At 40.6% G+C, this 60,948-nt stretch overlaps 4 protein-coding genes across 5 annotated transcripts; 3 read left to right on the top strand and 1 right to left on the bottom strand.

Annotated features, from left to right (window-relative positions):
- The first annotated feature begins 4,876 nt into the window (after positions 1-4,876).
- Positions 4,877-15,593, top strand: pnoca (prepronociceptin a). Of its 2 annotated transcripts, none has more exons than XM_085767047.1 (3): positions 4,877-4,980; positions 13,763-13,896; positions 14,819-15,593. In XM_085767047.1, exons 2-3 carry the CDS (start codon positions 13,777-13,779, stop codon positions 15,434-15,436), a joined length of 738 nt encoding a protein of 245 aa, XP_085623173.1. In that variant the 5' UTR covers positions 4,877-4,980; positions 13,763-13,776; the 3' UTR covers positions 15,437-15,593. The 2 variants fall into 2 exon arrangements, with proteins under 2 accessions (XP_085623173.1, XP_085623180.1); XM_085767054.1 differs by having other exon boundaries at positions 4,901-4,980; positions 13,766-13,896.
- A 2,957-nt stretch (positions 15,594-18,550) lies between these two features.
- Positions 18,551-30,956, top strand: pdpr (pyruvate dehydrogenase phosphatase regulatory subunit). Its single transcript, XM_085766886.1, has 18 exons — positions 18,551-18,665; positions 19,350-19,623; positions 19,933-20,066; positions 20,334-20,415; positions 21,097-21,260; positions 21,697-21,818; positions 22,215-22,332; positions 22,887-23,036; positions 24,110-24,302; positions 24,593-24,717; positions 25,988-26,143; positions 26,753-26,886; positions 27,011-27,159; positions 27,247-27,359; positions 27,915-28,009; positions 28,235-28,324; positions 28,453-28,635; positions 29,279-30,956. Exons 2-18 carry the CDS (start codon positions 19,361-19,363, stop codon positions 29,684-29,686), a joined length of 2,679 nt encoding a protein of 892 aa, XP_085623012.1. The 5' UTR covers positions 18,551-18,665; positions 19,350-19,360; the 3' UTR covers positions 29,687-30,956.
- A 1,915-nt stretch (positions 30,957-32,871) lies between these two features.
- mrps11 (mitochondrial ribosomal protein S11) lies at positions 32,872-35,664 on the bottom strand. The gene is made up of 6 exons (XM_085766898.1): positions 35,473-35,664; positions 35,220-35,324; positions 35,033-35,131; positions 34,449-34,578; positions 33,641-33,706; positions 32,872-33,045 (listed from the first exon to the last, which is right to left on the bottom strand). The coding sequence occupies exons 1-6, from the start codon at positions 35,559-35,561 to the stop codon at positions 32,938-32,940; spliced, it is 597 nt and encodes a 198-aa protein (XP_085623024.1). The 5' UTR covers positions 35,562-35,664; the 3' UTR covers positions 32,872-32,937.
- Positions 35,665-36,137: 473 nt separating this feature from the next.
- mrpl46 (mitochondrial ribosomal protein L46) lies at positions 36,138-45,048 on the top strand. Its single transcript, XM_085766873.1, has 4 exons — positions 36,138-36,425; positions 37,726-37,927; positions 38,363-38,533; positions 44,668-45,048. Exons 1-4 carry the CDS (start codon positions 36,165-36,167, stop codon positions 44,910-44,912), a joined length of 879 nt encoding a protein of 292 aa, XP_085622999.1. The 5' UTR covers positions 36,138-36,164; the 3' UTR covers positions 44,913-45,048.
- The last annotated feature ends 15,900 nt before the right edge of the window (positions 45,049-60,948 follow it).

The raw sequence follows: 60,948 nt of genomic DNA, 5'->3' as shown, positions 1-60,948 counted from the left end.
AGTGTTGTGTGTTTGAGGTGTACTGTATGACACAATGTGTGGACAGAAATATTGTGGGCAGTGAACCTGAGATGTCTTGACTATAGAACAGTATTTGGGATTAACTGACCAATGCGCTGTCTGTCCTCTGATGGCTATCTACTAATGAACCACTGACTAGAAGAGACAAACACAATAATAGCCTATTGACCTCCTGAGGGCTGTCTTCATTGGTGAAACAACCACTCCATCTCCACAGTAGCTCCTCCGCTTGATGATAGTAAGTCAATATTTTAGACTATGCTTCACATAGACTATCTACCACTACATTGCTATCAATCAGCAAAATAACTGAAAGAATAGTTTGACATTTTGATCTACTGTAGCTTTATTTGTTGGATTAAATATTGTTAATTCATCATGAAGTTGGATCCAATGAGACAGTTAGCTTAGCACAAAGACTGGAAGCAGGGGGAAACAACTGGCCTGACTCTGTTCAAAGGTAACACAGTAGAACATATCTTAACTCAGAGGTCACAATCTTTCAAGACAAAGCAAGGGGTGCTTTTAAGGGTTAAACAGCACTTCCTGTTGATCTCAAAAGATGGGAAGAGAGTTCTAGAGGGAGAGTGCAGCGACACTGAAGGCTCTGTCGCCCCAGGCCCGGTGCTTGGTCATGGGGGGCAGTGACAGGAGGTTGGCATCAGAGGAGTGGTTTGGAGAGTGGGGGTCAAGGAGGTCAGTGAGTTAGAAGGGAGCCAGGTTATGGAGTGCTTTAAGGTGAGAAGAAGGATTTTAACAACAGGAAGGAACAGGAACAGGAAGCGAGTGAAGGTTTTGGAGAACGGGGGTGATGTGATCATTGGGACGAGTATGAGTGAGCAGGTGGGCAGTGGAGTTCTGGACATACTGAAGTTTATTGAGGGTTTTGGATGAGAGGCCATAAAAGATGCTGTTGCAGTAATCAAGTCTGGTGGTGAAGAAGGCGTGGATAAGAGTTCCACCAGCAGAGAAGGAAAGGGAGGGACGAAGTCGGGCAATGTTTTTTAAATGAAAGAAGGCCGTCCGGGCTATCTGGTTGATGTGGTGATCAAAGGAGAGGGTGCTGTCAAGGAAAATTCCAAGGTTACGGATGTGGGGGGAGGGAGTCAGGGAGGTGTTGTCAATGGAAGGGGTGAAGTTGTTGGCAGATTTAGTGAGGGATTTGGGACCAATGATGATGATATCTGCTTTGTCGTAGTTCAGTTTCAGAAAGTAATGTTATTACATCCATGATTTAATGTCATCGAGGCAGGAGGGGAGAGTGGCATGTGTGGTAGAAGTGATGGATTTGGTGGAGATGTAAAGCTGGATGTCGTCGGCGTAGCAATGGAACTGGAGACCACGACAATGGATAATGTTACCAAATGGAAACGGAAAGTAGGATGAAGAGGAGGGGACCAAGCACGGAACCCTGGGGGACACCTCAGGACAGGGGCGCGGTGGAGGAGGAGCAATGGTTGATGTGTATGAATTGACAATGGTTGATGAGATATGACTGAATCCAAGAGAGTGCAGTTCCAGTGATGTTGAGGATGGAGGAAAGGTGGGAGAGGAGGATGGAGTGACTGATGGTGTCAAAGGCTGCTGTGAGGTCGAGAAGGGGGTGGTCGGAGTCTGAGGTGAAGAGGAGGTTGTTGGTGATTTGACAAAAAGGTTTGATTTTATGTTGTTTTTTTCCGCAAAGCCTAAACAAATTAGATTTTGTTAAAACAAAAGTGTAGCTATCTGCCTCTCTGTTTCTAGTCTTTGTGCTAAGCTAAGCTAACTGCTTCCTGGTATTAGCTCGTATTTTTCCAAAGCCTAATGCCAAACTAGTAACAAGACATGTCTGTTGACCTGTCCATCAAGAGCATGGCTTGTGTGTGCAAGTGTTTGTGTGGGTGAGTGTGTATGTGCAGGTAGATTGAAGAAGCAGACTGAGTTGAGTTTTTTGATCCCATCTCACAGAGCTTGTGTTTACTGAAGAAAACAAACAAGATGCACACAACCTGCATACAGGAAATACTCCAGAAATAGTAAACTAAGCAGTCAGGGTGACACAAGTCCTCATGAGGAATGACCACATGAAAACCTTATTTAAGTGGTGCCACCTCTAACTAAAGCTGTCGGTAAAAGTCACAGACAGCCCCAAATTATGAAAATGTCTGATTGTTTAGTTGCTGGGCATTATTGACAAATTCCCTTTCTTTTGAAGATTTATCATAATAACACTTCATCCCACTTCAGACACATTATATTTATGAGAACCTGCCTGCCTGACACACCACTTGAATTTTATTGCAGGAGAGTATCATCTTACTACATGTACTGTATACTAAATGAGCTTTTCCAGTGTTTTGATGTTTGTCTGTGGGTTCTCTCTGTGGACTGTCCTTGTTCTTCATCCACAACTGATTCTATGAATTTTCCAAGAGCTGGCTTTCCATTACAACATGGAGATCTCCATATTTCAAAAGAGACACACACAGTATTTCTGCATCCTCTTATCATGGAAATACAAAATCTTTTGTATCAGTGGGGTTTGTGTCACAAGCCCCAAAACTCTGCTGTCCCAGTTAAGGAACTGTATCTTATTAGGCTACATTAACATTTCTTGCTTTATCCACCTAGGATCTAACACTTAGAGAGTCAGTATTCTGTTGTATATCACTTCACGTGTCCGGGTTGTACTGCTGTGTGTAATCTGTCATCATCAGCCTAATTGATAAACCTGAGCAATCAGATCGCGCATCTGTTGTTCACCTGCTGTTGTTTCCTTGTCACCTCTGGCTGCTCCTCATGATGGTTTTTAAGTAGACACGAATGTGTGAGGAAAATAATGTGCCTCTATTCTCTGTGGAGGACTCTGATATCTTTAAAATGCAGATTGATATACAACCTGAAGAAAATATTGGGAACATTATTAAGTCCATTACATCTTCACTGAACTTCACTGAATGCTGTTTGATGTTTACTATTGACTACAAAACTGTTGTAGATGGCAGTCAGGCTCCCCACATACTATATGAGTAGAATTAAGTGTGAGAAAAAAAAAAGATGTAAGGAGTAAGGTCAGAGATAGAAAAGATATTGAGAAGTTTAAATACTGTGTAGAACATTGTCATCAATATGTCTGTACACTTGAATTGAATTAATCTTAAAAACAAAACCAAGTAGTTTTAGTTGCTCACAGTTCAGTAAATGCTTGAATAACATTTGAAAAGTGCATAAATTCTTTTTTAAGGCAATGCCAAATGTTCTTCCTTGTCATGTATGTACAAGATACTCTCATCCCGTTCTCCGCTTGGTGTATTCGATGTTGTATTCCAATTTATTGTTTCCAGTTTATCTCATTGTTATACATATTTAATACATTTCTACTGAGATACTACACTTTACTGTGAGGAAAATGAGTGTGTTATTTGATTATATATAACCATATATGTTTGCGCTTATCTTTCCTGACAGGTGGTACGGTAGTAACGTGTTTCATTTTGTTTCAGCACCAACAGAAATGCATGCCAAAGTAGAGTATCCCTAATCAGAGAGAAACAGGACGCATCCCCCTGACAATGAATGCTGGACAGACTTACAATAAGAAACTCTGGGAACACACGCTCTTCTGGATTCTTTTGTCTCCAGCTCAGGTTTCTGTGTGTGAATGGAGTGACAGTAATACAGTCCTGCCACTGCCTGAAGAGAGGTTGAAGGACATCTCACTGTTACTCCCACATCATGGTGGAGGTGTGACAGCCAGATGTTCTACAACCTCTCCTCAAACAATCTACACATAAATATGACATTTTATGGCAGCGAATTATTAACAAACAGAAGAATAACAGGCAGTGTACTTTCTAAGGATAATCATCTCAAAGGTACAGTTAGACAAACAAAAGGAGTTTGGGACCCTTTTTTTAAATTTATTTTGATTTGCGAAGATTTTGAGCTCATGTTGCAGACCTTCAGATGTAATATACTGTGTATGAAGGTTTATTGTCTCCCCATATATTAATAGTGTGATACTGTTAATGCCCCATGTTAGAATAATGGTCAGTGTGATTAAAGAAGAGTTCAGTTTGGTCAAATACCTGTGCAAAATGTTACAATTAATCTTGAGTCAAAAATGTATTTGGTGTGTTGTTACTTCACTTAGATGTTTGACCTTGAAGACAGTTCACATTCATTTCCATGTTTTTCCATGTGATGGCTGGATCAGTAGCTCCCCACAGCCCCTGGTGGCTGGTCCATCAGTGTATGAATGTGTGTATGGGTGCAGTGTATGTATTTGTGAGTAAATGAGTGAATGTCGTAAGTGCTGAGTGAGTACTTGAAAAGTACAAGTGCAGTCCATTTATGATGTGCAAATATATCACATTCATTCTGACAGAATTATATCTGATGTTAAAGTTTTTAACTGATTTTTATTACTTTTTTGGTATAAAAACCATATTAATCAAGGCAGAGTATATATTATGCCTTCTATTTGTATTTCTGGTTTCTTATCAACTGAATGTTTATCAACTAACTCAACTGGAAATAGTGAAATATGTAAATATCTTACATCAAAGCATAACACCCATCAACACAAACAGATAGATCCTCCCTCCTCTCTTCTTTCCCCACTTTTATTTTTCCACCTCTCCATCTCTACTCTCTTCCTCTCCTCCCTATCCTTACACTCCCCCGTCTCCGTTCTCCTCTCTGATTTGAGTCCCACCCTCCTCTTCTTTCTCTCCATGATGAAAAGGGAGTTTTGAAAGAGGGGGGGAGAGAGAGAGAGAGAGAGAGAGAGAGAGAGAGAGAGAGTCAGAGGAGGGGGTTGAAGGGGAGGGGTGGGATCCTATAAGAGTGGCCGACTCCAGCCTCCACGTCGCCAGAAAAACCCATACTGAGACTGACAGGAGGGAAACGTAAGCTGACGAACCTCGACTTTCACCCAAGGGATCCTGTACAGGCACTCACTATCTCACGGCAACACAGGTAAGAAGACCTCGGGATGGGGACGGAGGGGAAGGAGGAGGGAAAGAAATGGCCTGACCTCTGACCTTTGATACACACTATCTAAAATCTGTCCTTCCATTATATTTGTTAAGTCAGGAAAAACAGATACTGCTATTCAAATACAAAATAAGTTCTCTTAAATTTAGATTTGACACTGGACATGTGGGCACCAAGAAGGACATGCTTGTAAGCTTCTGTCAACCTTTTGACAGTATAGTGCTTTGTTATCCCCGATCAGTCTGCATCTCTGTTACTCCATCATTCATGACCGCTGGAGAATAATCGCTGCAGCTGTCTTGACCCTCTACGGCTGAGTGCCTGTAACAATGTTAATCAAAGAATTTAAACTCAGTCTATCGCTGACCTCAGTGACAGACAGGTGGATGGATAACACAGCAGGTTGACACAGTAGTCTTCAGACACTGTTAAAAACCCACTGATGTGTCTCGTGGAATCAATGCATTACCTCTAGAGAAGCAACCACAGTTGTGTCCGGTGATTCCCAATGTTAAAGACGCGTTTCAACACGTGTTTGGGTAAAAGTCATAAGGCAGCAGAGATGTACACAGAGCTCAGAACAAGCTCAGATCTACACATGCGTTGATATCTAGTAAAGAAGGAAAGGTCATAAATACACATGATTAGTCATTAATTGTTCAGGCCTGATTTGTTGCTCTGCTAGTGGCTCTTCTCTTCTTCAGTGGTATTTGCCTGAGGAAAAGTCAATATTGGTCAATTTATAACAACAACAAAAAAAGAATGAAAAAAAGACAACTAAATAAATATTTGGATCTGATTCCTGTTTTATTTTTATTTTTTAATTTTAAGTTGGTTTTGGTCCTGGAAGCTGGAAACTGCCATCCAGACTAAAAAGATATGCCGACACAGGTTAAGATAACAACATGGATTTTTCTGATCACATGTAAACCATCTTTCTACATCTGGCCCATAATTGTACTGGTCTTTATTAACCTAGACTGCTCTGCTCCAAGCTTTTAGACTGTTGTTGATGTGTGTGATTCACATCAGGCAAATTTATTGAATCACAATTTTATGAAAGTGTGACAAACTTTGTCATATTATCTATTTTATAGCTAGATTTAAAAAAAAGGAGAAGTAAACTCTTAGATAAAAGACAGAAGTTGCACCCGTAGTGGTATTTATGCCGCATAAACCTATTTCTGTGGTCATTTTGCTAAAATTGTTCTTTTTATGCCTTCAGGCATTTATGTCTGAATCTCATTATAAGGAGGAACTTTTTAAAGCTGTCAAGAAAGATTTATGAAATTAATAGCAAGCTTTAAGGTGGAGTGTCACCTTTTCATTTATTTATTTATTTTATATTGAATAATTACCAAAGTGCTCTTGTTATAGCTCGGGGCGCACCTTTGGTTTGACTTTGAAGGAAAGGCACAGTACAAAATGGATTATTTCAGCCACAACAAAGATACTGATGAGAACTGAATTTGAAAGCATAATGTTTGTGAGTCGTGACTGTGATTATCTTTGTGACAAAAGCTTCTTGCATATCACTGATGTGGCACGACAGATAACATACAGTAGAGACAAAATGTCTTTTGTAACTAATGCCGAGAAATCTAGAGGCTGCTTTCTCATTCCTGAGGGCAAACACTCAAAGCTTTCCTGTGCCTGCAACAGATTTGGGTTTGCTGTGAAATTTACCTCTGATTATCCTTTGTTTGATATGACAGCACTTTTGCTTCAGCAAGGTTGTTGTATGGAGGTAATAGGACTCAACATAATTGAGATAATTCTTTGAAAAACTGAAGGCTCCATTTTCAAGACTTCTTTCCCAGTTTGATGTGGGCGAGATGATTTGTCTTATATATATATTTTTAAATTAATTTAACTATTATTATTATTATTATTGTAAATGGAACCACAGTAGCTGTTGGTGATGAGAGCTCTGTGTTGTTTATTTGGGGGGCATTTTCCCTGCTTTCCATGTGGATCGCTGGTCAAACACAGACCACCTATAAAAGAAATCAAAGAGAAAATGTTTGAAACGTCTAATGCAGCTTCTGTGAACCTTTTTCCTAACCCTAAGTCTTTCAGAGAAAGAGGGCAAAATCTGTCAGTGTCAGACCTGAGGATGACTATCAGTTCTATGAAAAGGTCTACAGAGTAACAAGAAAAGACAAGTTGTGCTTTCAGGAAACAGTGCCATTTCTTCGTTTTTTTGCTAGACTTGAAATAGCCTGATTCAATTCTGTCCACCTACGCACGTAATAGCTGAATACATCCAGTTTAATTTACTTTATCTGAGGTTTATAAAAACACATCTGGATATCAGCAGAAATGGCTGTCATCCAACAGTGGTGGAAGTTGTAGAGAATGTTAATGAAGACCTCATAATTATAAGTGAGACATATCAGCAAAAAAGAAAATCCAACCCAAGAATATTTGGTGTTACTCAAAACAAAGAGACGAAAAGCAAAACACCAAACATTAGAATCATGTTACCGAGTTGCAGCCCCACAGTTTTTAGGATTTAAAAATCTGTCTTAATACATCTCCTCTCCTTCTTATCAGTGAATTTGTTAGTTTCCTCCCCAACAACACACACACCTCATTAGCTTTATGGATAAACTTCCTTGACCCTGAGAAACCATTCACATTCAAAGGCTGGATGTGGGAAAATAAAGGAAGGATAAGGATAGGCATAGTGCCTGTGTGAACATCTCTGGTGGCTGCACCGAAGTGGTTGTGGATGTGTGGAGTTAATCCAGGTATACAATATCCCCTAACACAGCAGGTTCCCTGTCCATCCCTTTGTGCTGGGAGGATTTCACAGATCATCCTTCATGTCCCTTTGCTACATCCCGCTTTCTCCTGTTTTCCCCTCATAAAAGGAGACCTCACTCCTATCACATGCAGTGGAACTCATTTTAATTCTCGGGGCAGAAATGTACATGTTTTTCGATTACATGATTATTCTGTAGCATATGGAAAATATATGAAGTAGAAAGGCCCTGACCTCTCTTCAGGACTTTCTACTCTGGTATTTATTCATCTCTTCAAGGAAAAATACATTAAGAGAGCTGGATGCATCGTGCTGAGTCAATTGTTGCCAGGTGTCCTGGTGTTGTATTACAAAGAAATCTCTCGTAGCTGAAAAAGCATTTTTCTCCATGCATGCAAAAGTGGCTCCTGTTAAGTTACCAGTGGAGATAATCATCCTGGAAGCCTGGAAGCTTTCAAGTGGGCATAACAAGAGATTGTCGTGTTTTTCTTGGTTGTGCATCATTGTGAGGATGTAGAATAAAGTAAATATGAGATGCACAGCTCATCAGCTTTGACTTATATAACACTCTACAGCTTTTAAAACACATTGTTGGTTTTATGTTAAAAATACAGCAGCAGCATAATCAAAAGCAAGCTTCTGTTCTGCACCAGTGGCTAAAGTGGCACAGTAATTTCCTGAATTTCAGAAAAAGTAAGAAAAAAAAAGATAGGGTCTGAGATAATGTTTTATGTTTACCCATTTCTCATACACGTACACACACATACACCTTTTTTGAGCCATCATATTCAACATACACTAAAACATATTATGCTACCATGCAACAAACACCTTCAGAAAAAGTGGTGACCAAATGTAAACAATCAGCATTTGCTACAGTGTAGCAAGTGCTATGTCTGTATTCCTGTCAGTCACACAATGTCTGTATTTCCCCTTACAAAAACTGATGGTTACAAAACATTGTCCCTCACAACTTTGGCTTTCGATGATGAAGACTTTTTTTTTTTTTTGAGAAAATTCAATATTACAGTGATTGGGTGTATCTTTATTTCATATTGACCTGTTACAGCATTAGAGTGCAAACAAATAACATTATTGATGGTTCCTTCCAATTAGGTGTGAGACATCATCCATGCTAGGCCACATATAATACAACCATTAGTATTTAGGTGCACCTGTGTCCAACAAAGGCCTGTCAGCTATAGGTTTGGAAATGTCTGTCCTTGCAGAGACACAGCTTTGTCTAAATATTTTACCAACACGTGTTTAATTTAGTTTTGCTTTACAGCAATGACTCATATTACAGTAAAGGGGAAAACAGAGGAACAGTTGGGATTGAAAAAAATCTACAGGACACCACCTCATCTCAAAATATAAACAAAAAATCAATATGAAATAAATAAGAAATGGATCTGGTAGGCCTGTGTGTGCGAGCACACCTCCGAACCATTAATCGACTGTCTTGATTAGATACATTGAGAAAGGTAATTGATTTAGCTTAGTGTGTCTGCGTGTAATGGCTTCAGCATGTAATCTACCACCACGTCACACAGTCTTGACTGACAGGGAACATCTAGGAGAAGCACAAGATCGACTTCCTTCCTTTGACTGGAGCTATGTCAAAACACCCACACTGCAAGACAGGACCCCTACAAAATAATGTTTTTAGAGCATCATTTTGATGGTTTATTTCAATAAACCGATGCATAATCACCCCAAATCTGTCAAAATTGTTGGATGCATGATGTAAGAGGGGGTGGCCATTTAGCAGTTTTTGGGCAGTAGCTATGCTGTTTTTGTAATGTGAATAGTGGAGCATTAAACCCATGTGAATTTCAGTGTAAATGGTAGAAGTTTTGTCACATTTTATACATGTGTGAGTGACAAAGAGTGAGAATGTGACAGAGAGGTGTGGAGAGATGAGTGGGTGAGAAAAGGGGGACAGCTCACTGAGTAGGTAGATAATGCATATAGGCAATGACATATGGATTGAACATTTTGAATCAAACTGATCTGTAGTATAGATTTAGTGTCTTGAAATGTATCGAATCAATGGCTACTCGGCCATTTTGCCATACTTAGCTATCAATATTAGGGAAAAAAAGCAGTACAATGTATTTTGAGTGGGCCTGGGACAAGTTGTCAATCAAAGTGACTTTTCTGACAGATAAAGTAGTCTGCCATCTGGCTCCAGGCAAAAGACTAAATAACATTTAATTACCTGTCAAACTCTCATCAACATAACAAAGCCAACATTATGAACATTATTTTCTTTAATATGCTGGGCCTCTCTCCTTCAAGGGCTGAACATTATTGTTCTTACGTTTATTCTAAAGCTATCACATTTAAAAGTACAGTTTATTAGGTCATTATGTTGTGAATGATAATTTGTGTGAGTACTTTAAGTATATACACAGTTCAAAAGAAAAGGCTGAAGTTGATATGTTAGCTACTGTATCATCCTGGTTGAAGGGGTTTTATTTATTCAAAGTCAGTTAAGGAAATGTCACAATTTGTTAAACAGAAATTAAAATGAGAAGCCTTTTGATTTAATGCATTAAAGGTCATGCATTATTACAGAGCTCATCTTATAATTGTTGGCACAGACACTAGTACAGAATGCAAATAAGGCACTGTGTTAAATTCCTGAAAGATTTTGCTGTCTTTGTATTTGCACAGACTGCGCTGTGTCCAGTTGTCCAGTATTTCAGGATAACCTCAAAGTAAGAAAACCTCTGGCCAAAGTACAGGGTGTATGATAATCTGAGTTTTAATAATAGTTATTACAGCTTAGTTACGTAATAATCTGCAGTTCAACTTTTCAAAATAAAAACCAACTCCACACTGCTCCCCTGTTCAACCATGTGTGAATAATCCGGCTTTAAGTCGCTCTTCTACTGGAAGTAATTTATTTTATACTTCCTGTTCTTGATGAGAAAAGGGCAATAATTGAGAAAAATAATGGTGGAAACAGTTGATAACATGGTGTGAGATAGTTTGAGAACCTTCTGCTCAAAGTAAGTCCTTGCTGTTGGACGAGGAGACCACAAATCAGAAAGGAATATTTTGTTCACATATTTATTCATGGCTGACTTGACTAAGTTTTAAATAAACTTAGATAATTATGGTTTTTAACATTTTTTCCCCTTAACTAGGCGAAGTTTGGCATATAACTTTCAAGGAATCAGACTACAGACTGGTGATGTTCACACTGTCATTTCACGTACAGTAGGTGTAGTGTAGGTCAGGCTTACCTCAAAGTGATGTTGATGTTTTGCACTGTAACAATGGTATATTACCTTTATGAAGAGGTATTTCCTTTTTTCTGAAAGATGGACTTATTCATCATCGTCCACTGGAGGGTGAAACCTCCATCAGCTGTGACTTAGCAGAGCACGGTAATGACTTCATTAACTGGTTTATTTAGTGGTTAATCAGTTAATTAAAAGCTGGGAAATTGGTTTTCAAGGCCCAGGAGAGGATGAGGCACATGTCAGTGGCAGCAGAAAAGGCTGGTCATTGACAAGTCCTGTTCATATTTAGTGAGCTTTTGACAACACAAATTACTCCATAACAAAAAAGGACAAAAAGTTAAAATTATATCCGATGGTGTGCCTACTTGTTTGTCCTCACATATTTGCTGTATGATGTCCTGAGCGAGGCCAGAGTGACTGCTTCAAGACCTGATTCACTCTATGTTTTCCTGGATAGGAAATCAGACAACAAGGACAAGAAAGATAAGAACTGCCAGGGCTCAACTTGACCACTTGACTGTTTCCTGCATTTACCCAGACTGCTTCTTAAACCTCCAATGACGGCTGTCAAAATGGGTTTTGATCATGTTTTACTAAGTTAAGATTGTAGTTCAAACCATCCTCAGGGAGTAAGACAATGATACTGCCCTGCCTGAACTCTAGTACTAAACATAGATGTGATCTGAAAGACTTTAGTGGTCCCTCCCCTGTCCTCTCTTCTCCTCTAGTGCCACCATGAGGTTGACCTGGGCCAACCCTGGCAACGTTGGTACCCTAGTGAAATTTAACTGAACATTACGTAATGCACATTTGTAGTATTCTTTCTATATTCTTCTTTCTTCTCTTGCTCCTCTTTGTGCAACTGAATATTTTGTCCGCAGCAGCTTAAAAGCAGAACTAGAAAACATCGGATGGTGCACAATATCGTACATACATTAGTTACATGCAATGCTATTCAATCGTCTATCCTCTCCTGCTTTGCAGCCCAGGTATTTTGTGTGCATTTTTCCCAATGCAAAGGGATGTCCCTGAAGTTGACATTTGTGGTTTTGATTGAAACATCTCAAAAACTATTGGCCACACCTCAGCAGAGGACAGAGATGTGAAGAGCATTAGCACGAAGGCAGCTCGTTCTTATAGACGATGACAGGAGGATGGACAGTACAATGCATTATGGCCAAGTGAACACACCCACACCCACACCCCTGTTTGTCTACATCTTCTGTCCCACCCTCAGCTGTCCAATTTCCTGGCTTATATGGCTTTTGTCCTTCACTGACAAACCCATCCTCTCTCCCACTAATGTAAAATTAATTAGATTTGACACACTTGCACAGAAGAACTGATTAATGTTTATTATCATTATTATTATTAATTTTGCACAGTTGCTGTTTTAGTGATTGGAATGAACAGTTGTGCATTTACACTTTTATCAGCTTTTAATTAATTCATTAATTATAAATTCCACATTTCTAAGACATTACACAGAGTAATATTTGAGTGAAGACAAATTAGTTTCTCTTTCTGCCATATCCATGCAATTGATATACAACCTAAAGCAAAAAGAGTATTGTGTGTATGGAATTAAATGAAATGTATTGTACAGTGGACAAACAGTATGTACATTAGGTATGTGTGTCAATGTGTTCATTTGCATGCATGCATGTTTGTGTGCCTGTCTGAATATTGTGTGTGTTTTGTGCATGTGTGTCCGGGTGTGTGTTTGTCAGCAACAAACAGTGACTCAGTGTGCTGCCGGAGGCAATAATTGAGGCATCAATTAAAGGAGTTAACGAGTTTGTTTAATGAGATGAAAACTGTAGTTGTGTTTCTGACGTCAGACTCAGCAGACTGGGCTGTTGCTCCAGGAATAAGGTCACACAACAGTCTTTCTTGTCACTATTTTACATCTGTCACTCAAAGTGGGAAGTCTCACTCAGAAGTGAGATTATTGTTTTTTGTCTCCTTATTAATGTCAGATGCCTACACCATTTTACAAGCCAACTTTTCAAGTTTACAAGTCATAAAATAAAGCTATCCTTCGCTGTATTAGCAGCTGTATTATATTTATTGTGGATATTTCAGATTTACAACCTAATTAGCAAATTCTAATGACTTTCATGACATTTAAAAAAATACAAGTGATTATTTAAAGCAGAAGTAAGCAATCTGGTTGTTTTGGCTAACTTCTTGTCAGCCGATGGAGTTAGCAGTCCCCGCCCTCGTCATGGATCTATTGGTCCTCGTCCCTATGTACGTCACCACATTCACGTGCATCCCTTGGCTGCACACACAGAGAGGACCGCCCCTTTATGCCGTTCTCTCTCCTCACTGGATAAAGGTTGTAGGATACAAGGAAAGTTTTCTCCTCAGCTTACAGCAGAGCAGAGTGACTGACAGACCCGTGTTTCGGACCAAACACTCTATATAAGTGATTGCTGTCGGAAGATATAACTATTTAAGACTTATATTAACACAAATATTCCGCTTACTTCTGCTTTAATATAAAAAAAAAACTCATGCCAAAAGACAGAAAAAAATGGAGCAGAGAAAATGAGTTATGTCTGAAAGACTTCATTTCCCCTTTATATATCCATGTAGTCCTCTACCTTACTCCGTTGAATAGTTGTTGACACTTTGACATTTAAGGATGTTCAAAACCTCTTAAACCGCTGCATTATAGGAAGCTAATACGAAATGTATCAAACTGTTTGGGTGTTTTGATCTGTCCTGTGTTGTGCAGCAGACGGTGGGACCATGAAGACTGTGGTGGCTCTGCTGCTGCTCTTTCTGTGTGATCCTGGACACAGTGACTGTCAGACAGACTGCCTGTCCTGCAGCAACATCCTGCCCACACAGCTCACTTTCAACACCATGGTGAGGAATCTACACGCAAAAACATAAAATCAAATCATCAAAATCATAGTGGGAATAGTACAGATGTAAATAATTTTGCTGCATTTCATTTAACTACTTCAGTTTCAGGGTCCTATATTGTTCATACTGCACTGCAATGCCCTCATTAACTGTCAAATGCTCCATCCGGACAAAAATTATTTCTACTCCATAAACATACCAACACGCACAAACACAACATGTCCGCAGGGCTCTTTTCATTTGGTGATAGAATAAGTGCAAGCCCCTCAACCTACCTCTATGTAGCCATCTCCGTCATTGACATTTACTCAACAAATTAACCTTGTGGCATTTGAGTTTTAATTTGTTGTGGCTAAGTGATTCCTGAGGATAGAAGTGTGTTTCAGTGCTCATGCTTGCTGTTGTTTTTCTCTGGTTAAAGGCATGTAGGTGCACATGGTTCAATTAAAACATATAAAAATTTCACAATTGGATAATTGTCTTCAGGTCGCCACCTCGCTACATGCCACCTTGGCCAGTAACCCCCCCCCCCCCTCCTCCACCACACACATACACCCCTTACGTCCAATGTCTGTGAAATTTTACTTGTGAAAGAGGGACTAGAGAGCCTGTTAAGGTCATTCCACTCCAACAACCCACTTTATTACGTTGCATCAGTTAATGTTATCAGTTACATCTGTGCTTTTCCCATGAAATCAAGCGTTTTAATGTAGCTACGTTTGATGTGTAGGTTATGTTTTACAGTTCAGATGCAGCCATGAGTTTCAAAGCGAACTGAGTGACAAATAGCCTTAAGACAAGAATTTAAGAATGCTGAAGTTGTAAACATTTGAAAAGAGACCTTCATGTTTAAACGGTCCATTTTCTGCTTCTGAAAATGATGAAAGAAATAAAGATTGCGTCTTGTCTTTGTCTTGATCAGGTGTGTCTCATTGAGTGTGAAGGCAACATTTCCCCAGCTTTCTCCTGGGAACTCTGTCGTAAAGCATTGTCTTCACCAATCACCTCCCTCAGTGGTAGTATGCGGAAAAGATCTCAAGAGGAGGTGGAGGCTCTGTTTCCTGAGGAAGAGGAGCAAGTACAGGGAGGTCTGTTGCTGCCCGTAGCATTGCAGAGGTTTGATCACGTGACCCGAGCACTTGGGATAGATGAGCGGGATCTGGGAGGCAAGGCCAGTCAACTGAACGCTGCCTACAATTCCCAGAATGCCTTGTCTCTTGAGGATGAGTATGAGGAGGAGGCAGGGCAGGAAGAAAGGGATGCTGACAGGGCAGCAAGAGGACAGGGAGATGTTGGGCTGAGTCTCTCCAAGAGGTTTGGTGGCTTCGTCAAAGGGAGACATGGCTACAGGAAGCTGGTATCGCCAGGAAGATCCTATCAGAAGAGGTACGGTGGCTTTATTGGCATTCGGAAGTCAGCCCGCAAGTGGAACAACCAAAAACGTTTCAGCGAGTTCCTGAAGCAGTATCTAGGGATGAGCACCCGAGCCACTGAGTTCAACAGCGTGTCAGAGGACCTCACCAATCAGAATGAAGTTTAGCACCTTTAAGCCACTGCCATAAAACTATTTCTTGATGTATTTTCACTGATCTTGTTTTCTATTCCAATCACTGTGTCAAACTTAAACTGGTGTCACAAAAGTTGACCAATCACAATTAACAAATTTACCAAAAAAGTGAAAATTCCACTCAAGAAAATATAAAAACATTGACCCCCTCAAAACTTTCCCTGTCCAGTTGTGGGGTGTCCTGAATCGTTCAGACGTCCAATTTGGTGTCCCCATGGGATGTACCAGTTAAACAATTATGCTCATTTCATTTAATTAGCAACCCAGTCACTTCGTGAGAATTGAAAAAGGCCCCTTCCTTGGTGGGTTTCACTGAGAGTCCTGGAGTAGTTTGCAGCAAAGAAAAGGCAGTGTAATCTACTATTTACGTAAATCAGCAACAAAAGTAAGAATAAATAATGCTTTTCTGATCCTCTGTATTATACATTTTATTTTCTGTATTAATTTTTGTGCTGGGTCATGTGTAAAAAGTGATTAACCCTTTTACGCGCAAGACTCTGGCTTTGGTGGAGTCCATAAGAAATGTGTAAGAACCTCTGTTATCGAGTACTGCAGAAAAACTTTTAATTATAAAGCTTTTGTCAACATGCATAACCCAGTCTCTGTTAAAGGACAATATCGTTTTCTTCTTCTTCTTCTTCTTTCTTTCTTTCTTTTTTTTTTTTCATGTTTTGGCATTGTAGTTTGGCAATGTCAGCAGTAATTTAAAGTGTACTGTAAGCTATATAATTTATGGAAAATAATGTTCAATCATGCAAAAACACAGCTAAAACTCACTGAGTTATCACTGTACCAAGACATATGGTTATTGCAACAGGTTTAATTAAGTTTGGTGCAATCATCATTCATGACATTATGTAAGCGTCATCTCTGACTGACTGTGATGCTAGATTCCTATTCATACAAACAGTATTTGGTATTTTTCTTTGAACTGTAATGGTGTGAGATGTTTTTGTTGCCTACTATGAAAACGTGTAAATAGCTGAATTTAAACATGTCAATAAAAAGAGTTTACTATTTCCTCTGTGGCTTGTCATGCAGCAACTGATTCTGTGTCTTGAGGTGTTTTGTTCTGAGTATTTATGAAAAGATAAGATAAGCTAAGATGAGCTAAGATAAGATAAGATAAGATAAGATAAGATAAGATAAGATAGTCCTTTATTCGTCCCACGATTTCTCCCTGTAGGCTACTGAGAGTTGGTTAGGTTATAATATATAGACTAGTTAGTTTACGTGTTTCAAATGTTTTGTGTTGATAACCATAAGAAGATAAATAGATTATTTTAAGGCTCTGAGTCTCTCTTCTGAAAGAGATTGGTTAAAAGTGGCAAATGCTTTGTTGTGACTGTAAAAAACTTACAGTAGTCCTAATGGCTGGTAAGTTTCAGAATACAGGCATTTATGGGACCTTTTAGTTTTTTAAGACATTACAGAAAATTCTTTTGTAGATCAGTTGTAAAGCCTTTGATAGAGACACAAATATGGGGTCTTGGTCTCTCACTGGTCTCGTAATGACGCAGTGAAGCAAACTATGTAATAAGCCACCAAATCCACAATTGAAATGTTATTAAGTTGTTTATAAATGTGTCCTCTTTAACAAAGATAAAACGTTCCACTGGAAGAATCTACATCGTCATTGGCATCTTGAACTGTGAAATGATCAAAGGAAATTTTGTTACTGCTTGCAACTATAATCTAAATAGATCAATGCAATGATACCTATGAGTTCAAGATACACAGTTTAAAAAAAAAAGATTATACAATCAAAATAGAAGTTTTCTGTTTTGTGCAGGGGAGCTTATAGTCCAGGCAAAATAGCGTTTTACGACAGACTAATTGTCACAGAAGGTTTTTCACCATACATCATTTCTATGAGGTGTCTAGAACAACATACTAAAAATCCTAGTTGGGGAAATATGTTTAATTCGCATCATTATTTTAAAGTCTATGGTGCTGACAACAATACACCCCAATGGGGCTATTTTTTCCCTTTACTCCTATCACAATGAAACTTTACACAATGAAAGTATCCATGAAATGTAACATTTTTTGTATTACAAGTTTCTTTGAAAATGAATTTGAATATGCAAATGAGCCTTACACTAATCAAATATGCCCAAAATACACCCGAATAGGCTTATTTTTTCCTTTACTCCTACCATAATGAAACTCTACACAATGAAAATAGACATTAAAAGTAACATTTTTTGTATTACAAGTTTCTTGGAAAATGAATTTGATTTTATGGCTTCTTGACCATAAGTCAATTAGTGTTGAGCTCATTTACATATTTAAAATAAATTTTCCAAGAAACTTGAAATACAGAAATGTTACTTTTCATGTACTTTTATTGTGTGAAGTGTGATTGTGGTAGGAGTAAAGGAAGAAAAGCCTATTCGGGTGTATTTTGGGCATATTCCATTAGTGTATTGCTCATTTGCATATTCAAATTCATTTTCCAAGAAACTTGTAATACAAAAAATGTTACTCTTAATGTCTACTTTCATTGTGTAAAGTTTCATTGTGGTAGGAGTAAAGGAAAAAAATAAGCCTCATAGAAATGATATATGGTGAAAAACCTTCTGTGACAATTAGTTCTATTTTTGGGTGAAAAATGAGCTAAATTGCCTGGACTATTATTATTCACCCAAGTTTCAACACTTCAGTCTTGCACACAGTACAGCAATTATTTCCATAGCAAAAGGGCTTTTTAGCGCCACTCAGTGGCCACTCCTTTACTTGCCTGTCTGCACATAATATTCAGTATCATTGCATTTCCCACATACATCTAAAATTCTTACACAGAGTAAAATCAATAGGCCTACATTTTGTTTTAAACACTGAACAATAGTCAGTGCCTACAACTTAGGCTAATTAGGACCAATAATGTCTATTTTTGAATTTAGTATTTTAAATCAAATTTAAAATGTGTCAAATTTGATTCAAAGTATGAACCGCTGAAATTATATATCTGTCATTAATCCTAAAACATCAAATACACCTTTATGCCGTGTTGGAGCACAACAATGTTTTTTATTCGGGCCTTAATTGTGAAGGTTCAAACCGGAAACGCGACTTATTGTAGAAGATAGTTTGACATTGGACGAACTGCCACCCAAACAAGACTTTCTGTCGTATCACCCAGTTACTGCCATTTACATCTGTCATTAAACTACAACAGCGTCAGGACTCGGCCGATTTCGTGAGTTTTTCACCGTCATAAACTACGGAAGAAGCGACAGAGAGAAAACTTTCTGAGCACCGTTAAGGTTTAGCGACTGGTGCAGCTAAATTTATCAACAGGAGCTAGCCTCTCGATAGCCTAAGCTACTGTCGCTAGTTACACTGTCTGTAATGCTAAACTGTGAAACTAGGAGCTCACAAGGCTGAAAATGTCGGGAAACGTTAACGAAACTATGATGACTTGTAAGCCATCTGAAGACATTTATATCCAAGCAACATTTCCCTGGATAATTTAACGTACTGTAAGCTAAAGCTAACAAATTGTGCTAAAGGTAACGTTACAACTCAGGCGATGCTGGAAAGCTACTAACAGTGTGAAATATAATTGTGACAGCTGAAGGACTGTTGCACGTTAACCTTGTCTGCTCCCAGGCCCGTGCTCATTACCCCATGTATATTAAATATTGCGTTTAATGTCATCCTGCATGAGCCAAGCTAAACACAACAACCTGCGGAATACTATTCGTGGCATCCTAAAAACTACAGCAGAATAACACTGCACCCTCGTGTAACCTTATACAGAGGCAGGTAGTAGGCATTTGCAGTGGTGACAGATTAACTCATACTGTAGTAACCTTGAATTGTGAATACACGACCTGCATGTGAAGCTGTGCCTTTTTTGTGTGTGCATTTGGTTTTTTAGAAAGCACAGCTATGTGCAGCTGTGTGCGGAGCTCCAGGGCTCTGTCCCCTGTCCTGCTGCCCAGGCTGCTGCTTCCCCACACGGGCTACAGGTCGGCTGGCAGAGGCATCTGGACCTCACCCCAATGCATGGCTGTCAGTGGAGACTCCCAGCCGCTGCCATTGCCCAGCCAGGCCCGAGTGGTGATCTGTGGAGGAGGTATTGTGGGAACATCAGTAGCTTACCACCTGGCCAAACTGGGCTGGACTGATATTGTGCTGCTGGAGCAGGGCAGGTGAGATGAATGTGAGATTTCATGGTATAGGGGTGTTTGCAGTTTTAAGGGGGTGGTCCATGATGAGGGTTTGGATTGCTAAAAAGCTCTTAAACTTAAAGATACACGATTAGTCCCAGTGTTGTAGTAGATAGATAGTAAATCTCTTTACTATGTTTATATTATAGCTCTACAAAGCATTTTAATTACCTTAGTTTATGAAATGTGCTGTTCATATAAAGCTGCCCTTCCTGACCTTGCCAATGGAATAAGGCAGTCTTTATCTTAGGAAACTGTAGATAATCAATAAACCTGTTATCCTGTTGGCAGACTTGGTGCAGGAACGACCAGACTATGTGCTGGCATTGTCAGTGTGGCCAAGCCTATTACCATTGAATGTCAAATGGCCAACTACTCCAATAGTCTTTACCAGCAGCTGGAAGAGGAGACGGGGATCAAAACAGGTGGGCCACTTTTAGCTGATTTCCTTTCACACAGATGTACAGTAGTTGTATTTAATCTACTATATTACTACAGTGAAACAAACATGGCACCACTGCATAACATGTAATTTCAGTGTTTATTGCTCTAGCAGAGCTGTAAAACTCCTTCTGTAGTGGTGCCTGGCACATGCATCCATCTGCTGTGCCACCTGTAGTAAACCTGAGTGCTTTTATACCTGTGGAGTTACTACATGATGTGGGATTTGGTGTGTGTGTTATGTATTTCAGGCTATGTGAAGACAGGATCTTTGTGTCTGGCTCAAAATCAGGATCGCTTCATCTCTCTGAAGCGTCTGGCATCCCGACTAAAGTAAGACCACAAAACCTTAAGTCAGTATTGCATAGATACCTCAGGCAGAAATCAAGCCTATCCTAATTCATGTGGATGAGTCAGCTTTACATAGATAGACACAGGATTTTACTCTCATTTCTGTGCAAAACTGGCCAAGTTGCTACGGGAGAGCACCTGTTCAAGTTCAGCACTGGATTTCTTGATTAATTTCTCTTCTTAACTTTGAAGGAACCAAACAAGACTTTCTGTCGTAGTTACTGGCATTTACTTCTGTCATTAAACTACAACAGTGTCAGGAATTAGCCGATTTCATGAGTTTTTTACCGTCAGAAAAAGCAAGAGAGAAAACTGGCCAAGTTGCCCAGGGAGAACACTAATTCAAGTCCAGCACTGGATGTCTTGCCTCGGTCTTGGTCGCTCCAGGATGTGCAATGTGGTGGTATTAACAAGTCAAATGAGTTTTATTCTTGGACTGTGCTGTTTTATTACTGGTAGAAACCATACATGTACTTAGCGTCCATATCATCTTCACCCTATGATTCATGGGAATTGATTAAGTTGTTAGTTGTCTTGATAAGTAATACTCAAGTTACCACACTTCTTATTTGCTCAAAGGTTAAAATAAGGTATGCAACCAGGTTAGATATGCAGGCCTTTAATAATAACATTAAGCATGTGTCTTTTATTGTCTATTCTCAGGGTAATGGGGATCAGCTGTAACATCATTAAACCTAAGGAGGTGGCCAAGCTCCACCCTCTTGTTAACATTCACGACCTGGTAGGGGCGCTCCACCTCCCTGCAGATGCAGTGGTATCTCCTCCTGAAGTTAACCATGCCCTGGCTGTGGCTGCTGCTGGACAAGGTGACTCAAATTAAAAAGCTGGCTTTGTTTCAAGTTTCAAGTTTCAATAATTTATTGCCATGTCAACAACATTGTTGATTGGGATTTGTTTCAGTGGGCTTCACACACTGACATAAAAACACAACATACACCCAATACAGTACATGATAAAAACAGAGTTAAGTGCACAAAGTAATAAATAGATAATCAGTAAATCAATAGATAAATATAAATATGGCACATTAAAACAATACCCTGTACCTCTAAATGGACTATGGTATTTAATATAATATTAATATAATAATAATATAATATTTGATAGACCTCAACCCATCTCACAGTTACTGATTCCCTCTGCTGTGCTCATCCCCCGCTTCGTTATCATCCCCTTCTTCCATCCTTGTCCTGCCTGCTTCCTCTTCACATCACATCTCCTTGTGTTTTTCCTCCTGTCCAGGGGTTCAGATCCTGGAGCGAACCAGTGTTCAGCAGGTGCTGGTGGAGAAGGGTCACGTGATGGCGGTGGAGACTGACCGGGGTTCCATTGAGTGTGAATATTTTGTCAACTGTGCTGGACAGGTAAACACTGGCATGGGAATGTGTGGGATACATATTAGCATCAACAAGTCCCAGTACCAACCTTAATCAGAGTTTGTGAGGGAAACCCACTGTGAGCATTTAAGAATGATCTTAATTTCTATGTTGATTTAATGGACAGCTACATTTTTACCAACATTACACTAATAGTTGACTAAATTACTAAACGACGAGAGAACAAACATGGAGGGAATTTATTCATTGTTATGACAGTAGGTGAGCCAGTTGCCAGTTAAATGGTGCCAGCTGAAGTGAACTTTTGACCCTAGTGTTGAGTTTGAGTCTTCCTGTTAATAGCAAATCCTATTTTAATTTTAAACCTGTCTTCTTAGATGGAGACATACATATACATATTTGCTTTGTCTGTGTCTGCTTCAGTGGGCTTACGAGCTGGGCCAGGCCAGTGAGACAAAGGTGTCAGTTCCTCTTCATGGCTGTGAACACTTCTACCTCCTCACCAAACCTCTCCAGGACCCACTTCCGCCCAACACACCAGGTCTCACACTTTAAATATACATTATTGTACACATAAATCAGATGTAATTTATTGTTAAGTTAAAGCAGAAGTAAGCGATCCGGTCGTTTTGGCTAACTTCCTGTCAGCGGATGGAGTTAGCAGTCTCCGCCCTCGTCCCTACGTCACCACATGCACGCGCATCCCTTGGCTGCACACACAGAGAGGACCGCCCCTTTATGCCGTTCTCTCTCCTCATTGGACAAAGGTTGTAAGATACAAGGAAAGTTTTCTCCTCAGCTTACAGCAGAGCAGAGTGACTGACAGACCCGTGTTTCAGACCAAACACTCTATATAAGTGATTGCTGTCGGAAGATATAACTATTTAAATATTCTGCTTACTTCTGCTTTAATTGAATTAATTGCCTATTATTGAAGCCACTTGACTGCCTGTGTTATCTGATGAAAATGGAAAATCATTATTATTTTCAAAGGAAAGTTTTTTTTTACACGATAATATCCATTACATTAGGTTGCAGGTTGGCTACATACAAACTCAGAGAGGCTGATCTAACTGACTTGTGTTCTGTCTCTAGTGGTAATCGATATGGATGGCAGGATATATGCACGGACGTGGCAGGGAGGCTTTCTGTCAGGGGGTTTTGAAAAGAACCCTAAACCCATCTTCACTGAGGGCCGCAACCAGCTGGAGATCCAGAACATGCAGGAGGACTGGGACCATTTTGGTAAAAAGGAGAGGGAGGGGTAGGAGGACATAATAAGAGGGAAACAAGGGGAGATGGGTAACGGGATCACATCTCGCTGTGTAGAAGAAGTGTTTGTGACTGAAGCTCCCTTTCCCCATTCCTTGGTTTGAAAAGTCACTTTGATCTCTTCCTCTTGTCATCTTGACACAACGTCAGAATCGACTGGGGCTACAGAGGATTATTTTTTCTCTTCTCATTTATTTGTTTTCCTTTATTTTACCACCCAAGTGTGTAGATAGTGTGAGAAGACAAAAACCTCTTCGTCTGCCCTGCATGCAGGCTTTGAAATTCTATACGGTGCTTTTAATGGGACTTCAGCTGTAAGAAACGTCCTACCTTGGACTCAGTTGAAAGTACAACTCTATACAGACTCACACCTGTCCTTTGGTCTTGGCCTGCTCTTGTAATTTGAGATTTCTCATGCTGCGTGACACGACATGACCATCCAACCCTGACCTATAGCAGATCTTATGTGGGTCATTCTACAGTTGTCATTACTGTTATTTATATTGTATTTTATGAATGTGTACTAATGAAATGTTTTAGACCACCAGAGTTACAACTCTGGGATCAAATCTGAGAGAAGTCGAAACTGTTGCTCTCTTCCGTGACTGCACTTTACATTGTTGCCACCGGGTTGACTCTCATGAAAGAAAACCTGCTTTGACTGTTTATAGCATGACATAGGAAGAGGGTGCCGCTCTTGTAGCGTAAGGTTTGGGTAGGGTGGTGGTTGCTGAAAAGCACTGACTTCAGTTTTTTTTTAATCGAAAGCAACTGGACTTAGTTATTTGTCTAGGAAGACGTTTCAAAAACAGACAAATAACTAAGTCCAGTTGCTTTTGATTTAACCTCCTTTGAAATACTATGACCTGGGCAAATGAGAATATGCACCGGCTCACTGACTTCAGTGTTTTTCATTAATGTGAGACACAGTAAAGAGGGGCCTTCAGTTGCCTTGAGTTGACCACTAGATGAGACTAACGGATCCGAAGATGCAATACATCTTTTAGGGAATTTCAAGAAAATAATCCTTCCTGTCTTTCTTCCAGAGCCCATGCTCAGTGCTCTGCTGAGGCGAATGCCTGGACTAGAGTCGGCCGAGATCCACCAGCTGGTCAACTGTCCGGAGTCCTTCACCCCTGATATGCGCTGTCTAATGGGGGAGACCCCGGGTGTCTCTGGCTACTATGTGCTGGCAGGGATGAACTCTTCTGGGCTGGCTTTTGCTGGAGGAGCTGGCAAGTAAGCATGGGAATAAGTGTATTTGCGGCAGGCCTGTGGTATTTCTGTGGACAAAAACAAATAAGGATGTCCAATAATGGAAATTTGCCGATATCCGATATTGTCCAACACCTTAATTTCTGATTTCCAATAATAACCGATACCGATATGCAAAAACAGATTTTACCAAGTGAACTGCAGAGCATTTTGAAAACATTATGTAGCCCAGTTTCATAATGACAGCATTATGCTTATGATGTGTTTTATTGCATTAGGCACAAATGGCATGTTTGTCTGATTTTGTTGTGTAGGTACCTGGCCGAGTGGATGACCTATGGTTACCCCACTGCCAATGTCTGGCCACTTGACGTCAAACGTTTTGGAAATCTGCAGAGCAGCCGAACCTTCCTGAGACACAGAGTAATGGAAGTTATGCGTGAGTACAAAACTCTTGTCAATTTGGTGCTTTATTGGTGAAGAAAAGTGCCACTGTTGAAATATCATAACCATATGACAGGTTAGTTAAGATGTAACAAAAATAACACATTCAATCACTGACCCCTTCTCTCAAGTCTAATTAGCTAATTAAAGGGATGGTTCACCCAAAATTCAAATTTCACTCATTATCTACTCACTCTCATGTCGACTAAGGGCTGGGAGAATTTTCAGAGTCCTCCGTGCCTTCTCTGAGTTACGGGGGGGTCCGCGTAGCAGTATTTGTCCATATAATGGTTGTGAATGGGGCTCACTTTTCTTTGTCCAAAAAGACACACCAAAAACATCCAAATACCTCCATACTGCTCGTCTGTAATGTCCCTCTGGTATTGAAGCCCCGACATGAGAAATTGTTCCGAAAAAAATCAAATACCGGTAAGTCTATTTTTTTTTTTTAAAGTATATATTTTTGGGCATTTATGCCTTTATGGATAGTACAGTTGAGACAGACAGGAAACGGGGAGGTAGAGAGAGGGGGGATGACACGCAGTAAATGGCGCCCGACGCGGGACTCGAACCAGGGCCGACTGCAGCGAGGACTGTGCCTCTATACATGGGGCGCCTGCTCTAACCACTACGCCACGCGACGCCCCGTAAGTCTATATTTTAAGCTTGTTTGTAGCGGAAGCTCCCAGTGTCTCAGTTCACTGCTCTTCCTGTGTCAGTGCAAATCTCGCGTGATTTGCACTGACCGGCGGAACAATTTCTCATGTTGGGGCTTCAATACAAGAGGGACATTACAGACGAGCAGTGTGGAGGTATTTGGATGTTTTTTGGTGTGTCTTTTTGAACGAAGAAAAGTGAGCCCCATTCACAACCATTATATGGACAAATACGGCTGCACGAACCCCCCCCGTAACTCAGAGAAGGCATGGAGGACTCTAAAAATTCTCACAGCTCTTAGTCAACATGAGGGTGAGTAGATAATGAGTGAAATTTGAATTTTGGGTGAACTATCCCTTTAATTACCTGCCATTCACATCAAAGGTCATGCCAAGGGAAAAGCAGTTCGGTTCAGTTTTTTCACTGGACAGGACATTTGGTGATTACATTTGTAGGAGCGGATCGGCTGCATGACAGTTAACATTTATTCAGTTATCATTATGTATATTTACTAAACCTTAAAGGCTGATTATCGAATCAATGTACTATATGTAATTCTTCAGTTTATCCTAGTATGATTAAGTTTGTGTTTCCTTGTTTGTGTCCAGCGCTGCTGTACGAACTCAAGGTTCCTCGCTGGGATTTTCAGACTGGGCGTCAGCTAAGGACCAGCCCTCTGTATGACCGTCTGGACACCCAGGGAGCACGCTGGATGGAGAAACATGGCTTTGAAAGACCCAAATATTTTGTTCCTCCAGGGAAAGGTACAGGAAGTTGTTCATGATGCTTTTTTTATTTCATTATTTGAAGAACAGAAGTGTCCAGTACAGTAGGTGCGGGTCTGATATCTGATATCACTGATATCAGAGCACCAGTAAAATTTAAACCTAAAATAATGTTTTACCAGTATTTTGCAGGTGGCAGCTGTTAAATCTGTGTGAGTCTATCAGTTTTAACAGCAGCAGCAGTAGTCCTAGCCAGAAGTAGGTCTTAAAATCCTGGGTGCTTAAGAGAAACCAGATTTCCATTATGAAAAAGTCCCTCCTGTCTGGCAGTAAATGTTCAAAATGTGAATTCACATGCTGCTAGATTGGCAAAATTAGCCTAAAACACTGTTCTGCATTTTCTCATTGACAGATATGGGATGTTTCAAATGGAAAAGGCTGCTCACAAGCTCTATAAAGAATTTTAAGAGCTCAGTTATTTTAGATTTCATAGTAGTAATTGGGAAATTTGAATCTAATTAAGTATAATGAATTAAATCATGTGGTGTAAAAACTTAGTTTATCAGTCCTGCTCAGCACAGGATGAGCTATATTTTCATTAAAGCATGCTTCATTTTAAAAAACGTATCATATACTATGTGTTTGTAGATCTGCTGTCTCTGGACCAGAGTAAGACCTTCTACAAACCAGACTGGTTTGATATCGTTGGGGCAGAAGTGAAATGCAGCAAAGAGGCTGTCTGTGTCATCGACATGTCCTCCTTCACCAAGTTTGAGCTGACTGTGAGTCACGATGCACTCTGGTCAACCAGGGTTAATCAACACCAGATCACATAGCACAGGAAACTGCATAAGCATGGGCATGTGTTTCCTGAGTTAAACCCTCTGGTTTGTCCTCGTGTCCCAGTCCACAGGAGACCAGGCCCTGGAGCTGCTGCAACATCTGTGTGCCAATGACCTGGATGTTCCTGTTGGACACATCGTCCATACCGGCATGTTGAATGAGAGGGGAGGGTATGAGAATGACTGCAGTGTGGTCCGCCTCAGCAAGAACAGGTTTGAAACACTTCTCGAGTAACGCTATAGACAATGCAGTTTATAAAGACCCTTTGAGGCTAACTCACATTTGTGTCCCCTGTCCAGCTTTTTCATCATCTCCCCGACAGACCAGCAGGTCCACTGTTGGTCCTGGATCAAGAAACACATGCCCAATGACCCACACCTCCACCTAGAGGATGTCAGCTGGAAGTACACAGGTAAGCAAACAGCACCACTGTCCTGCTGTGATGCTGCCATCTACTGCTCACACAATACTGCACAGTGGAAGCAAAGCACCGGCACTCATCCAATTTTCTGCTCCCTACCCAGTTATTTCGCTGACCTGATTTGGGTTTTGGTGTGTATAAAATCAGAAACAAGTGGGACCAAGTGGATTAATCACACATCCAAAATCTAATTTGAATATCTCTAATGTAATTACCCTAACAGTCTGAAAATGTGAACAGCATTAGCCTTGATTAGGCCTCCATTTATTATGTACAGATGAAAAACTAGCCCGGCAATTTCGAAGCATGTCACTACCTAAACCAGCTAATGATGAATACTTTTTATCCTTATTGATATGCACATATGGAACTCTTGATTGTCACCAATGACTTCTCGAGCAGTTTTTTAAAACAGGATAGTTAATGAATACAAATGCTTTGAGTGGACAGTGTAATTGTGAGTTAATGTATCAGCAGTGGTTGTCAGGAAACATGAAATAATGACCTAGGCTGAGTTCTGTTCATCTGATGACCTTTCACCCACAGCTTTAAATCTTATCGGACCCCGTGCGATGGATGTTTTGGCTGAGCTGTCGTATGTTTCCATGACCCCCGACCACTTCCCCTCCATGTTTTGTAAGGTAGGCAACAAAGGCTAGTTACAGTAACATTGGTACAGAATTAATAGTAGTGATTAATTGCTTTTTAAAGGTAAAGTAGCTGACGTTGTAGCAGAACAGGAGCTCTTAAGTTTCTACCAATTGTTGTAGAGAGAGGGAAGTATGGATGTGTTGATGCTCAATTATTATCCACACATTAGTAGGAATGTTAACTGACCCTATGTGTATCCGTGTGTGTGTTTACAGGAGATGAGTGTGGGGTATGCCAACGGGATCAGAGTGATGAGCATGACTCACACTGGAGAACCAGGCTTCATGCTTTACATCCCCATCGAGGTGTGTGACCTGCGTGCACACACACAGTCATTTTCTACTTATCATCCTACAGGCTGTTAGCTTTTAGAGTGCCATTGCAAACTCTATGCATCATGTCCAACGTTAATGTTTTCCACTTCTCCCCACAGTATGCGCTGCATGTGTACAACGAAGTGATGTCAGTGGGTCAGAAGTACGGCGTTCGTAACGCAGGGTACTACGCGCTGCGCAGCCTCCGGATAGAGAAGTTCTTTGCCTTCTGGGGTCAGGACCTCGACGCGTTCACCACCCCGCTGGAGTGTGGACGAGAGTTCAGGGTGAAGTTTGACAAGGTCCGTTCTCGGTGCAGCTGTGCAAACACATCAAACACAAAAAAAACTTTAGTTTTTACTGTTACCATGGTTTCTCTGAGATTTTTCATGTAATATGTTGCCATCTATTTACTCTATAATTGCAGATGATGCTTTCTTGTCTTGATTAAGTTTTACTGGAGTTTTTACTTTTTACTAAAAGATGAGAGCGGAGCAGAGCGACAGGCTCTGTGCCATACTTTACTTTACTCAAACCTTCAACATATGGGTTTGACAGCATATAGAATAACATTTCATAACACACTCCACCTGCAGGCACAACAGGTGGCACTTTACACTGGCAATGGAAAAATTCAGCATCTTTACATTTAAAAAAAAACAGTGGCTGCTTTATTCTTCCATGTCAGCAAAATATTAATGATGCAGCCCTAAGTGTAAAACTGGTCTTACAGATGAGTTGCCATCAGCAGAGTCCATGTCTTTATCATGTCTTTAACATATACATGTCTGTATATGTTACTGATAGTCTGGCTCCTAATGGTGCTCCCCTGTTTATCTCTCCTCTTCTTTTACTTCCTCTCACTGTCATTTTGTTAATTTCCCACGCTCTTCCTTCCACAATCTTCTCTTTTTCCTCTCCTCTGTCCTGTCCTTACTCCATCAGGACACAGATTTCCTTGGTCGCGAGGCATTGCTGCAGCAGCGCCAGGACGGCGTGTTTCGGCGGTTTGTTATGCTGGTCCTAGAGGATCACGACACTGAGCTGGACCTGTGGCCGTGGTGGGGGGAGCCCATCTACCGTAACAATCAGCTGGCTGGGACGACCACCAGCAGCGCCTACAGCTACACCCTGGAGCGCCACGTCTGCCTCGGCTTCGTGTCTCCGCCGCCAGGCCTAGAGGGGCTTCCCACACCCATCACCCCAGACTTCATCAACCGTGGGGACTATGAGGTGGACATTGCTGGCCAGCGCTACCCGGCCAAAGCCAAACTCTACCCCTTCAGCTCCCTGTTCACGCAACAGAAACGTCGCAAGGAAGACATGGAGCTCAGCAACCTCCAGGGGAAGTGATGCAGTGTAATAGAAAAGTCCAGTCGCCTCAGCAGGGGCTTCTGGGATACTCCCCCAGTTCACTAAATCCACTCCTGCACTTACCTCGCAGTGCCAACTTATTTCCCCTCTACTGGTTCCTAATCAGAGGGCTGTTTGCACTATCACTCTTCAACTACCACGTTGCATCGGTCTCTTTCAAAGTGCAATATTCAAAAGTCTTGAAATGCCCGAGTTATATCAAATGCAGAGCTCCTCTGTCCGTAATTCTTATTCTGCCCTGCCCTCCTTTACACTAGAAACACACTCACCACAGTCTCCAAGGCTGCTATCCTGGGACAGTCTGTGGTTAAAGTGCCTTTGTCAAGGCAACATCAACACTAGCTGTTGAGAACTTATTCACTATGTTCACTTTAACCCATGCGGAAAGGATTCTGACTGACAATCTTCTCCAGTGGTGCTCTGGCCACTGTAATGGTCTGGAAGAATCTGAAAGAAAGTCAGCGCTGGCGTGTGAAATGCCGCCACAGTCACTGTAGATGTCGACTCTGTTGTCTTTTCTCCAGTTGTAAATTTGCTGCTGTAAAGACCATGAGTGATGTCATATGATGTGTGTCAGCCCCACTGCATCTAACTTAACAAAGAAGGAACATATCATCAAAAAGCCATGGGAAAGTATGAGGGGGCCTGATAAAGTCATTAGTAAACCATTGTTTTGTGTAGCCCCACCCCATCACTGCTCTTCTAGTCCTGCTGAAAAGGATTCCCAGGTCCCTAAAAGCATCAAAGCTTTTTTTTTAAATCATCTTTCAGCTGTCCTGGTGTTGTTTTTGCTGTGTCATGCTTGTAGTAATGTATTTATGGTGATATAATCCATCTTGTTATTTACAGTGCATTTAGAAAGTGTTCAGTTTATTTCACATTTTGTTATGTTGCAGAGGAAGAAATCCAGGATGAGTCTGCATCATAACCAAGCATGAAAAAAAGTGTAGGGGTCTGAACATTTTTTGAATGTACTGTATGTTTGCAGTTGTTTGGACTCAGCATTGCTCTTTTCATGCTCATGTTCTGTTTTATTAATGTGTGTTGTCGAATGTGTGACTGATGTTAGGTGACCCAAAGACGAGGGAAGTTAGGATGGGAAAGCTGCGACGGGAGCTGTGATCCCAGACCTGTTGTTTGGGACTCTATGATATCTTACTTTGGCAATTTGACCCTTGCCTGAGTTTAGATGTTTATGTAAAGCAAGGACTTAATTGCCAATTGAAATAAAGCAATGTATTTTTGTATAGCTAGTGCGTATAAAATCTCTATTTTCTGTACTGCACTTTTTTTCTACTTCAGTTTTAAGTTTAAGAGCAGCAGGCCTGGAGCTGGTTGGGATGTAATGTGTTGCTCATAAACACTTCAGCAGCACTGATGTAAAGAACAACAATCAGCAACAAAAATCTGTTTGGGAAGTGGCTAAATCCCTGGATACATACACTGGGCACCTCGGCTGTATGGCTGATTAGAGTTAAGATTAGAGGCTAAATCTTTGAATCCAAATATGAACAAAAGCGCCCGCGCCAGATTGACAGGTGTATGAATTCACATCCCAGCAGGAGGCTACAGCCTAATCAGAGCTCATTTCCATTTACAGAGCATCTCCAACCTTGTGTTTACACCTGTGGATTCTTTGGTTGGAAAATTACAGATTAGTCCTTGTGTATAGTATATTTTAAAATACAACACAAGGTTTATTTATTTTCTGTTTTTCATATCTTGTGTAGCAGCAGCAGCACCGTTTCTGCTTCGATATTGCAGAAAAGCAGCTGCTATGCTGACAAAACAAGAATATAGAAGGCCTCATTAAATGTAACACCTCAACAGCCCAAGGCATTATGTGTTCCTAGTTGTTTGTCCATTTGTCCCATTCTTGTGAACGCACCATCTCAGTGAGGCCTTGAGGGAAATTGAAAATCTTTTATTTGAACTGATTAGATGTTGGAGGTCAAAAGTCATGAGGACTACAACATGGCTCCTGTGCAACTGCTGCTGTGTGGTTCAGAGAGGGTTAAAAGGATAAATTGCTTGTACAGTGGCTCCAGGAACCAATTGTGACAGGGAGTCAGACATTATCTTTATGTGTGCACTAGTCTATAAAAGGTGTTAATATTAAATGAAGTATGTGCATGTGAGAGTGCAGTGACTTATTGTCAGTCTATGTGTCAGTGCAGTTCGGATTCGGTGCCGTCACCATGGATCTTTGGCTCGGTCCTATATCTCTGTACTGTAGAACCAATATTTCCTTTGCACAGTGCTGCCCTGCTTTGTGAGTCACCGCTTTAACAGTAACTTGCTACATTAGGTTGACTCTGTTGCAATTTATCACTTCCAAAAATCCTGTTCTTTTCATATCAGCGCTGTATAAATTAGGGTTCAATCAATATGTTAAAGCTGATTAATCACAGTCAAACCAAAGGAGCTTGTCTGTGAAGATTTGCACTGAATATCAGCTCATGTAAGGTCACAGAGTTTCTATTCAAGATGGAAATGATTAATAATAGATAGATTTTGAATGTGACAAGTTACTTCAATTTCAAAGGTTAAAATAGTGCAGCTAGCTATGATTATATTTAATGTATATCATACTGTACATCATCCAAAAAAGTAAGAGCTGGACAGAAAGTCTGCTCTGTTGATGACTGACCAGTTAGAGGGTCATTTTGTCCATTTCAAATGCAGATGACAGTTTGGTGCATGTTTGTCCCTTATCTAATGTTCCCATTTTAATGTTTCTCATACTGGACTCATCTGTAAATGCTTTTGCCCCAGAGCTTTACACTGTTGTATTTATTAAGCAGATGTTTGGCTGTCTAATGTAAAATATAAAGAGAACTTTGCTCATACCAGAAGGCTGAATTTGCCTCATTTGTTCAGAGGTGTGTGTGTGTTGTTGGTGGTCTAATATGTCCAGATTCAAGGTTTTAGTCCCCATGGCTAGGATGACGAGTGCAGTGTTGCTGATGTGAAACCTTGCGCTTTTTAATCTTCCTCCATCAGTCAGTGTTGTCTGTAAACATCAGTCTGAGCGCCTGCAGTGAGACTTTACGTTTTTATTCATGTGTCAACACAGTGACACAGCTGCTCTCTGCTCATTAATAACATATTCTGCTATTATTTCCACAAATGTATGACATTATATCAGCTTGGAGGCAAGAAAGTTATACAATAAAACACTTTATTAGCATATTACAACAGTGCAACAGTGCACTCTTGGGTTGTGGGGATCACATCCTTCTGGCTTTGCGAGGGCGACATCCATTGTGTGGTACGGGGGTGCTGTCTGTGATCGATACCACCTCCAGGCCTCCCATTGTCAAGCCTTTGATTGCAGACTGCGCAACAGAGATAAATGCATTCATTCATTAGCAAAACTAACGAGAGCAGATCACGATGTTTGTGACTCTCTAAACAACCTTAAATTACCCTCATTGTAACAAGTCTGACATGAAGAAGAGGGCTTATTTCCTCTCACAAAGACAGGTTTATTTTTGCTTCCCCACTATTAAAAACACAAAGATGGAAAACATGCATGCTCCACTTCAATCCTGTTGTGTCGTGATTCCACTGTTCCCCTTTTAAACTTTCCTGTGCTTGTTTAGAAAGATAAAACCAAACCAAAAAAAGGAAGAGTGAGGATTTATGTATCTGTGTTTTTTTTTTACTGCTGGACAACCAAAACAAACTCTCTAAAAATGTTGGACTGAGAACTGGAAAATCTCTCTTTTGGTTTGTGGACTTAATACTTAAATGAAAAGAATAATTTAGATAAATCAATTTCAAAATAATGGAGGAGTAAGTTGTACTGGAACAAAGAACCAAGATTTCCAAGTTATTGGAAAAGGTTTAAAATAAATAATTTAATGATACTGTTTTAGGGTTAGCAGATATGCATATTTAATAATGCAAGCAGTAATTTTAAATTCTCACCAGACGTCCAGGACCAAGACCTTTGACCACAACACGGACAAATGTGACTCCCTTCGCTGTGGCTTTCTGTTCAGGAGAAGAGACATTGAGAATTAATGTTTTGCATCCATTTCGTCAGATCCAGAGCTGAAAGTCTTCTGGTTAGGGACAGAGTACTAGCTTTTCGACACATGGCCTGGGGCTTTAAGGAATTGTGTTCTCTGATTTTCATTATTTCAATTAATCATTTTATGAGAAAATGCTCATTTGCTGCAGGTCTGTATTATAGTCGGTGGTGCCCAATAGCTTGAGGTTGGAGACTTTCTTTAATTGCAACAAATAGCAAGGAACCAAATCTTGTAAAACGTCTTCTCATTGTTTTATATACAACACAACAGGTTGAATCAATAGTTTAAAGGTCAGATTTTTTTCACCACTTGACAATATACAAGACAAAGACAGCCTGATAATCAAACTTAATTTCTCCAGTGTGTTTGCCACAATGAAAAAAAACAGTGTGACCTTAACTCTGTCTGCGAGCAGTCTTCTAAACAAGCTTTTTAACACCGACTGCTCCAGTTTGTCAGAGTCCTGAGAGAGGGCAGCTAATTTACAACACACATTTAAAATTCAGACACTACATGTTGTTTAACAGAGCAGAGAAGCAGCGGGGGCTGAAATAACAAGGTGTTCTCACAATTAGGACAAGACTGTCCTTGAACACAAAAGACAAAAAGCCCCGCCAGTCATGTGCTTGTTATCCTGGTGTCCTTGAGAAAGACACTGGACCTCTTGGCTGCTGTCTCACGGTAAGTTATGAGTGTGTTACCTTAGCAGCAGAGATGCCTGCAGTCTGAGCAGCGATGGGTGTCGACTTCTTGATGTTCTTGAAGCCTTCGGTTCCGCAGGACGTCCTGACCATTGACTGCCCCGCGTTGTCTGTCAGCTGGAAGTGTGTGCTGAAACAGGACAGCGCAATTTACTGGGTCACTGTCTCACAACTGATTGGCAAGATTGGTTTTTGAATTCTCAAAGGGATATTTCATACTCTGTCATCCTGATGTCAGGCTGCATTTCCCCCTTTAACTGATCTGATCTGCATCATATACCTGCTAATGAGAAGGCTGTCCTCTGGAGGACTTGTGCATAATTCAAAACAGCTTCTCCTGGTTTGAGTTATGTCCAACAAATCTGTGTCTACTCAACTCAGTGGCCATTAGGCTCTCAAATGAACATCTAGTACTTGTTTTTACCTCCTTGCTTTCAGCTTAACAGAAACTATCAATTAGTGAAAATAAAATCAATGTATACTTTTCATTTCAATTTCAATGTATGTGTTTTTTATTACTATAACAGATTTGATTATGTTTTAAATGTTGTATGTGGATAAGATGTTGTGCAGTTTCTACTCACTTATTGTATGTGGCTTTAATGTGAAGGATTGGCAGCTCGTCAAACGTCTTTCCGCCCCAGCTCAGCGGACTGTCCTGACCAGGCAATGGAGGGAAATGGCTGCGGGTTTAGAAATAATTATGTCATGGGGATTATTCTACTATAGCAAATGATTAGACTGCATGTGTATAAACAGCGGAAATCTGACCTGAAGTCTTCGGAGGTTTTCTTTGAGTCGGTGGTGGTTGTTGCGCTCTGCGCAAGTCTGACTGCACTGCAACAAAATGTTCTTTGCAGGCCGCCGCCTCCACATCTACACAGACAGACAGAAGTTCATTAAAAGAAACTTCTGCTCTGGACATGATGCACAATTAAAGACAAAGCTGCGTAACCGTCAATTGTAACACAACTAGCCCTTGGCTAACAGGAGCACCGTTAAAACATGACAAATAAACACTTACAGGGAGCCTCCACTTGCATTTAGACCAGCAGCCAGCTGTCGACATACGTTACTCACAGAACTAAATAATATACAATTTAACTTAAACATGATTGAAACGTTTATAAACAGTCAGACATTGAGCTCCTTACTACACAACAAACGTGACATTGAGGATACTTCACTTCCTCACTAGACCACTAAAAGCTTTATCTTTTGAGGGGTGGTAGAGTCACAACAGCATCACTGATACGATAGCTAATACTTGTTTTTGCCTCTAAAATTACTCGTAAAATATGACTTGTACAAAAAATATATTATAATACAAATTGACAGTATGTATAATAATGTATTTGTATTTATTTAAAGCGCATTTATTTAATTGTACCCCACTTTTCTCGGAGTGGATTATTCGTTTTTCTACACAGGATTGTGGGTAGTATTTGGAAAATGATGCTTTCAAGGACTTCCGTAACCCTCGTAAGAATAAAAGAAGAGACATAAACATCCACTTGATGTCCTCGTGTAAACCTCAATATCTCAATCTTCTGAGAAATAACAAGAGGAAACTTTCCATTAGATATAAGAGTGAACTTTTTTTGTTTTCTGGTGTCGTCGCGGGAATGACGTGTTTGAAAATCTAAATCGCTTGTTTTCAACGGTGACTCTGACAGCTACAATATTTCCCACATACCATGAACGCAGCAGAAGAAAATGGCTGCGCCGTGTGGAAGGATGGCGAGTCGACCCATGTTACAATTTCTGTCTTGTTTTAGCAGGACAGCGTTTGGGAACACGGGGTTTCGTCAGTTTTCCAGCACTCCTCTTTGTCGGGCGGTCTCGCAGACGAAAAGTGTGACGGAAAAAGCGAGTTCTCCGTGGACTCTGGTGGCGGCGGTGTGTCTGCAGAGGCTGCCGGTCATCTCAGCGGACAGGAGCCCCATAGAGCAGCAGTTCAGCGCGATGATGCAGCAGGTGCGTTTGTTATGATGAAAGGAGAGCATGTAATGAGCCATTTACTTCAAAGCTATGGCGGAGCAAATGTGTTAAACTGGAAGAAGAAATAAAACAGAAAAAAAATGCGACCGAAGTGTGGATTAATCCACAAAAAATATCATAGAAACTACTGAAAACCGGTAGGATTGTTTACAGCTAACCCCAATTCCCAATGCACATCTGTCACACATCTGCTCTACTGTGACCAGTCCTCCATCAGTCCTCCATTTTATCTTGTGACCCTGATCTTGAATTTTCCTGCTAGGGATGAATAAAGTATTCTCTATCTATCTATCTATCTAGTGAAATTTTGAGTTTTACTTTAACTTTGTGCTCGTTTGTGAACTAACACTGTGTCTTGGTCTCACAGAGAGTAGGCTAATGTCATTCATAGGACTTAAAGCCAAGCCAAAGACAACTAGGAAACTACATTATGTCCACATTTGTATTTCAGAGGCTGATGCCATTGAGTTTTTTGGCACTTATTTGGCATTTAGGCCTATTTACTTTAAACTTTACTTTGGAGACTTAATGAATTATCAAAATGGTAATCCATCAATTGATTATAATCAGTGAATACTCCCTGCTCTCATGTATTGGTTGTGGATATAATGAGACTGCCAGTTAAAGTAGGGGGCACACATGGCCCTTGAGGACTTCCAGCTGACCATCTCACCAGTGATTCACTTCACTGAATATCTGAGGAGGCTGCAGTGCACTCATTCCAGTTTATCACTTTTATCATAATTATATCTTGACAAAATAAATCATTTATAGCATTTTGGGTGGGCAAGGGGTTATATCATCACAGGGATGATGTAAATATGGAGAAGTGGATGAAATATACCAATTTTAAATACCTTTAGGCCTATTTAAATCAATAATAAAAGACAAATATGACTGTCTCACATTGAGACCAACTGGATATGTTTGAAAAAAACTTTTATTAAGAGTCATTATAGTAACATCTTATTTGTTTATTTGCTTTTGATTGACTTTTACAGTAATAATGATGAAAAATAGGATTACGAGGATACTCATTTTCTCCATGTTTTTCTGTAATATGTTGCAGTAAGCCATCTATGCTGACACCCTCTGTTATTTTACATGTTGTGACATCAGCTGTCACAGTTTAATGCTGAGCCAGGATATGTGGAGGGAAAATGGGTCAATGTCAGCCATATTTTTCCACCACAATAATCAAATGACACCCAGCGAGAATTTCCAAATTGAAAAATGTCCTGCAGTTTGACATGGAGACCTGCCCTGCCCATTTCAGATGGAGCTGGAGAAAAGCATGCTGTCGAACCACGAGCTGCGGCTGCTGGAGGACGCTGAGAGGATGAGTCGCATGAAGGCGGACGACTACGACTTTGATCAAGAGGAGGATGACAAGAACCAGGATATTGTGTTGGCTCAGGACCTGGAAGACTCCTGGGAGCAGAGGCTGAAAAACTTCCAGCCATCACCGAGGTTCAGAGGTCAGCAAGAAAATCACGAAATGTCCCGCTTATTCATTAAAATGTGAACCAGAACACATGCACATGATGAAAATGCACTTAAATGTTATAAATGTGCTTGAAGATATCGCTGCAAATGTTGGCTGATATATTAAAGTGTGCATCCTTTTGTCTTGCTCCATCAGTTATCAGAGGGGAAAGAAAACTGGATAATCTGTAGGCCTGTCACACAGCTCAGTTTAAAGTAAATCACCAGTGAGGGAACAGACTTGTGTTGCTTTCCGTAGGATTCCAATGTTTTTCTGACATTCAGAAAATCTATTTGCTCCAACATTTCCAATTTGCCTTTTACTCCCTGTGACATTTCAAAAGTTTGTGTAAATTTTGTTCAACAGTCACAGGGAGACATCACTGCTGTGAAGCAGCTGACGATTCTGCCTCTTGCCTCCTGTTTAGCTGATGTGGATAAGGACTTGACCTCAGTGGAACGCTGCCTCGCCGACTCGCTGGTTCTTCTGGCTGAGCAGCAGGTCGGCAACACAAAGCTGTGGCTGCTGCCTCAGACTCAGTGGCAGGAGGGAGAGACACTGCGACAGACGGCTGAGAGAGCCCTTGCATCCCTGCCAGGTAACATGAACAAGTGTGAATGAAGCTGCTGATATTTTTTGCTTGGTTCTATTTGAGTTTGTCTGTGTTTTTTCTGTGAACTCTGTCAAATTACTGAAAGAAATTAATGATATTTTTGCTTGTTTTGATCCTCAACGCGGAGCCACATTTAAATAAGAAATACATTTAATAACTTAAAGGGATAGTTCGACATTTTGGCAAATTGGCCCATTGCCATAATCCCTATAGTCATAGCAGTAGGTTCGTTACCTTTATTTGTCGGTGCGAGCTGTTTTAAGAACGGCCGAGCGGAGCGGCGAGGCTCATGGGATTTCTTGGTTTCCCTCATCAAACTCATCAAATACACAATCCAACAACTCCAAAACGCTCTGGTGGACAAGTTGTGACTTGCACATTCACCACGCTATGAGATAATAACGGAACGTTACAAGACCAAGTTGTTTTCGAGGCAAATGCAGAGACTGTTTGCCGGAAAACTGCCCTCAACAGGAATGTGCATCAGCGGTTTTACATGAATTTACCTTGAACTCCGTCTCGTAATGTTCCGTTATTATCTCATAGCGTGGTGAATGTGCAGGTCACAACTTGTCCACTAGAGCGTTTTGGAGTTTTTGGATTGTGTATTTGATGAGTTCGATGAGGGAAACCAAGAAATCCCATGAGCCTCCGTAGCGTAGTTCTGAGCAGCTCGCCGCTCCGCTTGGCCGTTCTAAAAATATTTCGCACAGACAATTACCGTAAAGGTAACGAACCTACTGCTATGACTATAGGGATTATGGCAATGGGCCATTTTGCCAAAATGTTGAACTATCCCTTCAATAAAATGTTGCACCTAAATGTAACAGCTCAGGTTTTTCCAAGGCTCGTTTTCTGTAGCTGTAGTCAGGAAGAAATCTAAAATCCCCGTATTTACTGTAATTACCAAAATAGAAATTTTTGAATCCCACAAATCCTTCAGTTCAGCCTTCAGTTTCAGGCTGATTTAACATAAATATACTGAACAAAAGTAAAACTACACTTTTTCCATTCTTAATTTTTTAAATAAAAACAGATCTAACACCTTTTCCACACACTGGCTGTGTAAGTGTCTAATGCCTAGTCCACACGAGCCCGGGTATTTTTGAAACCGTGAACATATGTTCCCGGTTGTATGTCCTGTCCACATGCAACCGTGCTTTTGGAACCCTGAAACCGTGGTTTTTTGAAACCGGAGTCCAGGGTGGGGTTTTCGGCCGGGGTTGGTTTCACCGGGTGCGTGTGGACACTGCAACCGTGATTGTTTTACTCGTTTACGTCATAGCTGCACACGTGCTGATGTAAACACTGCCAGCTCGCAGAGGTTGTTTGCAGCGGTTTGCAGGTGAGCTCGCAAAAATGGAGGTGACAAAGTGGAGTTTTATCACTTTTTATTTTTATTTTTTATTTTTTTACATCATCTAAATGCTAGGCTATTTGTATAGTTTTTCGATGAGAAAAATATAACGAAACGGTCGTCAGGGCGATCCTCTTGTCAGCTCCAAACTCACCCTCAATCACAGACCACAGCTGGTTTTCCACACAGCATCATTTACAGTAACAGTGACGCTACAGATCAGCGGAGGCCGCTGCCGGTGTGTTTTTAAAATTACAGAAGTACTACAGTAGCGCTGCAGTTTCTTATTCCCCACCTTGTTTGATTGAGAGTTTTTCGGGATGATTTTCATGAATGAACAGGCAATAGCCTATGTCCCGGGTACGACGGGAGGGGGGGTCGCGCTGCTGTCATGCAGTGATATAAAGAGCCTATCCGGAGATGAGGAACGAGCCAAAAGCCGAAAATATCCGTGACGTCCGCGGTCGATATAAAGTGGATATGATGTTTCATTCATCCATGTTTTGACAGACAACACAACAGCCTGTGATAAAGAGTTGCGCCGCACCGACAGACAGTCATGTGGCTCAGCAGCCAGGTGACGCACACAGCACAACAACACAGCGCACAACAACACACAGCACAAGAGTCAAGACACAGCACAGCAACATGTGCAGGCTGCTGCAGCAGTGCACGTCAAAGGGACACCGCCGAAAATAAAATAAATAGGCTACACATTTTTATTAAATTAATTAATATTTAGGCTAATTGTTGGACTTGGAGTCTGTGAAATAAAGCTATAATAACACGTAGTTTTGAAATGGTTTTTGCGCATGTTTACATCCATAAAATGACCAAAAATGAACACTATAAGCGGATTTCTTGATAACGAATTATTTAAACAGCATTTGTATAGAAATGATTCCGTCCCAAGCCTTTTGATCCAAGCGGTTTCCACTGTATTTTGATTGGTTAAAACAGCCTTCCACACGTGCATTGCGTCACTTGGTAGCGGATTTCACGGTTGCGTGTGTACGGAGTGTTTTTATTACACCACTGGTGTGGACGCGAAGCAAAACTCCGGTTTCAAAAATACCCGGGCTCGTATGGACAAGGCCTAAATGTGTTTAAAGCTGCGTTGCTTTAGATCATCCATCCACCTGACAGGTGCGGCCGATCAAGATGCTGATTACACAGTGTGATTATTGCACAGGTGTGCCTCAGGCTGGTCACAGTCGAAGGCCACTTTCACTGTGACCAGCAGTAAAACTAATGTGCAGTTTAGTCGCACAGCGTAGCACAACACATGTTGCACGTTATGAGCTCATGTGCATTAGGCATGTTTAATGTCCATCAGAGCTGTTGCCCATAAAATGAATGCTCATTTCACTACGCTACCATAAGCCCTCTGGCAGTAATGTGTGGTCACAACAACACATCTATATATCAGATTTCTTCCCCTGCAACATTGTCATCATTGACAGCAGCCACCCAGACAGTACAACCAAACAATCTGTGCACAAACTGCTAGAATCTGTCTCAGGGAAGCTCATCATCCGATGCTTGTCGTCCTCACCTTTCTTGACCTGCGTGCAGTTTGTCATCATAACCAACTTGAATGAGTAAATGCTCAGCTTTGATGGCGTCTGGCACTTTCACAGATGAATCCCAGTCTTCCTGCACTGGGCAGATGGCACACAGCATGTGCAGTGTGGCGTGGGTGAGCGGTTTGTTAATATCAACATTGTGAACAAAGTGCCTCATGGTGGTCGTGGGGTTATTGTATGGGTAGGCAGAATCTACGGAAGACAAACACAGGTGTGTTTTATGTTGATGTAATTTGAATACTGTGACGAGAGCTATTCATCTACCTCTGTTGCAGCTTGATAATGCACAACCCCCCTCTTGCAAGGATTTCTACACAATTCCTAGCAGCTGAAAACATCCCAGTTCTTGCATGGCTTGCATACATGGATCTGCATGGTCCACTTCCTTCCAGTATCTAGAGATTTTGCAGTGCATTACTGGCTGGCTCATTTCCCCAAAAATACACATCTGCAGCCAAAGTCATCAATAATCCATAGTTCAGTATCTAATAAATGTCTTTTATTATAACCACACTTTTTAAAGTTGGTTTTATTGTGACCGGCCTGAGGCGCACCTGTGCAATAACCATGCTGTGTAATCAGCATCTTGATCGGCCGTACCTGTCAGGTGGATGGATGATGGTGGCACAGGAGAAGTGCTCACTAACACACATTTAAACATGTGTGAACAAAATCGCCTCTTGTGCATAGAAAAAATCTTAGAGCTTTTATTTTAGCTCATGAAAATTTGAATAAAAAAAACATGTGTTTTGTATTTTGTACAGTATCGTTGGAATATCTTTTTATAGGACAAAATGTGTGGTCTTTGGACAGTAGTGATTGTATGTTATCATATCAAGTATATTTGATTGAACAGGGAGGTGGATATAATATCCTCCACGTATGTTTATTGACTTATAATGAAGCAAATTGTCTGTAGCTCATAGAATTATTAAGGAAAACCTCAAAGAGTCATGACATTAATAATAAAAGAAACATGCTGCAATCAGTGAGCATGTTGTCCTAAAATCAACAGCAGACTTCACATCTTTTATGAGCTCTGGTATTCGGTTTGACTTGGAATTAATTTACACTAACAAATGTGAGGAGAGCATAACAGCAGGTGTGTTTTTTCTTTTGTGGTGTGAAGAGGAGGATGACACTGGCTGATGTCAGGTTTATAAAGCCCCCATGTGATTGTATGTAAATATATGCATAATGCTACATTTAACCCATAGAGGCTTTATTCAAACTTATTTAAAGCCTGCACACAAGTTTTCATAATAGGGCCATATTTCAGTGGTGCATCAGCAAATGCAGTTCATACTTCACAAAAATAGAAATTGCCAGCTGCACCAGACTGTTACAATGAAAGACAATAGTAGCTATACAGGCCATCCCTCATAAAAGAAGAACAATTTAAAAGGGCCACTGTTCAGATTTCTTGATACCTGTCAAATCCATAGAGCAAATTGAGAAAAATTGGATGTATAAGGAGGATTTCGTTTTTCTTTTTTTGAAATAGTTTTGAACATTATCACCCATGATTTTATCAGGGGTATTGCTCAGTGTCCAATAAAAACTATGCAGTGTATGATTCAGCCTTTTAGAAGCTTGACTAAAACTACAGGATATCTGACATTATGCTGCTTTAAATTTGAGCTTTACAAGACTTAACAAGTCACCCAACTTAAAAAAAACCAAAAAAAAACGAAAGAAAAAAGGCAAAACTAAATTGCTGGAAACTTAACCAAAGAAGGAGGTCTGTATGTTTCCTTCAACTGTTGTTACTAAATGTTAAAGTCTACTTTTTAATAAAACATGCTGCATTCAGCAGTAACACTATCTGTAAAATAACTTAACATCCACAGTTTTCCATATCATATAGAGTATATTATGACATTGTCAGGTGTCAGTGCATTATTTTCTTATTAATTTAACCAATGCAATAATGGCACCTAAAATACATCTATAATGGAACTGACAAATATTTGATGCTTTAAGATAAATAATGTTCTTTTCTGCCCTACCTTGAATTTGAAGTTGTTTCTAGCTTCTTCTTCTTTTTTTTTTTAATTGAACAGTAATTGTAATCACAAAATAGGGAAAAACCAAACTTTTTGAGGGAGGATTTGTAGTTATTATTGGTTCTAATACACTTCAGTTAACCCCCAAATCATTGCGAAGGGCAGCATGCAAGGTATGGTAATATCCATTCAATAAGTATCCCCTGTTATAGGTAGCATTATTGTCAACACGCTTCATTTGCTGCAGTCTTACTGTATCTACATCCTAATCTCTCTTTGCTGTAATGACCCACTTTTGTTCCATGGGCCATTAAAGTTTGATTTCACTTCAACAGCTCTGTGGTATTAAAGCACAATCATCTATATTATCGACAACAAGAGGGACAAACAAGCCTCAAACCTCCAACCTGCAGCTCATGTAGATACACAGCATTGTTTAGACCAAATGATTCCAGTGGTTACATCCAGTGTGTCGTCTCCACCTTTGATGGCTTTGGTTCGTGAATTATTGAGACACAGAGGGAGGAAGTTAAAGGTCAGAGGTCACAGCTGGGACTAGTATTATGTCCAGTGAACTGGTTGTGATCACTCAAACAAGATATTTAACATCAGCTGTAAAATTAGATTTTTTTTTTTTTTTACACATAGTGGAGCGAAGCCTTTAAGCTCCTGAGCATTTATATAAAACCAGTGAGTGAATATCTTAAACTGTTTCACAACATTGCTCATGAACTATTAATGTGACAACTCAATCAATCACTCCCCATAAAGACTTTCCACTTGACATTAACGTATGCCATTAGGTGGATGGTTTTATTTGAAGTGTCTTAACTGTAGCAGGAGTTGATCCATTTTTAATATAGCTGGACTGAGTGGGGGTTGAAGTCTAACATGGCATGTTGAGCCAACTGGGACCATGGGATTCAGATGACACGAGATTAGATTAAAACTTAATTGAGAAAAGTGTTGTCATGGAAGAGAATAAGGGACAGTATGGTGGGGTAATATAACACTTAAGTACAGCAGTTGAACACTCAGATGAATATGAAAAAATACAACTGTAGCTTCATATATTTTGCACAATTGTATAAAGTTTAGGAACATATGCACTGACGCCCACTGGTTGTCTCCAGCTGCTTGAACTCACAGCTTGTTCTCCTCCCACACCAGCTGGTTTCAAGGCGACTTTCCTCAGCAACGCCCCCTGCGGAGTGTACAAGTACAAACTGCCCAAAGCTGCACGGACAGAGAGCTCAGTGGGAACAAAGGTGTTCTTCTTCAAGGCCATTGTGTCAGACAGTGGCCCCCCCGCAGCCCCAGACTCTCCCTTAATGTGGCTGAAGAAAAGTGAACTGCAGCGGTATCTGAAACCAGCGTACATGATGAAGGTGGACCGCTTCGTCCTCGACCTCTGAACCCTCAACATTATTCCAGAGACACTGACTTAAAGAACAATATTTAAGTGGCCAGGAGAGTTATTTTTATCACTTGTCTGTTGTCTTGTCAATATGATAAGTGTGTTTCGTTGTATAAATAAACAGTTTTTCCACACATCATGGGTTCATCATAGGTGTTCAGATCTGACCAAGTCATATAGGTACATGTAAAACTTTTCAATTGACCTAAACAAGTTAAAAAAAAACATATATAAATAACATGAAGTCACTTTAAACTAGTGATTTGTCATTGCTCAGCGCAATGTTGTGAAATATGGACATGTCCTCCCTTCAAGCATCAAATAAGCCAATAGCAGGCTTTCAAGGGTGATGTCATCACTACAACATCAGTCATCACAGCTTGCTGCATACCTATCCATGATACCTACTGTACAGTATATCCAACATAATCTTCAAAGACGTTTATCACAGGTATATTGGGGTGTAGTTAAGAAAAATGTTCAAAGAAGGACACTTTATCATTTTAAAGTGTTATGCAAGGACTTAATAAAATGTCTTTGTCAAAGTGTAAATGGTCATAAAAATCAATCTAACAAAACATTTCAATAAATTATTCACTGAAAAGTTTTTACATTCAGCATCAATTCATTTTTTTTATTTCTTTGATTTGCTGTTCTCTTTAAATCCCACCACAATAAATGTATTTCATTAGCTAAGGTACTAGTTTTTGATATTTTATTACTGGTATTCATGCAAATGCCATTGTTATGGTTAAAGTTGTTGGTGTAAAGATGGTGCGCGCATAGAGACAGACACTATTTTTTATCAGTGTGAGTAGCTGCTGCCTCAGCTGGTCGCTCCCCACTGACTTATCTCCTCACGGACACCTCTAATATTTTAAGAGCAGAGACCAGGTTTGAACTCAGGAACATTTATGAGGGCACAACCTCTTAGCTCTAAATACAAACTAAAGCAGTTTGGTGTGATGGAGATGGAGGACACTTTCCTACATAGAAAAATATTTCTAAGTCATGAATCACTGATAAAAACTAAAGAACAAAAACAAAAACAGACACAAGGTCTATTCACATAATCACAAACAAGGTGAAATAAAAAACCTAATTCACAACTTAAAGGGATCGTTCAACATTTTGGCAAATTGCCATAATCCCTATAGTCGAGTAGGTTCATTACCTTTAATTGTCAGTGCAAGCTGTTTCTAGATCAGCGGGACAGAGGCGGAGGCACACGGTTATTTTCGCGTTTCCCTCATCAAACTAAATACACAATCCAACAACTCCAAAACACTCTCGTGGACAAGTTGTGACCTGCACATTACCTGCACACTACTTGCGCTTTTGAACTCACTCAGAGCAGTCATGTCTGGCACATAGTTTCGGCTACGCATCTGCCTCGAAAACAACTCCATTTCATAATGTTACATTATTATCTCATATCGTGAATGTGCAGGTCCCAACTTGTCCACGAGAGTGCTTTGGAGTTGTTGGATTGTGTATTTGATGAGTCTGATGAGGGAAAAGCGAAAGTACCTCGTGCTGTGCTAAAAACAGCATGCACCGACAATTATAGGTAATGAACCTACCCCTAAGACTATAGGGACAGAATTTGGCAAAATGTTGAACTATCCCTTTAATGAATTGAGCACAAATACAATTAAAAATGATGATCACATTAACCAGATTTATCTTCATTATAAGTAGAAGAATCTTTCTGTTGGGTGGCTTTTGAAATAAAAAGATCCCAAATGTTACAGCAACAGTAAAAGAAAACAAGAGAAAACATCACTTTTGAACATATTAGAATAGAATAGATAGAATAGAGAATACTTTATTCATCCCTAGCGGGGAAATTCAAGTTAGTCCAGTAGCTCACACAACAATGACACAAAAAAGATGAACACAAAAAACATTTTAACAAGTGTTATAAAACGATTGCAGCAGGAACAAATGATCTCTTAAATCTTTCAGTTCTGCAGGTCAGGGAAATGAGCCTTTTACTGTATATGGAAACATTTGCTGCCTTGAACCACTACTAAAGCTTCTACATTGGACCCTGTCATCATTGTATGTATAGAGGGAATTGTCTTGAATGAGCTCTCCTCTTGAACTCCTCTTTATGTTGGTATATACACACGTTATATAGCCTAGGAGCTGTGATGGGACATCTCTGGAGGCCTGTTACTGGCTTGAGTGCCTGCTTGAATGAGGACATTTGGAGTAGACATGATTGTTATCTCAATTTAAAAACCCTCTGGAGTCACTGCACTCATCACTGAAGAGTCACAATAGACTTAACTAGAACTTGCTATCTTCTTTATACAAAGCCTCTACATTCTACCTTTTACTAAGACTTTTTTTTAATGCATATTAGTCAAAGTTTTTGACCATTGTGGAGATTTGTCGCATCGAAACTCAGTGAGCATCAGAAAGATTGTTGGCTGAAACAAATGCCACATTAACTTAGAGCAGCAGCTGTCTTGTGTTCTGTGTTTTACCACTGCAGCCCGTCATGGCGACACTAATGCAAACTGAACCCCATGTGTTGCTGCTGCTGTGCTGGTTGCATCCGCATAGGAGGCAGGTCTGCTGGGGTGACGTGAAGTGATGAATCTGTTCTCAGTTTCCAACAGTAGATGGCAGTATTTGCACACCTGCAGCACAGGAGCGCAGTGTGAAGCTGTGTAATTAGGCCTGTGTGTGTGACCTCAGAGGGAGACTGCAGAGAGAGCTTTTCTGATCAACTTGGCTTCCTCTTACTTATACTGAAAATATCCATCATAGCAGCTGATGTTCCCACGGAAGAGCCATGACAATTTGTCTTAGTTAAGAGCATTCTGATGTACCTGACCCATTCTTAAACTGCGATCAGCCTGTTCTTTCTATTTGTCTCTTCTGGGAAAATGAGTTATTAATGTTGTAGACATTGGTATTAGATTTCTTTTCCATCTTTATTTTCAGAAATTGTTGAAAGCCCGAGCTGTCTGCAAGATTGGCCGAGTACAATTCAACCCTGCTCTGCCAGATGAGATGTGAAGTGTGAAGGTCAGGGCGAGCTGATAAAGGCCATTTCCAACTTTTGGGCAATTTGGACACAGAACCGGAGTTCATTGTTCTGCTGGCCGATAATGGTCTCCTGCTGCCCACTGTCCCGCTCTGGGACCTGACGTCAAATCAAGGGGCAATCACAGGTACAGACAGAGCGACAGTCGCTGCTTTCATCTCCAAGGGGAGTCTGATGAAAGCGTCTTTGACTAGTTTGCAGTGAAAGGGGCCTTGGCTTGAGATCGGACGGTTGCCAGACTGTATCTCGAAACCACGGTGGAGTTGTAGGTGACCAAATGACAGTCTATCTTACACCAATAGAGCAGGGCACCACACCTCCATTTTCTCTTTCTCTTTGTATAACAAGAGAAAGCAAGTAAATTGTCCCATAAGCAATGTATCGGAGGATTAAACTCTATAAAGATGGATTAAGATTAAAGGGAGACTGAAATTCTACATGTCAATCAGTTTACTTTTGGGGTGCTGTTCAGCTTCTTTGATATGAAAAAACCCCTGATGATATCATTAGGCAGAAACCTCATCAAGTTTATCAGTGGAGGAGCAGAGGAGGATAACTCAACCACTGCTGCTTCAGATTTTGCTTATTCTTTTTAACAATCTGTCTCTTGCAAGTCCCGAACTCTGTGGACGTGCACCACTAAATCTCAGGAGGACTCTTTAAAGGGTTGCTGTACAGATTCTACATGATGTTTACCAGTCATGAAGAGCAGCACTGTGAAGCCTGTGAAGTCACTCACAAAATGTCGCCCATGTCTCTGGAGGAGCTTTGTTAAGTTTCTGAAAATAAAAAGCCAGGACTAATTTGCAAGGGTCTGACTAAAACACGCTAACAAGTTGCGTTGTGGGACGTGTGGATCTTAAAGTTGTGTTATCTCATCCTCTGCTACTGTCTCTTGTAAGTGCTGTGCAAAACTGAACCAGCAAAGACCATGAAACACACTTGATCCCATGATTCCTTCACTGCAGCTCAAAAGTCTCTTGGTGGACTTCCTCTGCTAAAATACCAATTTGTTTTTTGTTTGCTTGTTTCCAGTCAGTGATAACCTTTATGACATCACCTTGACATCATTGACGGCAGGCTGAGTATTAATCTGATATTTGTACGTGACCAGACGTGATCAGAGGAGAAGTAAAGTAAAATGTTTTTTCTCATTTTTCAGAATAATAAATTTATTGTGAATATAAATGAGCAAGACTGTGACACCAACACACATCAGACAGCTCAGCTGTCACTGGACAGCTGTCATATAAAGGTGCAGATATGCAAATGCTAATACACCTGAACAGGTAAAGACTGGGAGAGGCAGGAGATCACGACTTCATTCTGCTAAAGTACCTCACCTGTTCTTCCTGCCAGAGGCTGGCCCGCAGTCTACCTCTTCATCCAATTAGATAGCAGATGATAGCACCAGGATAACAAATGTCAAAGGAAAGGTCTTGCAGTTTTTCGCCACTGGAAAGGGTAAAAGAGAGACAGTAAATGCCGAGGATGAGCCGTGTGGCTTGGATGGCCGCTTTTCAACCCGTGCTGCAGCTTTGGAAACAGTTGCCCGTAGAGCAGAGAGGTTGTTACCACCGCTGCTACACTGTCACATTCACACTAGCCTCGTTCTCACTGGGGATTTCAAACTGATTTTAAAGCGCACTCTGAATTTTTTAACCTTATTCTTGTGATCCTTTGAAGTTCAATGCGCAGAGTGAGCACTGCCAGGCTGAGGGGCTCAGCTCCATTGGGGTGACCCGTGCTAATAATAACACACTCACTTATGGGACTGTCGGTAAAAAGCCTCCACCAAATGGTACGCTGTATCTCCTCTGACATGAAACTGCTGGATGCAACATCGTGTTTGTGATGGTTCTCATAGAAATATCGATGAAAATATACAAAACAGATCAAATCTGCACAAGATGTTGCAGTTTGGCAGAGCTGTGAAAACGGGCTCAGAGAAAAAGAGCACACAGTCAAACTTCTCCGCTCTGACCTGTCAGTGTCATCGCCAGTTATAAACAAAGCCTGGCTCCAGAAGACAGCAACCATCTGTAGAAAACAGGGCAGCTCTGTTTGGAGTCAACCTGACTTAGTGAGAATAAAGGACTGCTCCACATCTCAGCTCACATAAAAAATACAGCAAACCCCCACCCCTCCCTCTCCCCTCTCAAATGTGTTTACACACTGCAGCTTTTTTTTATTTCTTTATTTTATGCAAATCTCTTATGACTGAGTGGGACATAAGCAGGCCAGTCGTTCACAGCAGCTTACCACAACATTTGATAAAAGAAGCTTATTAAGACTCTTTATGTGAGCCACAATAAAGCACAGGAACACGCAGGTAAGGGAGTGAGCAAAGTTTCTGGATCCCAGCCAAGCCAGACCACCTTAAGCGCCTTAACCACCACCCTCCTTAGTTCCACTCTCCCAGCATGCAGTGCTGCCACTGCACTACATTATATTTCTTACCCTTAATCATTCAGTGACAGTCAGCTAAGCACGCACACTTTCAGCCCAGTCCCGCTACCCTCGTACTGTACAGCTGCACACACTGAAACAGACACCTGCTGTGGGAGTTTTGCCTTTTTTGCTAACCACGTTTCAAGTGTGTTCACCCACCAGTGTTCCTATACCGAAGCACCTATCAGCAGATTTGATTGGATTCAACTTTGTTATCACTGCGAAGAATCAGTATCAGTTCAAAGTAATGCAGCTTAGTTTATATTGCAAATGGTAGGAAGTGTGTTCAGAGCTGTATGAAGAGAAACAAATGCGCACAAGTACACAATGATGCAGCCCACGCTAGCAACCACACTGCAAACAATCCCTCTGCAAACAAGCGTAGCAATCTGTAATCTTTAGAAACTTGCTGGTTTCTTAAAGAAATGACCCCAAAAATTTAGTGAAGCTAACTTAAAAAGCAGGGAAAAATAAGAATTGAAAAAGAAAGATAATATGGGCTATGGAAATTCAGCAAATCCACGAGCAAGGATGCTTTAAAATCTTTTAATTCAGTACCTACATTAGAAATTAAAGCTCTGAAAAACTTACAAATGCTTTTCTTTATAACATGAAATATTCATCATTAAATGTGCAACAACTCAGTGAAAACTAATATATTTCTCCTCTATAAACTCCTCTTCGTTGTGACTTTGTGTGTGGTTTAATTTATTGATTGAGTATGGCCTGGCAAGAAAAGCAAATAACCAAACATCATAGGCTTTTGACTGACCTGGTGCTGAATCCTCATTGTAGCACTGCACACAACACTTTATTCTAACTGAATCCCACACACTAAAAACTAATGAGAAAAGCAGATCACAAATGCTTAAATATCCCATGTGAACTAATGAAAAGTGTTGTAACTTTGTTGGCAAATGTTTTGTTCCTGTCAGATCACATTGCTTATAATAAGAAGCTGAATCTTTAATAACCTAAACCAGGGCTGATTAAATCTTTGACAACCTTGAAATAAGACACGAGTATATTGAAGACAAAGAGCTGCACCAAGAAGATATTCTGACTGTCAGGATTTGTTGTATTTTTCATTACACTACTACCCCAGCACTCAGTACAAGAGCCCCAGACCCCACCACCTCTACCCCAGTGGCCAGATTTACACCCTCAGGCCACGGTATTTCTATGCAGTGTTTAGAGAAATTGCAACAAATGCAGTACCTGCTGCGTAACTGAGGGATTTCAAACAGCCAGGCTGGCAGACTGGAGGAGGAGGAGGAGGAGGTGAGAGGAGGAGCTGGGATGAGGTGCCGCTCAATGTGATGGTGTGGATCTGTGACTGAGTGGGGAGGGGGGGTTGGGGGGTGATGTGAGCCATCTGAACTCATAGTCTACCATCCATCAAGCCGGAGAGGCATCAACGGGGGCAAGCAAACAGAGAAAAAGAAATGTATTTTGCGGCGACCCGTGGCTCTTGCGAAGGTCTGTCCTGTCGCAGAGATGTGATTTCTGTCTCTCCACTGGCTGAGAAAACATCTTCATCTCCAATCACAAGCCCATGGCCAAAGCAGAGTCTATTTTCCTGGATGTAAAAGCTGTGGTGTCATTTTGAGAACAGTGTGATGGTGGAAATTGTTGGGACTCAGGTCATGGATTTTATAATTGAAACTATAGCAATACATCAAGTCCTATTAGCCTCATTATGCATTGCAATTTTCACCTTTCTTCTGCAATGAAATACATTATGTGAGAGTGGTATATATGATATTGTTTAACAGTTCAGTAAAATACACAATATTTATAAAGGAGCATGACATTTATTTGATGCTGAGAAAAATAAAGATATGCTGTATATCTTACGCAGTATAAACAATAAAATAAAGGAAAGTTTACCTTCGATAAATTAAAAAAACAAAACATGTACTGCTTACCCCTAGTGCTATTTAGCCATTGCAGATAGTTGTGCCTATGATATACAGTAGCGCCACTACATCAGGGTCGTCAAGTTTCATTAAATTGATTATCTCTAACGTTCACAATGACATTTTTTTTGTAGTTTGGTTGAACTGTAGCCTACATCTTTTGAAAGAAGAGGTAACACATAAATGAACTCTTATTAGCAATAGCGTCCTTGCTTGTTTCCAGTATGCTTTAACATTGGATAATATTAGAGTGCTAGATGCCGTATAACTGACTACAATTGGCTAGGTTTATGTATTTTTAAGTTGCATTTTATTCAGCTTTTAGAAACCTTGACATGTTATCACCTCAAAAGGTTTCTGCAACTTCAGCATGAGTCTAGAGTTGACCACAATATTCAGTTTCCTTTTTGCTTTAATTTTGGTCTCCACCAAGTCCTGAAAAAATGACCTGCTTAATGCTTGTCTGTTTGTTCTAAGTGTATTGTTTATTGGGTTCTAGTTTAGTGTGTGTGGTTAAGTGTTTCCACTGAGAACAGCTGCTTCATTTGGCTAAAAATAGTGCTAATGAGAAGAAATCAAAACATTAAATTTTCAAGCTGGAAAAAACAGAGCAATGAATTAAATGAGGTTAAATGCTCTGCAGTGCTGTGACCAACTGCAGAGTTGGATAAAAACAAACAAAAAACAAAATAAAACAGTGAATGAGATTGATTCACTATTATTATGAAATATTGTCTAAAGCAGCTTTAAAACTGTCTCAAGAGAATCGTTGCAAATGAAAGCAAATTCAAAGTGCCTGTAATTACAGCTTGTGGTAACATAGCAGTGCTAAAAGCGAACTGTAACAGATGTTAAGCAGCAGCGGTCAGAGCACTCTCATGATCCAGTCATACACAGGTTAATATCAGTGATAAATGTGATTTTTTTTTTTCCTGGGTCATATTATTTTAGACTTTAAAGCGCATATATTTTTTGATGGTTAAGTTTAATACTGAAAAAATGTAATTGTGTGAATTTATGCGTGAATGTGAATTTATGAGAGTGGATTTATATACGATCAAGTTAGTGTACCATGATGCTGTATCTCAGGCACCGCATTAAATCACTAAACTAAATGTTCATATTCCACTTTTGGCCATTGCTGCTTTGTGAGAGTCCAGCTTGAGTGAATCTGCATGTATAAAGACAGAGCAAGAGATTGTATGTTGTGTTGTTGGGAGGGAACAGTTGGAGATGGCAGACGCTCCTCCTGCTTCCTCCTGTCCTGGTCTGTAACTCTGCGGGAGAAAGCTTTAGTCCTCCACACCTCTATCTATCCTTCCTTCTCACCCTCCTCCCTCCTCTCACATCCCTTCATCCAAAGTTGCCTCACTCAGTCATTTTCATTATTAATAAATAAATAATTAATTCTCAAACGTGTTTTGATGTTGTAAATGCTTCATGTGTGATGTAATTGATCTGTTTCATTTTGAAAGCTTTTACAGTGGATAGTTGAATATCGTCTTGTTGCCTTTCTTGTGCTATTTTTACTCTTGTCTTTCTTCTCTTATTCCCTCTCTCGCTCTCTCTCCATGAATACACCCCCCCCCACACACACACACACACACCATCCCTCTCTTCCGCATATTTTTCAGCACACACACTTTCCATTTGCACACACACACACACATGCAGATCCGTTCATACTGTGTCTGGCAGGCAGACCTCCGGCCTGCAGGGCGAGTCCTCCTCCCCTCCTCTGACTGTCTGGATCTGCCACCCTCCTTCGCATCACCAAGATCCCCCTCCCCCCTCTTAGCCTGGGATCTGTCAATCCAAAACAGACTGTTGCGTGGGTGGGGGAGAGCAAGGGAGGAAGGAAGGCTGGATGGATGGGCGGATGACAAATATGGTGCTGGGGTTGGAGGCGGGGTGAGGAAGAGGAGAGTGTGAATGCGCAGCAGGAGGGGTTAAGGTCACATCCTACTGGGTGGCAAGATGGCATCGTGTCAGGACGGACAGCCCCTCTGCTGACCCCGACTTCCTCCATCACTGTCACCCCCTCGCGGCTCTCCTCCTCCTTTTGCTCCTGCAGGCCATCTGATTGGCTGCTGGGGTTAGACCTTCGCCACCAACCACCAGCTGGACCAGAGCATCATCACACATCCAGGTGACGAGTAGCATATGGAAGGAAGGCTGGAACAAGTTCACTGGTTCAATACTGTATAATAATGTATACAAAGAGGAGGCAGAGGTGATTTTAATGTGATCAAAGAGCTACATGTGCCGAACAACTGCCGACACAAAGTCAAATGAAGCAAAATAAAATCTTATAAATGTATAAAACGGAAACTTCCTATTCACTACACACACTCACATGCAGTATGCTCTTCGACTGGTGTGGATATTTTGCTGGCGGTGGCCTGTGAAGGGGCCAGTCCCCTTCTAAAGACCTTTCTGATGATGATCAGTGCTCCCTCAGGGAATTCTGAACAGCTATGCTTTGGCAGCAGCTCCCGTGTGATGTCCCCCAGGAGCGGAGGGACAACAGCTGCTGCAGCAGGACCAAACATCTGGCAGAAAGGTAGGAAAGTCAAACTCTCGTCCAGAAGGTTGTTAGGAGAGACTGAGGCATGGAAGATCATGTTAGACGGTGCTGTCATCGTTAACTGAGAATGCAAACAGTACGGCACACTACTCCCCAGACAGAGGAGTCATCTGTATCTTTCCTTCAAAGTGCTGCGGAACATTTCTGCAATGATAAAAGACACAGCAGTTTTGATAGGAAGGCCTCGGGGACTATGTTAGGCTGTGTTGCATACTGCATGCATGGTGGCAGCCGGTGTTGAGGGCCCCCTTTTTTTTAACAGCCTCCCTGCTGAACTGCTGCTTCTTTCCCCCAAGTGTTTTTTTTTGTCAAGTGCATTTTTCTATTGGTGTATTTTTTTGTTGTTGCTGTTGTCTTTATACCTTTAAAGTCACATGTGAGTCATTTAGGTCATGGTTGAGTCATCATAGTCTCAAGAAACAGGGTATAATTTGTGGTCATTAAATCCTGTGATTGGGTGTATTTTTGACACATTTAATAGCTGAGAGAAAGAAACACAGTAACTGGTCAATGCCTCAAGGGTTTTGTTGTCACAAAGATAAATGCAAAATCTTAATTTATATTTGATACAGGGAGAATTTGCATTTCTGTTTTGAAAGGTGTAAATTGTCAAATACAAGCAAATATAGAAAAGATCTTTATCAATATGGAAACCAAATTAAAAATTGTGAAACCACAAGTAAACAGAAAAGGGCTTAATCTTACACAACATTCAAATGAAATTACTACACAGTAGAAATGTGGTTGTCACTTGGGTTGTTTTTCTAAACCAGTAACTGTGTGGTTGATTATATGAGCATTGGTTAACATAACAACACAACACTCATAGAAATGTGTGGAAAAGGTGCTAATTTAATAAATTCCCCCAAGCGTCAGTGTTATTGCAGTTCACTGCCAATTAAAACACAAATACGGTTGAAAATTTGCACACAATCTCTTGGAAAAGCTGCTGTACATTGACTGATTCTGGGCAGCAATAATCACACAAAAAAGAGTGAGATCCTGGAGGGACTGGTGAGTTACAGTACTTTCAGCTCAGCAGAACTTCAAATGCTTGATGTGAGGCAACACCTCATGCAAGACATCTGCCAGAGAAAACAGCCTGGCTACAGAAAAGATCAACTCCAGGCATTTACTCTGCCTTTGATAACGATTTCAAATAATGTTCCTGGTGATGTCAGTGTCTTGTAGCTTTCATTTCATCATGCACTATGCATTATTATAGCTAGTCAATGCTTTTCCAGCCATTTTTATTTCATTTGCCCTTGTCAGTACTTACCCCTCTTCACTCTGATGGAGAAGTTCCACAGGAGGTTGCTGAGCATACATTCTTAACAGAATCCCTTTTCAAATTAAATTTAAATGACCCCCTCAGCTCATAAGCAGAGGCTCTCCTGACAACTTAATTCATAATTCAGTGCTGAGCCAGGGCCTTGAGGGCCGTAATGGCGGCCTAAATGGAGGAGAGATGCTACTAAATGGGCTGTTTGTTTGCACCTAAACCTCTTTACAGGCTGCAAGTCCACAGCTCAGCACTGTGGTGGTGAGAAGGAGACGGGTTGTTGTCGAGAGGAGGTGGAGGGCCGAGACAATTTGCTGACCAGTCTCTTTCCTGTCTCAGGTCGCCATGGGCTTCTTGACCACAGTGAGGTTTGTGGATGTTTTGTGTCTTTTATTGCATCTCAACTGGTTAAGAACCCTGCCAGTTAATGGCTGCGGCCTATTTGTGTGTCGGTAAAGGAGATGAGACAGAACACACTCATAACATATTCATGTCAAGGAGAGGATGGTGTGAATGGTGACACACTAAAGCTACCAAACTAGGCCGACAGTTACAAGAATTGGATAATGGGAAGGAAAAACATTGGAGTCTGTCACACTGCCTCCAACCTGTGACAGCTGAGCAAAACGCGATGTATAGATCCATGAGGAGGAGGTGCAGGACCATTCTGAGGAGGCGGTGATGGTGCAAGATGAGAGGAAGAAAGCTGTGGAAGAGGAGACGATGGTGTAAATGGCGATAGAGGAACACTTATAATGGAGGTGGAGAAGACTGCTGCAGAAGAGGCAACCATGGTGGCAACCACTGCTATTAAATGTAAATGGGAAAGTGACATCTGCTGTAATGGGACCGTGCAGGCAATATAAACAACACACTGTACACTTGTCTCTCTCCCTCTCAAAAATAAATAAATAAATAAAATAAAATATAAAATTCAATACAATATTGATATGGTGTAGCTTTGGGAAACACTTCTCTCTGATTGCCTGGCAGGTCTACACTAAACTTGAACCACAGAAAACATCAAAAGATCCAGTCGGGAAGAGTAAGCATGAGTCTGCGGGTCAAAAACAAACTACAATTTAATAAGGAAATGCATAAGAAAGGTTGATTGCAATCCGCATAACTATGACAGGAACCTAAAATTATTATCAAGGTTGAATTGTGAAGCACAGATAAATGTAACTTGTATCTCATTTGGAATCATAAGTTTAGTGACTCTTTTGTTCGCCTGTTGGTGTGCAGTGTGTGTGTGCTGTACTGTAATTGACTTTTTGTGCAGATGCCCTCTGGGTGATATGTGGCTCTGCTGCCCCTTTATGGGTCAGATAAGCTACCAGTCCTTTACCAGGAATACAACTTAAGAGCTTGGATCATGAGCCTACAGTATTAAGACAGCAGAATGTGGTGCTGCCAATGATCACAGCTGCTACATTTCTAAGTTGCTACTACTACGATGAAATAAATCCCCCCATGGACCAAAAATAATTTTCCCCATTCACGACCATTGTAAAACTGTTGGCAAGACACCTTGAACTGCAAATAAAGTTGATTATTACTCTTTGTATTATTGAACTTGGCACCCTCAGTTACAGTCTCATCATCCCCCAAGTGCCAGACAAAGTAATTCAGACTGTACAACAGTGTCTGAGACCCACAGCCTCTGTTTCTATTTGTTCAGTAGTTGTTGTATATCTAGCACCATGGCTTGCAAGCAATTAACAGTATCAATTGGTGCTAACACCCAAATGGTTTTTAAGGCAGGTCAGCTCAATATTTATATCAGCTTGCAAACTGTTAGATAACAACAAGGCTACAATATATTTCCCTTGTTCATGCCTGGAAGAATCTAGTATCATACAATTTCTAAACCTCCCATCAGATCCTTGTGATCTCAAGGCCCCTGTGTGTTTCATGGACTCTGTGATGATATTGAAAGTAGCATGACATAGCTAACTACACAAAGTGTTGAATACACTTTCTTACCTCCAGAGTTTTACAGTTGTATTTTGTCAAGCATAGATGAATACTAACAGTTAGTTTCTAACTTACCAGCAAATGTGCATGCACTGTGGATAATTATGGGTTTACCTTGGGACAGTGTGGGCAGGGCATACTGTATTCCACACTGATGCCATGTAGGCCCCACACAGGGCCCAGGCGCCTTTTGTCCTTTTGGGCTCTGGTATTGGCTTTATGTGTGACAATACCCACATGGACCCCATAAGGGTTGGCCCATGCAGGGCCTACAGCAGTTTTGCCCAATTGGGGCTGCATGAGGGTTTTCTGTGAGAAATAGTGGTGGAAACCAGTTACACACAATTACAATCAGAACATACTTTATTTTACTTTATGCTATTAGACCTCCACTCATTACATTTCAGAGGCATTTTTGCTTTCTACAGCACCACATTTATCAAACAGCTTTAACTTAACAAGCATGATACTCTAAGAACTGTATCACTTCAGTCAATATTTTTGTTATTGTATAATTTGCACCACAACAGCAATAACAGTTAATACTAACTGTGGTCATTGGCTTTCAGACCCCAGCGTTTAACACGATTGAACAACATAAACGTTAAAAATCTGAGTAGCTTCTGGACACGTTAATGTTCTGTTATGCCTTTTTTTTTTTCAAGTATATTTTTGGGGCTTTTCATTGCCTTTAATCTATAGCACAGTTTAGAGAGAGACAGGAAATGGGGAGGCAGACATGCTGACATGCAGGAAAGGACTGGACGGGATTCAAACTGGGGCCACCTGCAGTGAGGACTGTGAGCTAAACGCCGCCCCAATGTTCTGTTATGTCTAACTGTCCTGTAATCGTTAACCTGAACTGAGTCATATGTGGTTAAAATTTACTTTTCAGGTCAGTTCACACACTTAAAAATGACACACAAAGTTATTGAACATAATGGAGGTATGAACTTTATCCAAAAAGAGAAAGTTCATAAGATAAAAAAAAACAAGCAACCACCGCACACTGATAGGACTCACTCTACTGTGATTTATTTGTACCTGACTACTGGTGGCTGTGCAGGGATATTTTTTTCACTTCAAAGAAAGTTCATACTTTATCGGAAAAGAGACAGTTCATATAGAAAATAAACATCTCTACGACCAGCACCTCTGATCTGCGTCAATCCATAGATTGGATCAACATGAGTCAAGTCAACATGAGTCATCACCTTTAACTGGTCTTGCTACTACAGCTTCTTTTCGTAAAGGCCCCACAGTTACAGCTCCATGTATGTGAGGCCCCAGCATTAGTGAGTTAAAGGATAGAAAGTCTTCATTACAGCTGACAGTAGGACAAATATAGTCAAGGCCATTTAACTAAACAACTGGACCTGACTGCAGTGCTTTAGGCGCTGGCTGCACAGAGCATTTGGGAAGTGATCTGTCTTAGTGCTTGACTGCCTCATTGCCAAATGTAGAGTAACAATAAAAATGGTAATAAAATTTGAAAGGATGTATCAGTTCAAAAAATATAATGCGGTGTTTAAAGGCTTAACACAATTCAGAAGGCAAATATTTTATTTAATGTTATATAATCTGAAATGTTTTATTATACTTATTTTTTGACTTAATGTTGTTTTGCATTTTGATTTGGTTTTCTCCTTCAAAGAGCAGACAAAAATAAAAGGATAAAATGTCTAAGAAAATAAATGGATACTTTAACTCTCTCCTGGAAACAGATTGCCACTCAGGCAGAACATCATCTGCCTCCACTAAAAGCTGGTGGCAGAGTCCCCAACCAGGTGGGACACTCATCAAAAGACGACGCGAAAGCAACACAAGGTCGTCTCACTCAATGTTGACAAGACAAGGCACTTGATGTGCTGGAGTTGTCATGAATCATACCTAAATGTGTCCACCTCAATGTTCAGTCAGGAGGGGACAGAAGAAGAAGCAGCTGCAGCAGCTCTTAGAGGAAGATGTACAGTTTCTGCAAAGGACACTCTGCTGGACCTCAGGACGCAGTGACACATACACACACATACACAACTGACAGACAGCTTGGGAAGTAGTTACAGATGGCTGGAAAATAACCTTCAAAGCTTCAAGCCTGACAAAAAGCAAATTACTACTGGCAAAATTTCAAATTTTACAATTGGATACTCTGATACTTTCCCCTCCACAAAGACTGCATGCTGTCCCGATTTCAAGTATCTGATATATTACTTTTTTTTTCTTTTGAAGGTTGCTACTGTGCAGAAAAGAAACTCTACTGACAAGTAAAGATAAGATAAAATGTACTTTATTGTCCCACAGAGAAATTTGCCCAAGCCAGTAGTGCTGCACATAGCTACATGCAACTAGTTGCAGAACAGAGGTTTGTGTAGGGTTAGGATGTGTTGGGTCATTAATATGTGACTTGCTAAAGCTACAATAACCAATACACCACACTTGCACAGTCTTTATTTTTTCAGTGAAGAGTATAAATATCACTAAAAGTACTGCGCAAATCTGATCCACTGGTTCGTTTCTATGTTTGAGTGCTAAACTGGGAGTGTGCCAAACCTTAATCTTGGTTATACACTGACTAAACCCACTTCACATGACTTGAACTGTCACTTTAAGTTGAGCACCATTTGATGTAGCTCAATGTAAATATCAATAAAAATATACTGAATACCAAGAAGAAATGGTTAAACTGTTAAAAGATGTTTTTCCCCTTTTTTATGATTAAAAAAGACGGAAAAAAGGGCAAACAAAAGCTGGCGTATG

Source organism: Trachurus japonicus, chromosome 3, assembly GCF_045865225.1.
Source record: "Trachurus japonicus isolate A0001 chromosome 3, Traja_1.0".
Classification (NCBI taxonomy): Eukaryota; Metazoa; Chordata; class Actinopteri; order Carangiformes; family Carangidae; genus Trachurus; species Trachurus japonicus.
This window is presented reverse-complemented; position numbering and strand designations above follow the sequence as displayed.

Bases quoted from the DNA above. Each gene is read 5' to 3' on its own strand.
- mrps11 (XM_085766898.1), bottom strand. From the start codon at position 35,561: ATGTTTAAGTTAAATTGTATATTATTTAGTTCTGTGAGTAACGTATGT. The intron at 35,325-35,472 runs GTAAGTGTTTAT...CTGTCTGTGTAG, and splicing joins AATGCAAGTGGAGGCTCCCT to ATGTGGAGGCGGCGGCCTGC. The intron at 34,579-35,032 runs GTGAGTAGAAAC...GTCCTGTTTCAG, and splicing joins ATTAAAGCCACATACAATAA to CACACACTTCCAGCTGACAG.
- pnoca (XM_085767047.1), top strand. From the start codon at position 13,777: ATGAAGACTGTGGTGGCTCTGCTGCTGCTCTTTCTGTGTGATCCTGGA. The intron at 13,897-14,818 runs GTGAGGAATCTA...TGTCTTGATCAG, and splicing joins AGCTCACTTTCAACACCATG to GTGTGTCTCATTGAGTGTGA.
- mrpl46 (XM_085766873.1), top strand. From the start codon at position 36,165: ATGGCTGCGCCGTGTGGAAGGATGGCGAGTCGACCCATGTTACAATTT. The intron at 37,928-38,362 runs GTCAGCAAGAAA...CCTCCTGTTTAG, and splicing joins GCCATCACCGAGGTTCAGAG to CTGATGTGGATAAGGACTTG. The intron at 38,534-44,667 runs GTAACATGAACA...CTCCCACACCAG, and splicing joins AGCCCTTGCATCCCTGCCAG to CTGGTTTCAAGGCGACTTTC.
- pdpr (XM_085766886.1), top strand. From the start codon at position 19,361: ATGTGCAGCTGTGTGCGGAGCTCCAGGGCTCTGTCCCCTGTCCTGCTG. The intron at 23,037-24,109 runs GTAAAAAGGAGA...TCTTTCTTCCAG, and splicing joins GGAGGACTGGGACCATTTTG to AGCCCATGCTCAGTGCTCTG. The intron at 24,718-25,987 runs GTGAGTACAAAA...GTTTGTGTCCAG, and splicing joins CAGAGTAATGGAAGTTATGC to CGCTGCTGTACGAACTCAAG.